At 32.5% G+C, this 60,117-nt stretch overlaps 11 protein-coding genes, 1 long non-coding RNA gene and 1 pseudogene across 16 annotated transcripts; 9 read left to right on the top strand and 4 right to left on the bottom strand.

The window, feature by feature from the left end:
* Positions 1 to 447: 447 nt before the first annotated feature.
* Positions 448 to 1,830, top strand: LOC147941113 (uncharacterized). The gene is made up of 3 exons (XM_087460259.1): positions 448 to 498; positions 593 to 889; positions 1,201 to 1,830. Exons 2-3 carry the CDS (start codon positions 857 to 859, stop codon positions 1,828 to 1,830), a joined length of 663 nt encoding a protein of 220 aa, XP_087316385.1. The 5' UTR covers positions 448 to 498; positions 593 to 856.
* A 3,863-nt stretch (positions 1,831 to 5,693) lies between these two features.
* Positions 5,694 to 9,003, bottom strand: XF1 (FAD/NAD(P)-binding oxidoreductase family protein). The gene is made up of 8 exons (XM_087459241.1): positions 8,676 to 9,003; positions 7,905 to 8,016; positions 7,651 to 7,825; positions 7,200 to 7,368; positions 6,848 to 7,066; positions 6,462 to 6,737; positions 6,074 to 6,352; positions 5,694 to 5,988 (listed from the first exon to the last, which is right to left on the bottom strand). Exons 1-8 carry the CDS (start codon positions 8,925 to 8,927, stop codon positions 5,866 to 5,868), a joined length of 1,605 nt encoding a protein of 534 aa, XP_087315367.1. The 5' UTR covers positions 8,928 to 9,003; the 3' UTR covers positions 5,694 to 5,865.
* A 1,065-nt stretch (positions 9,004 to 10,068) lies between these two features.
* On the top strand, positions 10,069 to 11,862 carry LOC104704484 (protein neprosin-like). The gene is made up of 7 exons (XM_087456604.1): positions 10,069 to 10,161; positions 10,263 to 10,343; positions 10,442 to 10,624; positions 10,734 to 10,901; positions 10,994 to 11,044; positions 11,136 to 11,288; positions 11,394 to 11,862. Exons 1-7 carry the CDS (start codon positions 10,093 to 10,095, stop codon positions 11,766 to 11,768), a joined length of 1,080 nt encoding a protein of 359 aa, XP_087312730.1. The 5' UTR covers positions 10,069 to 10,092; the 3' UTR covers positions 11,769 to 11,862.
* Positions 11,863 to 17,344: 5,482 nt separating this feature from the next.
* Positions 17,345 to 18,160, top strand: LOC147941112 (peptidyl-prolyl cis-trans isomerase FKBP62-like). Its single transcript, XM_087458384.1, has 4 exons — positions 17,345 to 17,387; positions 17,540 to 17,617; positions 17,775 to 17,864; positions 17,961 to 18,160. The coding sequence occupies exons 1-4, from the start codon at positions 17,345 to 17,347 to the stop codon at positions 18,158 to 18,160; spliced, it is 411 nt and encodes a 136-aa protein (XP_087314510.1).
* A 323-nt stretch (positions 18,161 to 18,483) lies between these two features.
* Positions 18,484 to 19,394, top strand: TPR6 (Tetratricopeptide repeat (TPR)-like superfamily protein). Its single transcript, XM_087460237.1, is given in 5 exon segments — positions 18,484 to 18,547; positions 18,550 to 18,587; positions 18,729 to 18,870; positions 19,062 to 19,191; positions 19,277 to 19,394. Coding segments are annotated over 5 exon segments (492 nt in total).
* Positions 19,395 to 21,445: 2,051 nt separating this feature from the next.
* LOC104700832 (protein SOB FIVE-LIKE 6-like) lies at positions 21,446 to 22,882 on the top strand. The gene is made up of 4 exons (XM_010416426.3): positions 21,446 to 21,905; positions 22,059 to 22,157; positions 22,283 to 22,349; positions 22,608 to 22,882. The coding sequence occupies exons 1-4, from the start codon at positions 21,588 to 21,590 to the stop codon at positions 22,649 to 22,651; spliced, it is 528 nt and encodes a 175-aa protein (XP_010414728.2). The 5' UTR covers positions 21,446 to 21,587; the 3' UTR covers positions 22,652 to 22,882.
* A 5,997-nt stretch (positions 22,883 to 28,879) lies between these two features.
* RBP1 (RNA-binding protein 1) lies at positions 28,880 to 30,827 on the top strand. Of its 2 annotated transcripts, XM_010416425.3 has the most exons (3): positions 28,880 to 28,995; positions 29,350 to 29,580; positions 29,709 to 30,827. In XM_010416425.3, the coding sequence occupies exons 2-3, from the start codon at positions 29,353 to 29,355 to the stop codon at positions 30,597 to 30,599; spliced, it is 1,119 nt and encodes a 372-aa protein (XP_010414727.3). In that variant the 5' UTR covers positions 28,880 to 28,995; positions 29,350 to 29,352; the 3' UTR covers positions 30,600 to 30,827. The 2 variants fall into 2 exon arrangements, with proteins under 2 accessions (XP_010414727.3, XP_087312476.1); XM_087456350.1 differs by lacking the exon at positions 28,880 to 28,995 and having other exon boundaries at positions 29,024 to 29,580.
* Positions 30,828 to 32,775: 1,948 nt separating this feature from the next.
* LOC109124913 (GDSL esterase/lipase At1g59030-like) lies at positions 32,776 to 34,410 on the top strand. Its single transcript, XM_010416422.3, has 5 exons — positions 32,776 to 33,071; positions 33,156 to 33,286; positions 33,376 to 33,600; positions 33,691 to 33,946; positions 34,049 to 34,410. The coding sequence occupies exons 1-5, from the start codon at positions 32,828 to 32,830 to the stop codon at positions 34,240 to 34,242; spliced, it is 1,050 nt and encodes a 349-aa protein (XP_010414724.2). The 5' UTR covers positions 32,776 to 32,827; the 3' UTR covers positions 34,243 to 34,410.
* Positions 34,411 to 35,843: 1,433 nt separating this feature from the next.
* LOC147941111 (uncharacterized) lies at positions 35,844 to 36,453 on the top strand. The gene is made up of 2 exons (XR_015560851.1): positions 35,844 to 36,018; positions 36,089 to 36,453. It is a non-coding gene; the product is annotated as an uncharacterized LOC147941111 (long non-coding RNA).
* Positions 36,454 to 36,968: 515 nt separating this feature from the next.
* On the bottom strand, positions 36,969 to 37,633 carry LOC104704100 (putative F-box/kelch-repeat protein At5g28180). The gene is made up of 2 exons (XM_087458383.1): positions 37,575 to 37,633; positions 36,969 to 37,479 (listed from the first exon to the last, which is right to left on the bottom strand). Exons 1-2 carry the CDS (start codon positions 37,631 to 37,633, stop codon positions 36,969 to 36,971), a joined length of 570 nt encoding a protein of 189 aa, XP_087314509.1.
* A 171-nt stretch (positions 37,634 to 37,804) lies between these two features.
* On the bottom strand, positions 37,805 to 38,971 carry LOC147941110 (putative F-box/kelch-repeat protein At5g28160 pseudogene; annotated as a pseudogene).
* Positions 38,972 to 44,421: 5,450 nt separating this feature from the next.
* On the top strand, positions 44,422 to 50,412 carry RXW8 (GDSL-like lipase/acylhydrolase superfamily protein). 4 transcript variants are annotated; one of them, XM_087458051.1, is made up of 12 exons: positions 44,422 to 44,685; positions 45,453 to 45,867; positions 45,989 to 46,135; positions 46,255 to 46,318; positions 46,439 to 46,648; positions 47,281 to 47,475; positions 47,697 to 47,995; positions 48,197 to 48,473; positions 48,799 to 49,074; positions 49,368 to 49,601; positions 49,689 to 49,872; positions 49,954 to 50,412. In XM_087458051.1, exons 2-12 carry the CDS (start codon positions 45,587 to 45,589, stop codon positions 50,091 to 50,093), a joined length of 2,307 nt encoding a protein of 768 aa, XP_087314177.1. In that variant the 5' UTR covers positions 44,422 to 44,685; positions 45,453 to 45,586; the 3' UTR covers positions 50,094 to 50,412. The 4 variants fall into 4 exon arrangements, 2 of the variants coding, with proteins under 2 accessions (XP_087314177.1, XP_087314178.1); XR_015561764.1 differs by having other exon boundaries at positions 44,441 to 44,685; positions 49,200 to 49,601; XM_087458052.1 differs by having other exon boundaries at positions 44,441 to 44,909.
* A 5,168-nt stretch (positions 50,413 to 55,580) lies between these two features.
* LOC104704481 (uncharacterized) lies at positions 55,581 to 57,461 on the bottom strand. Its single transcript, XM_010420563.2, has 3 exons — positions 56,756 to 57,461; positions 55,953 to 56,678; positions 55,581 to 55,866 (listed from the first exon to the last, which is right to left on the bottom strand). The coding sequence occupies exons 1-3, from the start codon at positions 57,389 to 57,391 to the stop codon at positions 55,726 to 55,728; spliced, it is 1,503 nt and encodes a 500-aa protein (XP_010418865.1). The 5' UTR covers positions 57,392 to 57,461; the 3' UTR covers positions 55,581 to 55,725.
* Between the last annotated feature and the right edge of the window lie 2,656 nt (positions 57,462 to 60,117).

Raw genomic sequence — 60,117 nt, 5'->3', positions numbered from 1 at the left:
TAGAGCTTGTAGTTTTTGATGCAACCCAATTGTTTGATGAAATGTCTCAATGAACTTGGCTTGATCTTGTGATTGTTTTGAATTTGGCTTGATCTTGTGAATGTTTTTAGACATGGGTTTGTGTTTATTTATATCCCTATGTGACAATTTTGTTCTTTGCTATATTTTATTTTTGATTCTGCATCGCTTGCTTTGATTTCAGTTGTGGTGGATTTGAATAATTAGAAGTTTTGTATCTCTCTCTCGCTAGTTCTTCTTTGTTAAGAATGAGGGTTTAGTTCTTCTTTGTATGTTCTCTATGGGTTTTTCATCTGCAATTTAGTTGTCACATATGATGAAATTTGGGTTAAATGGTTATGTTTACAAACACTAAACAAAGAGGGTGTTGGTTGCTTATTTGTTTGTTTCTTCAATGACTGATGCTTATTTGTTTTTTTGTGTGTGTGTAGGACATAGATCTTCTTCAGAAAAACAATGACAACTATCCATGGCACTGATGTGAGTATCTTCCCCTCTAAACTCATATTTTAATTAATGCAGTTTTGTAGTGTAGATTGATTTTTTACAAAAATGTATGTTTATATCACTTAAGAATCTTGCATGGAGTGATGAGCAAACCCGTTTCTATCTCCAACTAAGACTTGATGAGAAGCTTAAAGGAAATATAAGAAAACAAAATGTGAATGATGCTGCTAGACAATCGATCATATATAAGTTTTATGAGGTATATGGGGAAAGCCATCCTTGGAAAAAATTTGGGATCAAATATACTACTTGCAAGAAGTAGTACGAAGCTTTCAAGAAACTTACTCACAACAGAACTGGACTTGGTTATCATTCAAATGGGAGCATAAACATGACTGATGACTGGTGGAACGACCGATGTAAGGTATGTAGATTTCTTATTTGGTTTGTAAAACTTATTCTTAAGCTTCTCCTTATTTGTTTTGTGAGTGATGATGTTGTCTAAGCTTCTTGTTCTGCGCTTGCATTGCTTTATTCTTAAACTTATTCTTAAGCTTCTTGTTTTGATCTATGCATTGATTATGCGATTTATGAATCCAGTGATCATTGTTTGGTCTACTCTGCGGATATCTAAATAGCATGCATCTTTTGGTGTCTTCTCATTAGGATTTGTCCAAGCAACCTTTAATGCGCTTACCACTGAGTTTAATTTTTTTTTCTCATTGTTTTGTTCAGGAATGGTCAGGAGCTAGGAAAATAAAAGATAAACCAGTTGCAAATGTGGATTTGATGGAAAAAGTCTTTGGTACAGTTCATATCAGTGGAGCTGAGGGTTGGTCTGCACAACAAGGAGAAGAGCAGTTAGACGCAATGCATCTGAATCAAGATGATGATCCTTATGATGATACTGAAAGACAATTCCTTCCTACTCAAGATGTTGATCCTGATGATGATGGTGGATCAAGGCAAATCCTTCCTGATGGTAATGGTTCCTCAATTTCCACTGCTAACATTGGTCCTTCATCTTCAAGTAAGTCAAGGGCTAGTAGAAAAAGATCAAGGTCTGCACAAGCTGGAGAATGTGTAGCAGAAGTGATTAAGAACAATGTTCAATCATGGGACAATATTCTTTCCCACAAGAACCGACTAATAGAGAGCCACCCTGAGTTTAGTTGTTGCCAGCTTCGAGCTTTGAAGGTTCTACACTCTCTGCCTGCTATAAGAATGTGGTCTCCCTTATACAGAGCATCAATTCAGCATCTGAAGCAAGATATTTCTAATCGACAGCCATTTTTATTCTATGAAGATGATGAGAATAAGGTTCTCTACTTGGAGTTTGCAACTGGTGAAAGCAGGGATGCATGAATGAAGCTAGAGAACGAGAGACCTTCAATGACATGAATGAAGCTAGAGAAAGTTCTCAACATTTTTATTGTTTTTGTAAACCTAATATCTACTCTTATGTTTTCTATAAACTCTAGTGTGAGTGTGAGTGTGTTTACAACTATTGTTTTATGTTTTTTGTAAACTCTAATGTTTAACTTTCAATACCTATGAGGTTTTATGATGTTTATTTGAGATTTCATTATGTTTATTTGAGATTTCATTATGTGTATTTAGGATTTTATGATGTTTATTTGAGATTGTCTTTCATTGTCCTACTAATTTTGGTCATAGGTCTATCACTTGGAATTGAGGAGCAGTCCTTGAAGGTCTTTTCATTATGCAGGTATGGTTTTGTATAAGTTCATGCTTTCGAATGATACAAATTATAGGAAACATGATGCTAACCTCTGATACCATTTGATACAAATTGTGGGAAACGTTCAGGTGTTTGATTGAGGATGATGACATGGATTTGGTATTAGAGGAGGAAACTACATGTATGCTCTTATAGAAGAAATGTATGGAGTGAAGAAAGTTAATATTGACAGACAACTAGTGAGGACAAACAGAGGTGAAGGATGGTGCCGTGTGCATCGGTTTATGTTCGAGTCTAAGGTACAATGATTTGATATTCTACGCATGAACCAGTCAACATTTAGGAGTTTATGTAAGAGGCTATCGGAACAGTATAAGTTAGAGGGATCTTGCCATATTTTTCTAGAAGAGAGTGTTGCGTTGTTCTTAGAGATGGTTGCACAAGATCTAACTGTACACGTTATAGCTGAGCGATATCAACATTCACTCGATACAGTGAAGAGGAAGTTGGATGAGGTTTTAATTGCTCTATTAAAACTTGCAGCAGATATAGTGAAACCTACAAGGGATGATTTGATAAGTGTTAGTCCTTTTCTAGTGAATGATAGCCGGTATATGCCTTATTTTAGAGACTGCATTGGTGCCCTTGATGGTACTCATGAGTCAGTTCGTCCTCCATCAGGGAATGTAGAGCCATTTAGAGGTCGAAAAGCAGAAGCAACAATGAATTTGCTTGCAATATGCAATTTCAGTATGAGATTTACTTATGCTTATGTTGGAGTTCCCGGGAGAGCACATGACACAAAAGTGCTAACATATTGTGCTACACAAGAAGCTTCTTTCCCTCATCCTCCGCCTGGAAAATACTATTTAGTGGACTCAGGGTATCCAACTAGAAGTGGTTACCTAGGTCCTCATTGCAGAGTTAGATATCACCTAGACCAGTTCAGCAGAGGAGGACCACCGACCAACAGTAGGGAGCTGTTTAACCGTAAACATTCTGGTCTGAGATCGATAATTGAGAGAACCTTTGGTGTTTGGAAGGCCAAATGGAGAATTCTTGACAGGAAGCACCCTAAGTATGAGCTGAATAAATGGATTAAGATTGTGACAACAACAATGGCTCTCCATAATTTTATGAAAGATTCACAAGAGGATGATATTGATTTTTTACATTGGGAAGTGGTGGAATCATATGAACATCATGGTGATGAAAATGATGGACATGTTCCATACATACCTGCTGGTGATAGAATGATGGAAGATGTGCGTGATTCTATCACTATGGAGATGGCAGAAGGAACTACACTTCCATATTAGAAGGTATGTGCTCGGTTTTATGCTCTGTATCTGAGGTTGTTTGAGTCTCTGCTTCTTATTCGATTGTGAATGTTACAACTTTTTCTGAGTTGTGTGTTTTCTGATCCTAAGCAGAGACTTCTGTTAGTATAGCTTTGTGGTTACGTTTGTTTGGTTGATGCTTGAAGTTGTGGTTAGTAAAGCAGAGACTTCGTTGTTGTGGTTTGTTTGATGGTAAAGCTGTGTGTTTGTTTGATGTTACCATAGTAGGATTTGGGATTGTCACTTAGCTTAAGGATTTACAAACTTGATTGATGTTCATTGGTTTTGCAGGAAACATTTGGGAGCTGGATGATTACATAGATTCTTTCCCATTCCAAGCCAAAAGTGATTCCTCTGCTTCAATCCTAAGTCTATTGCTCGTGTTCTTGAGCAGTTCAGTCTTTATTGTAAAAACTTAAAAAAAATTGTTATAAATAATTTACAAATAATTTACATTGGCATAACATGTTTTATATCTTATAAAAAAATTGTTATAAATAATTTATATTGGGATTTCTAGAGTTTTTGTTTGGTTTTGAATGAAAATTTATGTATATATATTTTAGATCAATATTTAAAATTAATATGGTTAAGATTAAAAGTAAAAATTGTTAGATCAAAACATGGGTAGTTTAGTCATTATTCTAATCAAACACATTTCCATTCAAATGCATCATCCAAATGAACCATTTTTTTGTGTGTTTGTTGAGTCATTTGACATTCAAGTGAATCATTTGGATAAAACTTTTGAATGGATCATTTGAATGAACATGCTAACTGGTGAAACGAACAGGGCCTTAGACGCACGAAACAAACAAGACTCTAGTTTCAAAACTGGTTTTCAGGGAAAACAATTTTATAACGCAGAGACTTGGATAAATAAAAGACATATGGTATACCTTTAGCAATAAGATACAATACAACTAGTGATGTTAATATGGGACTACCCTGCCCATTTAGATCCTGCCCATTTAAGCCCTGCCCGTTTTGGACCCGCTTAAGCCATACTCGTTTAAGTCCTGCCCGTTTAGACCATGTACCGTTTAGACTCTGCCCATTTATCTGGCCCGTTTAGACCCGTTTAGATGGAATTTTTTTTGCTTTTTTACTTAATTGCTTTTTTATTAGAGATTGTATAACTTGTATATTTAACATTAATGATATATGAATAAAACTAAAATAGAGATTAGAAATAATCAAAATATTTTAGAATAACATAAGTTCACTAAACAAACTTAACATGGAACATGAGTGACTAATTAATTGGTTCACAAATCGAGACATGAGTGAAACTTTGTGTAAGTAAGTAAGTAACAAACGTACCTTGTGACTAATTAATTGGTTCTACTGCAATGGTTTTCAACAGCGCTCCTTCTAAACACAGCTCGTTTCCAAGAGGTCTAAACTCTTTGTGCTACTCTTTTCAACATTGTTTGCTCCTGTACAAATCAAACAGTAAAATTAACACAAAATAAAAATCACTAAACAACTAAAACTAAGCACTAGTACTACTGGATTGTAGAACATTACTCGATTGTAGACTAAGCAACTAAAACTAAGCACTAGTACTACTCGATTTGTAACACTAACTAAGTATCAGAAGAGGTTCATCTAAAACTAAGAAGAGGTTCATCTAAAACTAAGCCAATTTTGATAGCCCTTTTCTTCAGACCAAGCTTAACCCTTGAAGGGTTTGGATTGTTACTCCTTAATCTCTCAAACCCATGAAACTGAGGGACGAAAAATTCGAGTTCAAAAACTCTCGTCCAAGAAAAACCATCGAATTCCCCCAAAATCGAAATTAAGAAAAACCAAACTTACCAAGAAGCAGTGAGGAACGAAAGAGACAATTATCTTCGTGATTCGAGAGCTTTAGCTTTAGCTTCGTGGTGATTCGAGCTTACCCTTGTTTGTTGATTCGAGCTTTAGCTTAGTGGAGAACTGGAGATGGAGACATCGGCGAGAGATGGAATCGAAAGAGAGAGACGAAGTGAGACGTCGGCGTTTTAGTTTTTAGGTTTAAAGTTGAGAAATAAACGGGCTACCCGTTACACCCGCGGGTCTAAAAGGTGAACCTGTTTAAGTTTTTTATTTTTTGTAGTGTTATTAAACGGGTCACGGGCTTAAATTTTTAATACTGACCCGTTTAGGCCTGCGGGCATCCGGCCCATTTTAACATCACTAAATACAACCCATCAAAACCTATGTATAAAAATTAAAAAAAAAAAAAAGAGATAATCATTGCATTTTTGACATTTTTATACGTTTAAAGAACACTAACACAACAAAAACTCACGAGATGCAATTGCAATAAACAACTTTCATTTTCTTTTGGATGTGTGACAGAATCAATCAGAACTATGAACATTTGGTTTCTCCTTTAACCGGAGGAGCTCTGTAGTATGCAGGTACAGTTGCTGGGAAAAACATCTGCCTAACTCCTTCGGCTTTTATTATCGGAAATATAATCCCCGAAGCTCCCTGCGATTTTTCGCTTTATGCGTTAATATCATACCGATACAACTAAAATAATAGACTGATGAAAACTGAATAATGTTATTCGTACCAATATCAATTTGGCTCCAAGCCAGATTCGTTTTGGGGAAGGGAATGGGATTAACAACCGTATGACTCCATAAACCGCAACCGCGAAGAAATGGCACACAAGTGTTAACGGTCGAGGGTTCAAACCCGAAAGCAGAGCTACTGGTCCACTTGTGCACATGCCTCCGAGGCCCAAATAATCGAAGCAGGCTTCCCTCATTTCATTTTTTGCTTCATTTTCTGATGAACAGAACACTTGGTAAAGAGCATTGGCTAAGGTGTTAATTGTGGCTGCAACTGGCTGCAAGTGAGCAATTTCAAACACTGGTTCACACTTTGACAACAACAGAAAACTTAAACTATCTTGATTCTTATATAGACTACAAATTAGTCTACAATTGATGTTTTACCTTTCGCAGAGTGTAAAATGATTCGAGATATTTGCAGAGACTAGCACCGTCACTAAGGTCACGCAGCGGTCTAAGAAGATTACGCAGGACAACAATGTCAGATAATGCAACCGTCATTCCTCCACCTGTTAAAGGATGACGCATGTTAAATGCATCTCCCATTAACAAAGCCCCTGGAGTAGGATATGGAGAAGCTGGCATGCTTCTGTTTGGCATGGACTTAATGTTTCCTTTATCAACCGCAGCAATGAACGATTCATAAACCTCATGAGGCATCTAGACAAGATGAGAAACACACAAATTTATTAACAAAGTTTAAGAAAAACGCCTTGAATAGAAGTCCACAGTGTGAAAAAAAAAAAAAAAAAAAAAAAAAGCTTCCATACCTGTGGAGCCACAACAGTCTTCAAATATTTTTTCATTTCACCATTTGCAATGGACGGCAATTTTTGGCCGGGAACATCGACTAGACACCGGACCTCTGTGCTACTAATTGGATACATCAAAATAGGTGATGGATCTGCTAAGACAACATGTCCATGGTTTGCATATGGAAGATTGCAATTCTCTAAGACCAAACCGACAAAACAAGAAGGCACCTCGACCTGTGAGAAGATAGCAGAGATATATAGTAATTACTTTTGAAGCTGATACAGTTATTTTTTTTGCTTTTGTAAAATCAGCTGAGAGTAAACTCTGATACGAGAAAACAGAGATCAATATTAAACAGCATGTTACCTGAGGATTGCACAAAGAGCGACGCAGGTTTGAGAAACAACCGTCACAAACTATAGTCAAAGCTGCAAATGCTGTTTGTTCCTCCCCTGCTTTATTCTTATATCTCACACCTTTGATAGTCCCATTCTCTTCTAGAAGAGAAAGAACTGTTCCTTGCTCTAGCTGAACACTGTTGAGTATAGATATAAGTTGAAACAGTCATTAGCAGTACATAAAATTGCCTCATATAAAAAAAATCCGTGATTCAACCAAACAAGAACAATTTTAAGATAAGTGATTCAAAAACGATGTTTTATGCATTCATTATGTTTTAACACAAACTAATACTATTTCATAAAACTGGGATTAACACCTTGGAAATTCTAGTAAGTGTCTAGGTAGAGCAGGTGAAAAGGATAAAAGGTCTATAGGCTATAACAACTGAAGGCATTTATAAAAAGAAGAAACATACTTGGGAAGTGAAGCAGCTTTCTCCCGCATTCTTTGTATAAATCGTCCATTGTGAAAGCTCCTTCCAGATACATCTTCATGAAACTTCTCCAACGGATAAGCTAAGCGAATGCGTTTCCCATCCTTAAAAAGTCCATAACCATACACACGCTGAGCATCTATTCCCTCCACACAATCTGTATATACCACCCTTGACGTCATTTAACTAGTAAACAACTACAAAGCAAACTAGATGTCAACAAAAAATTTACTTACCTTCAATTCCCAACTCTAATAACTTAAGGTAACCCCCAGGTTGTAAAAGCTCCCCAACAATACGATCAGGCTCAGATAAATCTCTTTCAATCACGTGAACTCGTCGCTTATCCTATAACATCACAAAACAGTATACAATTCAGCACTTCTAGCACACTGAGACACATAAAAGTAGACTGCATATAAACCAATAGTAAATTAATTCTCCACAGGAACAACCATAACACATTTAACAACCTGCTCTGTAAACTAGTTTGGCCCTTAAAGTCAAAGAACAACAGCAAATTTTAACGTATCCTGAAATCAAATAGTATTCGTTGACCCTGCTAAATAATCTCAAGAGCTCGTGCATTCCGCAAAACAAGTTGTTTTCGTAAAAACAAATGATTCCAAGTAAAAGGACAAAAAAGGTTTCGTGCAAAGACAAAATAGGTTTCGTGCAATGTGTCCAAAACGTTTTAATATAAATCACAAAATAGTGTTGAGTTGACCAATGCAAATCTCAAGACTCCTGCATTGGGTGTAAACCATCAAAATTGTTTTCACAATCACTACTAACGTAACATTTCAAATCCAAATCCACGAAAACAGAACGAACACTGCTTCAATTCAACACAAACGAATGCAATCTCAAATTCGCTTTCACTAAGAAATAATTAGCACTGCTTCATTCCGCATAACACCGAAATCAAAATCCTCTAAAACCATCCCTTCTTCCTAATTACGAATCCTTTAAAATTACGCTTTATCAAAATTATTAATAAAACAGACCTTTCCAAGAGTATAAGCAAGAGCAGAACCAGCAACACCAGCACCAACAACAATAACATCAGCAACGGTATCTCCGGTGATATTAACAGATCCGACGTCTGAGGTGACGGTGGAGACGGTTCGATCGTGACGACGGATACTATTCCGCTTCGGCTTCAGTAAAAATCCGTACATAACGAAGACGGAGGAGATGAAAAGAGCAGAGATCGATAAAGGCGACGAGATCCAATTCCATAATTGTGACTCCGTCATCGTTTTGGTTTTATCAGAGATTTTTTTGCTTTCTGCGGAAACAACGAGAAAAGAGAAGAGGTGTGTGTATGTAATGCAAGTAAGTAAGTGTATGTATATATATTTTTTTAATTTATTTTTTCTATTTTTATTTTGTTTTTTTTGGAAAAATCCAAGTTAGTTTACGCTGGCAAAGGTGGGCACTTTTGTCATGTACATCCTAATATTATTCGTGTTGCTAATCTCAAAACTAGTAACGACAAAAGATAATCGTTAGGTAATTAAAATATTTAACAACAAATACTGACGTTACTTTTTTGTTTTTTTTTTTTTCACGAATTGCCACCACCACTGGAACAGTAGTTAATTGGGCCGCCTCGCAAATATAGTGGAAAGCAGTAGTTATTGGGCCACCTCGCAAAAATAGTGGAAAGCCCAATAAAGCCTAATTGAGAATCCGTTACAAAACTGATCCGAAAATCCGACAATCCGAGTTACTTAAAACTCGAGAATCCGACACAAAACTGATCTGAAAATTCTGAGCCGAATTAAACTCACAAATTTCAAATATTCAAACGGATTCTAAAATTTCAAAATTCAAAAAACGCCAAATCCGAACCTGATCTGAACAGATACCCAAATAAACTCACAATATTAATATATATATATATATATATATATAAATATTTATATTTGTGATGATTTAAATACTTAAAATATTTAGATTTTGTATATTCTTGAGTATCCGACAATCAAAATTATCTAAGTGCGAATTTACCGTATATGTAACTGAGCAGAGCTAGCTCATGTAATATCCAAGCTTATGCTGAGTTGAGGGAGCTAGCTCATTTTTACACCCTTAATCATAATCCTTGGAATTATATTAAATAATAATGGTAAATTAGGGAATATTATGTAAGAATAGATCCTGCAAAAACGCAATCTATTAGAGAGTCTATTGTGGTTACTGAGAGTTACCTTATTCGGATGTGGAAATATTTAGAAATTAATTACCATGCTTTGACTTTCTATTGGCAATCATATCTCTTTTTATTATTACTTTTAAATGAGTTATAATGACGTTGACTCAATAGTCAATACCAAAAGACTCTTAATTAGAACTTTTTCAAGGTTATATATATTAGTATGTTGTTTGGAAAGCAGATTAGGATCAAAACAATAATCTATGGCTTTTTACTGGTTATTATGTCTTTTCATGTATCTCTTTTCTCATCATATTTCTCCAACAGTTCAGGTAGCCAAAAGAAAAGGAAAAAAAATGATACTTAATTTATACATTATTTGTTTCCATGTACATATGTTGTTGACTCATGTATATCTACTGTTTTATGGCAGGGAGAAATAGAATATGAATGTGTTGATATCTATAAGCAACCTGCATTTCAACATCCATCGATGAAGGATCACCAAATCCAGGTATGGAGGTTCATGATCATTAGAATTTGAATTTATCGAGATGCTTTGATCAACCATCAAAAATATTCCTCTCAATTGTTTGTTTGTCTCTATCCTAGATGAGACCAAGCGTCGAGTTTCAAGCCATGCTATCGATGGAGCCAGAAACATCAGATATGATTACTAGTAGTAAATCTGAAGAACGTTGTCCTAAAGGACAAGTACCAATTCACAAACCGCAAAGTAACTACACTAATAACTTTATCCATCCGGAGACAACAATTACAGCAGCTAATCTACATGTAAGTATTTTTAACCACGACATTAAACTACAGTATTATTTTAACAAAGGTTAAAAAGATTTATTTTCATAAGTTTTAATGACATGATAAAATATTTTTTTTTGGTTAGTATGCAATTATCAAAACATTCGACAATTCCACAGAGAGATTCGGTGGAGCACAAGCGGTTTTCAATATCTACAAACCAAGGGTATTAAAAAATCAGTTTAGCAAAGCTTGGGTTTGGCTAAATCACAGAGAAAAAGATATGATAAGCAGCATCCAATTCGGTTGGGCTGTAAGTATACTATACGTACAAAATCCATATGTTCATAAAAATCATCATATGTCGAGTTATAATCTTATGGCACAATTGATCTGTCTTTTTAGGTGCATACAGGGTTGTACCGAGATGATCGTCCAAGGCTAACAACATTCTCGGTAGGTAGTAAGTAATATTTACTTTTATCTTTTAATTCAAAATATCTTTGGTTTTGTTGTGTTCTTAATCAAATAAGTACACATATAACAGTCAGACTCAGGCGAACACCAAAAGGGATGCTACAACGCGTTGTGTCGAGGAGGATATGTCCAAGTCCATAAAACAATCTACCCTGGTATGGTTTACGACAAAGTTAGTGTTTTAGGCAAAAAGCAGTACGATGTTCATCTTCTCGTCGGTCAGGTAAAACTAAAACAAAAGTAAAGTAATTGAAATATATTTAACTTTTAGCAAGTTATACGTAAATTTAGCAAACTGTATATAAAAACTATGCACCAAATCATACAGGACTCCAAAACAAAGAGCTGGTTATTGATGACGAGAAAGACCTTGATAGGCTACTGGCCCTCTCATATGTATTCGATGGAAGGAGCATCACAAATTTATTTCGGCGGGTATACAGGAGGGCCAACTGGAGCTATCAGTCCTCCAATGGGGGCAGGTACTTTTCCGAGAGAAGTAAACCGTATAGACAACTTAGCAAGTTTCATGAAACAGCTTAAATCTTTCCAAGACAAAAGTCTGGTCGATATTAATTGCCATAGTTTTGAGGAATACGTAGATAGTCCAAAGTGTTATGATGTATGGTATCGTGAGTTTGAATTAGGCAGTGGAGAGATGCTCACGTTCGGTGGACCTGGTGGGGTTTGTGGTATGGTCTAATCAATGGTTTCTTTCTTGTTGTTCTTAATTTAGTTATTTTCATAGAAATAACGGTAATAAATAATTTTATATAATAAGAGAAGGTTTTTTCTAACTTTGCCTATCAAGTGACATTTGGTGTCATTCTCACTAATTTTAAATTTAACATTCTATTTATTTTATTTGTATCTTATATGGCGTATAGTTTGTTAAAATATATAATTGTTGTATAGTTTGCTTCTTGAATTTCAACATTGTTACAAAAATATATTTCTTCCATTTTTTAGTTTTAGCATCTAATATATCTCATAATGAAATCATACACCATAGAACCTAAAAAAAAAAAAAAAGAACTACAATCTCATACCCCCCTTTTCAACCCAACTAAAAAATATAAACAAATTGAAACCAAATAAAAATAGAAAATGGTTTCAAACTTTTGAATTAAAAACTGAAACCAAATTAATTTACGATAGCCTAATTTTAAAAAAAATATAATATTTTCACATATATATATATATATCTAACTCATATAATATTCAATAATCATATATAATATATTAAAGACAAAACTCAAATTTGTATTTAATAGTATTCTATAAGTTACAGTTTGACTGTCTTTAAAATATATGTACTAAAAAAATGGTTTTATAACATAATTATTTTATCTCCCCCAAAAAATAGTAGAAAACAATAGTTTCAAAATTAATTTATTGTTAATTATACTATTTATTTTAAAATGATTAGAAATAGAGACAATTTATAGAAGAAAATAATATGTATATTAAATTTGACACACTTTTATTTTCATGAATTATTATAAAAAAATTAGTTAGACTTAGAGTATAAGATATATGTTTTGTGATATTTTTTTAATAAATTATTTTAAAATTAACTTATCATATTATAAAATTATTTGTTGTTAGCTATTACTTTTAGATATGAAAATAAAATTAATATATAGGACAACATAATTTATCTATCAAAGTAAGGTATTACACTTTTTTTCTTAGAATACTTATCAGTTTTTTTTTCCAAAAAAAAAAGAAACTACAAATAAATTAAATTATCATAATTATTTAACAAACATACAAAACTTAATTAACTTTGCTGTAACTAATTGTCCTATTACTATAAAATGGTTTCATACATTTCAAAGTAAGAACTGAAACAAAATTAATTTATGAAGACTAATTTAATATAAAAGATTTTCTAATATATAAAAAACTCACATTATATTCAATAATCATATATATTGTATTCAAGACACAACTCAAATTTGTATTTAATATTAATTTATAAGTTACATTTTGATTGTGTTTAAAAAACATAATTGCTTTATCACCCTATGATAAAAACAGAAAACAATAATTTCAAAATTTAATTTATTGTTAATCATACTATTTATATTAAAATGATTAGAAATAGAGACAAAATATATAAAATAAAAAATATATTCAATTTCATACACTTTTATTTTTATGAATTTTTATAAAACTGGTTAAACTGTTTCGTGATATCATATTAATAAATTATTTTAAATTGACTTATCATATATAAAACTATTTTTTGTTAACTATTACTTTTAGATGATGACAATAAAATTAATATATAGGAAAACATAAAATTATTCATCAAATAAATAAGTAAGATCTTACACTTTTCTTTCTAGACTATTTATCAGTTTTTTATTTTCCAAAAAAAAAGAAAAATATAAAAATATAATATATCTTAACTATTTAACGAAAATATATAGTTAACTTTGCTATAAGTAATGGTTTTATTACTATAGTAACATATTGTTTAAATCATTTCAACAATACATTGTAATCAAAAATATTTAGTAATATTTACTTTAACTTTCCTCTTTTTCATGATCAGATTATATAACATATATATACTATAAATTGTAGTTGAACCGAAGTATCATGAATACTATTTTTTAAAACATATATTAACAATTACATCTCTATATTTCAGATATAATTGAATAAAAACTTTATTTTATATTTCAAGTTAATAATCATATATATACAAATAAGGTTTCACTCTCTCCTTATTGTCAATTTGATCTTTAATGTTTTAAAATATAATATTTATTTTTAACTAAATTTAAAATTCAACACATTTAATCATATATATAAATTTATACTTTAAATTTACTATTTACTACTAAATTGTAACTGAAGTTATATAAATTGTGAATTGACTATTGTTTTCCTACATTCATTTTCAATTAAACACACTATCAATTATATTTGTAACTCCTCTAATCAAATTATTTTAGAAATATAACTTCTACCACTTCAAATCCTATTAATAATCATTCCTACATCCTCCTCCACCATATCTCAAATTCTAAATATTTTATTTGTTTTGTTTATGTTTTTGCATGGGTTGAAAACTCATTGTAAGTGTTTAGTTATATATTTTGTTGGATATATCTTATATTGTGTTTTCAATTTTATTTCTTTGTTTTATGTATTGCTTCATTCCTTCTTTGTTTTCTTATTATTTTAAATTTTAAATTACATATGTATAATAAAAAATTTGATGGCTATACAAAAAACCTTATCATGCAGATTCAAAACAATATTAATTTTGATCATTGCACAATAAGATAATCAAGCTAAAGAAATTATATTTATTCTTTATCTAGATGTTTGATTATTTCTTACATATTTATTTTATTTGTAAAAGTATGCAATGTTTTAATGAAATAAACTATTCTAATAAAATTATTAAATTAATTTTCCTTAATTCTCTCTTACCTCCAAAATTTTAAATACATTTTTAGTATACTCATCATTATATTTAGTTCTTATGATCCAACATATATATAATTATGCTTGGATTCGAGGATATACTTCGATAATATTTGAAGGTGACTGTGAGACACTTACTTAGCTGGTTAATGGACAACAGGAAAATGCTGCTCTCTCAAACTTACTAAGAGACATTCAGCTTTGGAGATCAAAATTTCATTTCTGTGATTGTACATTTATAAGGAGATCATGTAATTCAGCTGCACATTCCTTAGCAAAATTTGGCTGTCAAGATGTTGATTATTATGTTGAATCTGTAACAAAGCCTACTTGGCTTTTACAACAACTTTGTAATGCTCCAGATTAAATCAATATATTTTCTTTTGAGAAAATATATATATATATATATATAATTATATTATTATGTTTATTTAATTCAAGTTTTGTAATCTAATGAATTTTCTATATAAAAGAAGATTTGATATTCCATTTCCAATCCACTTGTACTACAAAGAGAAAATAATTAGAACTAAACCTAGAAATATAATTTAAATTAAGTAGAATATAAAAAAAATAAAGATAAAACTAATCTATGGAATTGTTTTTAAAGATTTTGACTGCACTTCATAATTTCATATGATTTTATTGGGAATGTATTTAATTCATATAAACAACTTAAACTGAATTTGGATTTTAATTAATTTAACTCTTTAGTTTATGTATTAGTTTATATGAACAACTTAAACTGAATTTTTGAATATCATAGTAAATATTTATTTTTATTATGTACAATACACAGTATTTGTTTTAGCTTGAATGGTCAAAATACATAAAACTAGGGGCATTTGCACAAATACCCTTTTCACTATACTTTTTTTGCAAAAATACCCTTTTTCGTTGTCCATTTTCAATAGTACTCTTTTTAATATACAACATAACTAAATTTTAACCTTAACCTTCAAATAATAAACTCTACCCCTCAAAACTATATCCTAAATATAAAATAGAGAATCCAAATCTAAAAAATAAAATTCATAAGTTAATTTAATACATTATAATTGTGTGAAAGAGGGCAAAAATGAAAATGACAAAAAGTTGTATTTTTGAGAAGGAGTGTCAACAAAATGGTATTTCTAACATTTTTTCATAAATGGGCCTATTATGCAAGCTGAACAATAAAAAAATAATATATTCGAGAAATATGCATGTATAATTATATTGAAATACGTTATATAATTTGATATTGTAATGAAAATTATTTGATATTTCAAACCTCTTTTCTAATACCACTTTTGAAAAATACACCTTTTAAAAACTTTATATTAAAAATGCCACTAAAAACTGAAATATGTGTAATCTTAGAAAAATATACATAAACTACCTATATATATAATGTGTATTTTATATATACTTTATAAATACCTTTTAATAACCTTTCAAAACCTTATAAATATTTGAATCGAGTCTCTAAGTAGTAGGTAATATCTAAAAATATGTTATAAATCTTATAAAACTTTATAATTTTGCATATTTAAAAATTGATATTTTTAAAAATAGATAGGTGAAAAGGATATATTTTTTAAAATATTCGCATACTTTATTATTATTAAATTAATTAAAATTAAGTAACATAATTAATACAGCAATCCGCAGACTGTTACCTAGTGCATACATAAAGCATGCATGGCGTGGGCTACTTTGTAATTAATTATAAATTTGAGCTAAATTAATCTCTTAAAGACAAATTTAATCCATTTCTTCTTTATTTTTTCCTTGGCGAACTCGACGCACTTTGTAACTTCAATCCTTCAAAATTCGCCATGGATTCATCGGCCGTAGTTGTAGCAGCAGCCAAAGTTACCGACAAAGACGAAGAACTGGAGGAGGAAGAAGGAGAAGTCATCGAATCAACTCATCCTCCCCAAATCGGAGAAGAAAGAGTTATCGGTGCCTCCGGCATCAAAAAGAAGCTTCTCAAACTCGGTACTGGCTACGAAACTCCTGAAATAAGTGACGAAACCACAGGTTTATCTTTGATTTCCTTTTGATTAGAAATCAAAATCGCATTCACGATTTCAGATGATTGGAAACGGTAACGAATTTTGTTTATAGTTCATTACGTTGGTACTTTGCTTGATGGTAGAATCTTCTATTCAACTAGAGATAAGAGTGAACCTGTCACTCTAACTCTAAAGGATGATGAAGGTTAGATTTGTTTCCTTTCTTGTCTTCTTATTTTTTCGTAGATTGACTGATCCAATTTCAGTGATTTTGTATTTAGGGATCTTTGAAGCTTAGGAGATTTTATTATGACAATGAAAAGAGGATAAATTGCATTGTTCACTTTGCCTACTGATCAAGGTTTTGGAGCTGAAGGATCTGATGATAATGTGCCTCCAAATTCTGTTATTCAGTTTGAAATCGAACTTTTCTCGTGGATTTATGTTGTTGATGTTCGTAGTGATGGAGGTGTTATCAAGAGAATTGTAGAGAAAGGCAATAAGAATGGGAAGCCTAGTGATTTGGATGAAGTTCTTGGTTAGTATGTATCTCATGTCTAGTTGTCTTGTATGACTTATCTTGAACTGCTGATAATAATGACCAGTATGTTGTTTTCATTTTTTGTAGTGAAGTACCAAGTTGAGCTTCTTGATGGTACCGATGTGTCCAAATCATCGTATGAAGGCATTGAGTTTTGTGTGAATGATGGCATTTGACTTTAAGTTACAGTGTATAGAGTTATGAAGTAGTCTTTTTTCATTTCATTTCTAAATAGGTATGTGTTGGTTTTCAGGTCATCTATGTCCAGCATTGCCACTGGCAATTGTAACCATGCGTCCTGGAGAAAAGTCCAAATTGATTGTCCAGCCTCAATGTATGTGGTGATGTCACTTTTAAAGTCTTAGGTTATTGTATATCCGCTGCTTAAATCTGATAAATGTACACATGGGTTTGGAGAAGAAGGAAAAAGTTCAAGTGGGAATATCAATGCTGTTCCACCAAATTCTGTGCTAAATATTGATGTAGTGCTGGTTTCCTACAAACTTGTTATTGATGTCGTGGGTGATTCGAAGGTTTTTAAGATGATTCTGAGAGATGGTGAAGGTACAAGTGTGCATGGAAGATTTAGTCACAACTTTTGTTTTGACTAGAATCTGAAACCTGGTTGTACATTAGACAGTACATTAGACAAAATGGGTTAGAGAACTCTCTTAGTGATTACTTTCAATCAAGCATGACGTAATTTGAAATTTCAATGCAGTCACTTATGTTGCAAAGCTAGAGGACGAAACTATGTTCGAAATGAAAGGACTTGGGGACGGGGAGCCATTGGTTTTTGTAACAGATGAAGGTCAGTCCATGTATTCTAATAAATCTTTTGGCCTTATTAACTGTATATTAATTTCAGCATTGACACAAACTTGAATTTCTTACTTCGTATTTATAGAGCAAGTGATCTCTGGCTTAGATAAATCTGCTGCAACAATGAAGCGAGGGGAAAAGGCGGTATTGACAATAAGTCTTGAGTATGGTTTTGGAAATTTGGAAGTCCAGTGTGACCTTGCTAAAGTCCCACAATGTTCAACTCTTATATATGAAGTTGAAATGTTAGACTTTGTCAAGGTAATAGCTAATACTGGGACTTGAAAGTACTTGATATTGATCTTTGAGTTTCTTGTTCTGATAACTCTTTATTATGTCCATAGTTCCGAACAACAGCAAAATTGTTTGGTTTATTGCTTAACAAAATCTGAAGTGTCCTCCCTCATCAAAACAGACATTTAAGCTGAATCGTAGTAATCTTTCTGGATATGGAGGTCTTCATTTTGTTGGGATAATATTTTGCATAACTTTTATTTTATATCCGCAACATAGCTATGAAATTACTCATGGAAAGTGACTATTTCAAATCTTCTAAACACGAAGTTTTTCTGTTGTTTCGTTGAGAACAGGAGAAAACACCAAGGGAGATGAATAATGAAGAGAAAATAGAAACTGCTGACAGAAGGAAAGAAGAAGGCAATCTGCTATACAAAAATCAAAGTACCAGCGAGCAGCGAAGAAATATAATAAGGTGATTCATCAGAAAATCTATTATTGAAAGTAGCCATATATTTACATCCGAAAGTAGCCATATTTAATACTAAGGAGACATTGAGCAAACACTTGACATATACCATTGGAATCCCTGACATGATAATTCATATGCTTACAGGCTGCAGAATATATTGAGAATGGTAAATTTGAAGATGATGAAGAAAAGAAAGTGAAGGCTTTGAGAGTATCTTGCTTCTTAAATGGTGCAGCCTGTAGTCTAAAACTAAACAATTTTCTGGAAACTATCAGTCTATGTTCGGAGGTAAACAAGTTTAGGAAAAAAGAAGTAGACTCATGTCTAATGAGACTTGGCGGCTTTCCTATTTTGATTTAGTTATGCAATTTATAATCTTTTAGTAGTTTTAACATCCAGTAGATGTTCTGTGTGCTTGTGTAGACTGAGTAGTAAATTACTGCTATAAGATGACAAGATCTCATGTTTTTTTGGCACAAGTTTTAGATATTGAGTCCCCAAATGTAAAAGCCTTATATAGGCGAGCACAATCCTATATTGAGTTGGGAGATTTGATTTCAGCAGAAATGGATATAAAAAAGGCTCTAGAGGCTGATCCTGAAAACCGGTAAAAGAAGAAACTGCGTATGTTGTTTGTTGCATCCTCATATTTCTCCTGCACCTGTTATGCAATGACACTTTAAAATTTCCAGGGAAGTGAACTCTCTTCACAAGACGCTGAAACAGACTAAAGCTGATAGCAACAAGAGAGACGCTAAGCTCTATGCAAACATGTTTGCACCATCTAAAGTAATTTTCCTTTTTCCTTAGTTTTCAAGATCATTCTCCAGAGAAGTACATCCGATTTTGGTTATAGAAGCTGTGATGATATCTTAATATATATTCTTGTGTCAGAAATTGAAACTTATGGAGAGAGAAGAAGAAAAAATGGCAACAAACATAGACACTACAAAGCATTCTAGTGAACAGCTCAGTTGAATGATACTGCCACAGACAGATAGGTAATTTCTGTGGCTATGCAAGAAAGAACCCTGCAAAAGTAGTTCAATGCAATGAAACATACTCAAAACAGTAAAAAGAAGTTTTGAAGTAGTGAAATCAGCTGATTTGATTCAGGCATATCTTTTGTGTAACTCATGTTGTTGCTCTAGAATATAGATTAGGAACACGGAAACCATGATATACTTATGTCCTTAAAGCATAGGGTTCGAATCTTCTTCAATGCAAGTACAGTTAATTGTCTCCGTATAAGGATTGGTTATCAAAGTTTGGTGAAGAAAATGCTGGTTAGAAAGGACTATGTGCAAGAAAATAAATCAAAGTTGACATTGTAATATCAACTTTTATAGCATTCAAATTCATCAATTACAAAAAGTAAATCACCATTTTTTTTTTTCATTTGCTATGGCCGTACTCGTTATAGGTCCCTGCTTAAGCCAAAATGATGATTTGAGGGTGAATATATGACATCGTGGTGGCACTACAAATCTCTAGATCACATATGTTCGGCAATACAAATTAGTAGGTCACATGACTTTCAGATACTTATTATAGTCAAAAAAGAAAACAAAAATAGTTTAATCAACTGGTCAAATATGTATTTATTCTTAATACAATGATTCAAAATGGTTTGATACATATATAAACTGCTCAAGAAAAATGATGTACGTGGTAACATGTATTGCCAAAAGTTAGTTTCAAGCAAGAGTGAAGCCCTCGAACTTTCTAGCTATGATAAAAATAAATTTTATAATATTCCAATGTAATAACACAATGGATATAAGAATCTTTCGGATAACAAATTGGATTAAACTAAGAAGACTGTAATTAATCTAGTATCCAATGGAATTAACCGAGTTATGTACTGAAAAACCAAATATTGTAATATGTAGATAGGCACCGCACCTATAATGGATGGTGCAGGGTGTAGGTGTAAAGTGAAAAGAGTATAAGATGGAATATAAATGAATAGTACGTAAACATCTATTGCCACTACCACTAACCTATTGGCCCAATGTTCATAATCAGTAAGCCAACTGTCGATTATCTACTGCATGCAAGCTAAGAGTGTCCGAAAGGAGTATTACGCTACATGACAAAAACATTTCTTAAGTTATGTTATTTCTCTGTCTTTTTGAGTTTTGGATTTGATCTGCATGTTTGGACTTGAAACGACAAAAGCAAAATAATTTTGTTTGTTCTCTCACACAACATGTCAAAAAAATATCACATCATCTTCAACCTCTAATGATATGTTTTAGTTTCTTATTGGTTGGAAAACAAAAAAAGATCACATCATCTCAACCTCTAATGATATGTATTAGTTTCTTATTGGTTGGAGAACAAATAAAAGAAAGAAAGTAATGTCAAAAATAAAAATATCACATCATTTCAAACTCTTATGATATTGGTTAGTTTTCTATTGGTGGAAAAACAAACAAAAAGAAAGAATGATCTCGGCTACAAACAAACTCTAACAAAATAAAAGCTTTTCAAATTAAACGTTCAAATTTGATTTGAACAAATGGTTTCTGTAATTATTGTTGATTGGTTTTGAATTGAACGTTCAAATTTTTTTTTTTTCAAATGGTAATAAGTCTAGTTGAGGGTATTTTTTTTTTTTGATATTGAGCTATTCCTGCCTTTTTATCTCGAAAAACATCTGGTAAAATGTCATATATCGGAAGTAGAATTGTTTATATGAAACTCTCCATCATCACGTATTAGTTTTGAGTTAAAAGTTCATATTGCCTTTAATTATTTTGAACTAGATAGTGACTAAAAAAAACCACTACTTATTTTAAAAATACATTTATTTTTTAATTTTAAAAATATAAATAAAATACTCAAGATATATGGTTATAAATATTTTTTTTTCCAAAGCAATACCCTTGTTGGCTGCACTGAAAGAGTATATCCTCTTCTTAAAGGCCTTGACACCTAGAGAGATAGAAAACAAATAACAAAAAAAAAAGAGTGTTTTTTGGGAGAAATCAAAAGAAAATGGATATATCGGATTTAGATTTCAGCGACGCGGGAGACTCAAGTTGGACAATGTACTTAGACCATTCTCCTTCTATTTCACTGCATCGTCTAGATGATAACAATGGAGAAACAAGACAGGAACATGATGAAGATTCTTCAATGGTGTCGGATGCATCTTCTGGGCCTCCATATTACCGCGAAGAGACCATTCCTGAAGATCCCACCCAACAGAACACGCTATATTGGTGCAAAAACAAGAACAAGAAGAAGGTTCATAAAGAACAAAGATGTAGTGAGAGATTCAACTCTTCACTTGATGACACAGCTAGTTCATTGGTATTATGAATTCTGAAGCCACATTTTATACATACATATGTGTATATATATACGCCAATTTTTATTTTAATTTGTTAATCTGTTATATGGTAACTTATTATTGGATAAATGAGTTTTTACATATTTCTCTATATTCCCCAAAATATTAAACAGCCGGTTGGAGAAGAAGTTTCAGCGTATAAGCAACATCTAGATGGGTATCAACGGCTTGATGATTTCTCTCGAAGCTACTCCACAAGAAGAATATTCAAGGTCTCTACATATTACTTTTTTTTGCTTCATGGTCACAAATTATAACTTTATCAGTGACCACAAGCTATACGTCTTCTTACCACTTTGGCTTCTCTAGAAGTTTAAAATTTCTATTTCTGTTGCAGGGAAACTTTAACTCGGGTTTCCTACAACAAGATTTCCCAGTTGAGAAAGTATTATTGGATAATCAAGGTATGATGTCCTCTTTATTTTTATTTTCTGTCTCGAACCATAATACATATATAAGCCAAAAAAGACATAATGCATAAAATATCATACATGGGTCGCTTTACTTAATTCTTGCATAAACATAGATATATATGTATATGTTTATATAATTCTATATAATATGTATAATGTATCAGTTATCATGCATGCATGTATATGAATGAGTAAAAAATATGCATGTAAAAGTATAAATTAAATTAAGCTTGACAATATGTGTATCAGGTGCCAGTAATCAGAAGAAGAGAGGGATAAAGAATGAACTTTGAATATGTATTATTTGTTTCCATTTTATTATTTTACATCTTGTGCTTTCATTTCTCGAAAGTTGAAAATTAAGAAGAAAAAAAAAACAGAAGGAACACCTTCTCATCCTTTAATGTGTTTTGCTATCATGTACATTGTCTTTAAGAGAACCATGTGGTTTTTCTTTTTTCAATTAATATATGATAAATCTTATGTAATAAATATTATTGAATTGTAGTTGATTTCGACGTGTACATATACTCCGTTGAATTGAAGCATTGGCATTTACATAACACTGGCACATATTATGTAAAAGTTTCTAATTATTGACTCTAATGCATTAAAACTAAAACCAAAATAGAAATATGCTTTTACAGAAATAGTTAGAAGATGTGTAGAATATTATTCCATTCATTTGAATCATTTCTTCTTATGGGTTTTGACGGTCCACTTTATTTACTCTCCATACTATCTTCTATTGCCTATACTCTCAAGGATTATCAGTTGCACACACAAATAAAAAACAAAAAAACAAAAAAACAAAAAAACAAAAAAACTATTAAGACTTACCAATGTTCGAAATACAGTTTTATATTTATTTATAACTCTATCAATTAATCCTGTCAGTTTTGGTAAAAAAGAATTAACTAATTCAATTATATCATCCAATGCAACAATTCTTTTCTAAGATCTAAATTTTCCATCATAGAGTTTAAAAAGCAAAGTGAATTTAGGTCAATTGAAGTTATTTTATTTTATAACAAGAGAAATATGTGTGCACCTAACAAACTTGTAATATAATAGAGGTTATACGTCCACATGTGCACCATGTCAGAACTATAAATTGCTCTAATTATATTCTATCTGTTTATTTTTCTTTCAAAATACATGTTATATGATTATTGATTTTTAGATTAGTTGTAATGTTGATACAGAAGGAATATAAGTTACTGTTGTTTTAGTTTCACACACTTATCTTTGTTATCTAAGAAGAAGATTTGAGTCTGGAAAATTTTATGAGTAAGAAGTAAAAGGGATAGATATAGTTACCCACGGAAGAAGCATAAGTACATTGATTGAACATGTAAATATATAGAGAACATTTCTACTTATTTGCTACTTTAAGTTTTCGTACTCCAATTTCTTGTACATTCCTACACAGCTGGTCATGGGCCCTTCTCATTATTGTACACTTTATGTATTACCAATTGGTCGCATTTATTTGTTTATACATATATCATGTTATGTTATCATATCCATAAAGTTTTTTACTATACTTAAAAACACTCAAAATTAGCAACCAAATTAGCAAAGACATTCGAAACAAATTCGGAATTCTCGAACTCAAGATGCATTTCAAACTCATAATTCTTTTGGTTGTTCTGAGCAAAATTAATCCCTTATAAAAGTCTTACTACGAAGCATTTAATGTAAAATAGAAAAAATGTGAATATATATATATATATATATATATATATATATATATATTACAGTATTCAAAAGAAAGAAAAAGCACTTATATCATCAGGTTTTTCTTTTTCACCCGTTGTGGAGCACTAAGTGGTGGACACTTCTAAGCCTTAAGTTATATACAAAATAAATATATATGACATAATATTTTTATGTTTGTTTTTAGTGATTTTTTAAGAACTAGAAAATAAATGTACGAAACAAAATAATCTTGTTATGATATACTCTTATGTGTAGATTGAGATGATTGAAGAGTGACATACCGATAACACTAATACAATTACTATACTAATATGGTCTAGTATTTTTTTTTTCTTTAGAATTTGTTCTAAAAGATTTGTATTGACTATTCTAAGCACCTTTAAAGAAAATACATGATTATATACTAAAAAAAAAAAAGAATTGTTTACCTATAACAAGACTTGGTTTAGTATATTATATTTTTTCTTGGGCAAAAGTTTATCATCTTTAATTTCAAAATCCCAAGAGAAATCAGGTGTATTGATACAATTGGAATGTACATAGGAAATTAACTGATACGAAGTACGTTATCCAAAAAGAATGTATTAGAAAATAAAACGTCAATGAGAAAAGGTCATAAATATCGTATGTTTCGGGTTTTTATTACATACAATCTTATATACAGTAAAATCTCTATAAAGTAATAATGTTGGGACCAAGATATTTTATTAATTTATAGTGATATTAATTTATCTATAAATTAATAATTATTATTTTATAGTGTAAATTAATAATTATTAATTTATAGGTATATTATTAATTTTTTGATTTTTTAAAAATTAGACAATTTTTGCAAAATAATATTAGAATTTTGGATGTTGTAAATTTTATGGTATTGGAATTGAATTTGAAATAATTAAAAAAATATTATTGACAATGAATTACAAATATTATAGACAAATTCACTTATACACATGAGATAAATTTTCAAATTTATGAATAAGAATATCAATTATCGTATTTTAATAATCTATCAAACTATCAAAATGTAAATGATGCATATTTAGAAATTAAAAACTTTAAAAAGTTTTAACTGTTTTATGAAATGTTATAGAATATTTTATATCATTATAGTTTGAAGATACAAAATAACAATTGTTTTATAGATATGGGGTTTAAGAGAAACATACTTTACTATATCAGCATATATATATATATATATAAATTTACATGATTATTAATTTATGATATTATTGGGACCATATTTTACATGGTGATTTCAAAAAAAATATTATTTTATTATTTTATCGAATTTTGTTATTTTTTCACTGTCCCGATTTGGGACTAGCAAAATTTATTAATTTATAGTGTTTATTAATTTATAGAGTATTAATTTATAAAGGTTTTACTGTACTATTGTTTATTATATAATCATGCAATCTCTATATCTCTTATTCAATTTCTATCTTAGAGGAACGAGAAGATATCTAACCAGCCTTTCTTTGGAGCATTAGTATATAGCTAGTTAAGTAAGTGCATCGAACCACACATTCTTAATCAAAGAACATGCACTTTACATTCAGGTTTGCTGCTATCTTGTATCTACTACGACTCAATGTGATAACCGAAACTCACACATCTTAATTCCAATTCCAAACACGTTATTCTAATAATTTTTTCTTATAGTACGTAGTCAAACTAATTTTAGATTAGGATGAATGATATTTACTCCAATTTGCTAGATTATTATTATTATTATTATTATTATTTTATTTTTTTTAAATTTAGGAGTGATCCTAAAAGTTTTCTAGGCTCAAACAATAATCTTCGGTGACTGGGGGAAACCATGTTAAATTTCGAACTCGTGGCCAATTTATTAGATTCTTGCATTAACTATATTTGTTAGAGTGAAACCACTTACTTTTAACCAAAAAAAAGAAAAAAAGAAAAAAAAAAAAAAAAAAAAAAAAAAGAAGAAGAGAGTGAAACCACTTACTATCTATCACTATTTAGTTATCCAGTCTTGAACTAAATATAATGCCATTGATCCGTTAAGACTTTTGATATTAAATAGTCCGCCAAAAACTATAAAGTTCGGTGAAAGATATTTTTTTCCTTCGACGAATGTACGTATGCATGTGACACTCTATTAAAATGTATTTATGTATATGTTTGTTGATGACTGAATTTACAAAATTGTAATAATGGAAATGGACCAAATGGTCCCTTTCGAAGTGAAATTTCATGTTCACATGGCAAATTGGTTTAGTGGCTAGTGGCCCTTTTGCCAGTCTATCGTCCGTTATCTGCGTCTATAGGTACACACACATTCATTGCTTCTGTCATTTTATCTCATGTATAAAAATTTCCGAAGATTTTTCAAAAATACTAGAAAAAGTTGAAATAGTTAGATATTCGGATATTATTTCTAAATGGGTCAAAAATATATAAAAACATATTATCATATTATCAAATAGTACGTAAATATATATTAATATCATTTATACATCTGAAATTCAGAAATTATGTAAGAGCTAAGATTTGATCAAAACTAAAACTAAGTATTAAAGTACTCTAGTATTTTAACTAAAGCTAAATTATGAATAATTAACAATTGAGGTAAATTTTGTCACTAATATTATATCTATATATTATGTTAATTAATCAAATGATAAATATATTCGGATTTAACTAAAGTTTCCAACAAAGTTGTTTTATTGGATGCAATAATATGTCTACTTAACAATTCTAACATATATTTGGAATTAAACATTGAAGTAACCCATCAATGTAGAGTTTGTTATATATTATAGTGGTTTTATCTACGACTTCAATTGAGATCTTTCGGGTTTGTTGGATCCTTCGGTTTAGAATTACAAATTGAATTGGAAATAAGAAAATTTTGGTTAGATGATGGTCCTAAAATTAATGTGTTAATTTTCTATGTTACCTTAACAAACTTGATATTATTATTTAGACCATGTTATTTATTTAATTGAAGTAACTTTTTTTCAACCACACGTTAATTAAAATACATAATTTACTTTTATAAAAGAAATATGTCTATTTAAATTGATAAAGTATTTAAGACAATAAAAAATTTCTTCCATTTCTAGTTCTTTTTTCTTGAAATCTTTAAACATATTGTATAACTTCTTTAATTTTAATTAATTCAGAAGCATAATACACAAGAATAGATAATTCATTGATTACATCGAAGGTTCTATCTCGTACTATGCAAGCACATGGTATTTTTTTTGTTAAATGACTATTAATTTTGATTATAAAAATACTCTGTTGTAAAAATAATTAATGATAAAAACAAATTTTAATACAATATTACTAATTTTTAAACAATTTTAATGTTACTTTTGATATATATATTTAACATCCTATATAGTTTTGGGTTTTTTTTTTTGATAAAAATAAAAGATCTTAGGTGAGTATTTTTTTTCCTAGAAAAAATAAATTATACATATATGGAGAGATAAATGTTTGAATTTTTTTCTAATTATATTTTAAAATATACGATAAATGAAAAAAAAAAACTTAAAAGAAATTATCATCTATCTATCTATTTTAAGAATTAAAAAACATGTTATTATTTAGAAGAAAAAAATTATATATACCATCTATGTTAGGGTCTACAAACTTTGCATAAAGGCTTCTAAAAAAACAAAATGTTCCGTCACAATACTAGGAATTCAAATATGTTATTAGCAAAATAAAACCAACGGCTAATACAGCTTCATCCCTGAATGAGAATCAAATGAAGAAAGTGTGAATGCAAGATGTGAATGTAATGAATCCAACCTTAAGTTTAGGTTCTCGAGTTTAACTCTTTAAATAGTACTACTTTTTAGAATTGTTTTTCGTTTTTTTGTTTTTAATTTGCAATAACAATTTTCTTATCCAATCAAAGATTATAGAAATGTAGTTTCCATAATAGAGAATCTATAGTTTTTAGAGTTTATACAAACTTTTCACAAAATCCAAAAATCAACTTTGATGAGTTTTTAAAAATGTTTTAAGATTTGATTTTTGTTTTCTTCTTTTTCATTTATTTTCAAAATTAAAACTATATAAATCTAAAATGGGGGATTTTCAAAGATATCATTTTTATGTCATTTTTCAAAAATACTCTTTCATGGTATGAGTTTTCAAAAATACAAATTTTTAATATATAAAATGACTAAAGTTCAAACCCTAAACCCCAAATACTAAATCTTACCCCCTAAAAACTATATCCTAAATGTAAAATAGAGAACCCAAACCTTAAAAAAAAAAATCTAAAAATTAATTTAACATCTTGTAATTCTGTAAAAGAGGGCAAAAATGAAAATATTCAAAAAGAAAATGTGTTTTTGAAAAGAGGCATCTCAAAAATGGTATTTCTAACAAATTCTCATCTAAAATCTATAATTCAAAAAAACACTTAAAAACTCTTAAACATAAATATTCTAAATGTTTAACTTCCTCATGCTAACTTTTAAACATAAATACTCTATACAAAATCTACTCATCCAGATTTTGTCATACCACTTAAGCTAACCTTTACAAAATTTAAATATTAAAACCAAAATTTTAAATATTATCTTGTACAAAGAGCTAAATTTAGTTTAAATATCCTCTCCTCTTATTTTTTTTTATTTTATTTTTAACCAAATATCCTCTCAGCTCTCTTCCCAACAAATAAACAATCATACTAGAACAAACAAGGGATCCCAACAAACAATAATAAAATATTTGGGCCTTAAATTGACAAAGCCTTCTTAAGGCCCATTCTACGTTGTCCATATAAATGTTAAAAAAAAAAAGGTTAAACTAACTGAGGGAAGCTAAAAAGAGTTTTTTTTTTTTAACTTTTAACTCTCTTCGTTTCGTCTTCTCTCTCTCGCGCCGTGTCAAATCAATCACTGTTTCTCTCTCCTATCTGGTAAACTTTTCCTCTTCTCTTCTTCCATGGCTTTTCTAGGGTTTCTGCCTTCTACAGTCCTCTCCCCCCCCCCCCCCCCTAAAATTTAGGGCTTTCTTTTTAATTTCTCAATTTCTTGTCTCCTTCCTCTTGTTTCTCCATAATCACTTCTTAATTTAGAATCCCCAAATTTTTCGAAATTAGGGTTTCCGTACATGATTTGATTTGGGGGTTTCTTGATTTGATTAATTCTAATGTTTTGATTGTGCAATTGCGAAATTAGGGCAATAGTTTCGTCTAATTCCGAAATTCAAGGGAATTTAAGACAAAGCCTGCAAATTTTAGGGTTTTTTTTTGTTCTTTTGGTTTTTTCAGGGTATGGATTTGGATTATGATCGGTTTAAGTTGTTCGTTGGTGGTATTGGGAAAGAGACTAGTGAAGAAGCTTTGAAGCAGCATTTTAGCAGATATGGTGTTGTGTTGGAAACTGTTGTAGCTAAAGACAAAGTCACTGGAGTATCCAGAGGGTTTGGGTTTGTTCGTTTTGCTAAGGATTATGATGTTGTTAAAGCTCTTAAAGACACTCACTTCATTCTCGGTAAATCCGTAAGTTTTTTTTTTCTCTTAACACTTGTTGTTTCATCAATTTGGGTTTTTTTGATGAGATATGTAAAGTTTGGTTTTTTTTTGAGGGATTGATAAAGTGTGTCTTTTGTATCTTTTAACAACATCAGGTTGATGTGAGAAAGGCTATTCGGAGACATGAGTTTATATATCAGAATCGGTTTAGCATTCCTCTATTAGAGGGCAAAGTTCAACATCAACAGAACAATGGTGGTTTGCATGAGATGCCGACTAATGGTATGATGCCGAGTAATGGTACTGCTACGCATAGGACGAAGAAGATATTTGTTGGAGGTTTGTCGTCTAGCACGACTGAAGAAGAGTTCAGGAGCTACTTTGAGAAGTTTGGTCGGACGACTGATGTTGTTGTGATGCATGATGGTGTGACAAACAGGCCAAGGGGTTTTGGGTTTGTTACATATGATTCGGAGAAATCTGTTGAGGTTGTTATGAAGAGTAGTTTCCATGAGTTGAGTGATAAGCGTGTGGAAGTGAAACGTGCAATACCTAAAGAAGGAATCCAGAGCAATAATGGTAATCTTAACGTTCCTCCTACCTACAGCAGCTTTCAACCAACACCTTATGTCCCAGAACAGAGCGGATATGGGATGGTTTTACAGTATGCTCCCGTCTTTGGTTATCATCAGAGTGTCCAAGCCCCTCAGTATCCTTATGGTTACCAATTCACAGCTCAAGTGCCTAATGTTCCTTGGAACAATCTGGTTGTGCAACCCACTGGTTTTTACTGCCCTCCTCCTCCTCCTCCTCCTCCTCCTCCTCCCACCAACACTCTTGGTTATCTCCCTTACATGAACGGGTTTGATTTTTTGGGTACGAGAATTCCAGGGTACAATCCTGTACCATGGCCTGTAACAGGGGATGCAGCTGGTGGGCTAATACATCAGTTTGGAGATTTGAAGCTCGGGGTCGCTAGCCAAGCCCATCAGAGAATGAGTGGAGGTAACATGGGAAACCCATTGCAGAATGGTAGATATAGATGACAGTTGCAGATGATAAATGCAGTTAGGCTCACAAGGTTAGTGAAATTCTTTGGACTCTTCAAAATGGTTTCCTTTTTTCTAGGTTACTCTTCTTTCTTCATTAACTCTTTGGTAAATGCGTTGCTTGGTATGGTTGCCTTGTATATTTGTTTAGGTATTTGATTTTAATCCCAAAGACATCTGTAATATATTACTGCGTTGTAATATATCACACACTCATTTCGTTTATGTTGGTTCTTTATGGTTTTGTTGTTTCTTTAATTAGACACCTTTGGCATTGATGTTTTAAATTCTAGAGGGAATACAGAGAAAGAGATATGAGTTAAAATTATATAGTCCTCTTTATGGGTTGAAAAGGAGAAAATGTAAAAATGAAAACAAACGAATTTTAGAAATAGAACAGAATATGGAAATCTCTTGTAGAAATAAACAAGTCAAGATTGGAGAAACCGTCGAGCATCCTTGAGCTTTATTTAAAGTTGGAGAAACCGTAGAAGTGTTTGAGGGTCTTTGTTGCAAGGTTAAACACAGATATCTAGGGATGAACTTTTCTGGTGACAGATACGATCGTGGTGGGTGAAACAGATGGAGTCTGATTCGATACCGAGGGTCGGTTAGTAGGCGCAGTGATACCCAAATCAAGAATCAAAAGCCTCATCGCCAAGAGAAATATGCCTTGACCTTTGGGTTTGGGTTGTAGATAATATTATCGTCTAGATTAGGATCACTCGTGTCAAGGCAGAACACAAACGTCATCCTCTGGAAACAGAAATAAGCCATGTAGATTCGAGTTTTAGATGTATCGTTTGTTTCCAACATAAATACCAAAATCGTGAGGAGGAAACCGACAAAACTCAAACGTTCGTACACAGATTTCAAAATGTCTATACGAAGTTCCGACCGGCACCTAGAATTGACAGTCTCCATATTTCCAAAATTTAACCAATCTGTGATTTTTGCCAAGAGGGTTTAGCACTCAAATGTTTAGTTATTTGCTGTAGTGTGGGCTTCTCGTAAGATTTTGGTTTTGGAAAGTCTTTCGTTTCTCTGTTTTAGTGAACAGAAGTCATGGTTTTAACTTTTAACCATTGTTTCAATGTTTGTTTTGACTATTATATTAAATCCATGTTTATCTTGAGCATGACCATTAGTCGTTTTTTCTAGAGATACTCTCAACTAAAAATTAAAAATATTAATAAAGGAAAGTGAGAAACGTTTCTCCATTGAACATTATAATACCAAGTCTGGTGGGAATATTTATTGGGTTGCTCATATTTTTTGTGGGCCAAATTTTTAATTACAAAGGTCAAAAATTGGTGTCACTAAAAAGAGGATCGCTTCTGAAATTATTTGTTGTAGAAATGTTTTTCTTACTATTTGTATATCATAAACAAGTTTTATTGGTTCAGCTTTACTAAAAAATTAAAAATATAACTGTATAATTAAAATATTATTATTATTGAGAATTTCCTGCCATTTTTGTGTTTGAGATGCTTTAAGAATCGTTTCTCTGAGGTATGGCAGTGTATATCAATTTTTTTTTACACATTTATTATTTAAATATATAATAAAATTTAAAGAAAATAATTCAAATACATTATTTTGAGCAACGGTCTAAGAGTCTTTTAAATTCTTTTATCGAATCTTTACATCTTGAAAATTTTTGGTATGTAACGCACATTTTGGAGATACATAGAGAATTATGCAAAAGCCGAAGTTTTCTGACTAATAAAATGATATCTCTAAAATGCATGTGTCTCATTGTCTCACCATCAGAATTTTATTTTATCTTCTTAACAAAAGAAATTTGAAATAATTTTTCTAATCTCAAATATATATGCTGAGATATCATGTTCAGCTTTTTTTTTTTTTTTTTTTTGGGTTCTTAATCAATGTATGGTTATATTTATGAAATTGGTGTAAATTCCAAACATAGTATATTCAAGTTTTTTGTTCAAAAAAAAAAAGTATATTCAAGTTATAACCAATTTAGTTACCATTTTATTGTAAGAAATAACAATTGAATTTCGTTGTCGTTCCAACTAATGTCAAAACGTAATAACTAATTAGAAATATCATAGAACCTAACAACTACAGTTCAATAGGACATAATTTAGAAATCCAACAAACAGAACACAAGATATATAAGCATGCACACATGTCTTTGAATTTGTAAAACACAAACAAAAATCTCTAAGCAGAAAAGTAAACTAATCAAACAAGAGAGAATGAAGTTTCAAGTGTTATTGATCGCTTTGGTATTGATCGCCATCGAAGCCAATGCAGCCAAGCAAGGGAAAAACGCAACAATCCCAGCACTAATAGTGTTCGGAGATTCAATAATGGACACAGGAAATAACAATAATCTTCCAACTCTTCTAAAGTGTAACTTCCCTCCATATGGCAAAGACTTCCCTGGAGGCTCCGCCACCGGAAGGTTTTCTGATGGAAGAGTTCCTTCTGATCTTATTGGTAACCCATTTGAACTATTCTTTCATTTTTTTTCTAATTTGTAAATTATAGCTATTTATATGTATGTTATAAATTATTTGTCAGCTGAAAAGTTGGGATTGGCTAAGACATTACCAGCATATATGAATCCTGATTTGAAGCCTGAAGATCTTCTTAAAGGTGTAACATTTGCATCTGGAGGAACTGGTTATGATCCATTAACAGCTCAAATGATGGTACACTAATGTTCTCTCATCATGATCGTTAGTTTTTCTTGTGGGTGACGATTCCTTTTTTAAATAAATTTTATGTTTCATTTTTGTAGTCAGTGATATCGGTGTGGGATCAACTCATATATTTCAAAGAATATATATCGAAGATCAAGAAACATTTTGGAGAAGAAAAAGCCAAAGATATTTTGGAAAACAGTTTCTTCGTCGTGGTGTCTAGTAGCAATGACCTTGCTCACACCTATTTAGCTCGAGCTCTTACATATGATCGTACCTCGTATCCCAATTTTTTGGCTGACACTGCTGTCCAATTCGTGAGGGTAAGTACTTTAACTATAGTTATATATAAAATAATCAACGATATACTTGCATCCAAAAAAGTAACGTATCTCTATATAATTAATGTTTAGGAATTACATAAGCTTGGAGCTCGAAGAATCGGAGTGTTTAGTGCGGTGCCTGTTGGTTGTGTTCCACTTCAAAGAACTGTATTTGGGGGTTTATTAACAAGAGGATGTAATCATCTTTTAAACAACATGGCAAAACAATTCAATTCAAGACTTTCGCCAGCACTTGATTCTTTAGATAAAGAGTTGGATGGTGTTATCCTTTACATTGATGTGTATGAAACTCTCTATGACATGATCCAGTACCCTAAAAAATACGGTAAGTTCCATCTAACAGATTTATCTATGTATTTGTTTCTTTTTTCAAATTTATTATCTACTTCTAAGTATATTATATTCAAATGATCTCATTTCGTTTCAGGTTTTGAGGTAGCTGATAGAGGATGCTGCGGTAAAGGAACTCTTGCAATATCCTATTTGTGTAACGCATTTAACCCATTCACATGTACAAATTCTTCAGCCTATATATTCTGGGATACCTATCACCCGACTGAAAGAGCTTATCAAGTGATCGTTGACAGTCTACTCGACAAATATTTAAAGAAATTATATTGATGTTAATCATTTAAGTCAAACATATTTGTATATCTTTGTGTCTCATTGTCTTTTATCTTTTCATGTCATTCATGTCTCTCTATGTATTCATTCATTATTTATTCACTATATTTCATGGTCAAAAAGAAAACATGCATAGATTTAATTAATCAAACCTTATTTAGTATACTATGCAATGTTTCCCCAAATTTCATCTATACCATTGCGTCTTTCAAGTGCAACCACGGCACACCAAATATCACTACAAGAAAACATGTTTTTCCGACTACATTTGGCAACTATACATGTAGTCACCAAATTGTGCGACTAATTAGCGACTATTATGTGACTCTTTCACGACAACAAAAAAAATAGTCGTAAATAATCGCTCTTTTGCGACCAGATATAATAATCGCATATTAGTCGCCAAATTAACGACTAATTTATGACTATTTTACATACACAAAACTTTAGTCGCAACATAATCGTAAAATAGTCGCTAATTTAGAGACTAATATAGCTAACTATGCGAGTCGCATGTTAGTCGATATTTAGTACCATAAAGCTAAGATTTAATGCGGAAAAAATTAGTCGCAAAATAGTCGAATATCAGTCGCTATTTAGTACACAAAATTAAGATTTGATACTTTTTCAAAAAAAATTAACCCCATAAACTCTAAATCTTGAACTTTAAACTATTTTAATCTTAGAAATTAATTCATAAACCATAAACCAAAACATAAATATAATATAATATATATATATAGATACATATCTACATAAAACCAATATTTAAAATCATGTATATATTACTTTACAATTTTTTTAAACATATTTACTTATAATTCTAAATCTCTAAGCCAACAATCTCTAAACCTTTTTTTTTCTTTTTTTTTTAAACTGTTATCACTTATCACACACTTATAAGAAATCTATAATTTTCAGATCTATCAATCTAAAGTATTTCAAATCTGATCTTTAATGCGAAAACATTAGAAGAAACTAATGGAATCTTGGAAGGAGCATGTGTTATTTAAAAATTACAAGAGACTTAGTGAAGCAATTCGAGTAAGTCTTCACCTTTTACACATGGGACATATATACAAGAGGCCACCAAATTTGTTGAATTTGGAAATACATACATGTTTTTTTTTCAATTATGTTTTTGTTGTTGTTAAAAGTCTTCTTCTTCACTAAAAATTGGCAACAAGTAATTATGTCATATATATTTAATCCAGTTCTCCATTTATTTTAGGCTTAATAAACTTTCAAATATGAAGTTTGATTTTCTAGTCTATTAATTTAAAAATATTTATATAATCATAATTAAATAAACTTTTGATCATCTCAAACTTTTGTGAATAAACAATAATTTATGGTTCTTAAAAGAATTTTACAGTCCAATGCATAAATTTACCACCAGGTGTAATCCGGACTAGGTGTAATATTAATACTTTATAAAGCTTAAACTCCCCTACGTGAAAATTATAACGTAAAAAATCATCAAAATTTACCCCAAAAAAAATAAAAATAAAATAAGAGAAAGCTTCTCATTGGCTGATCTTAAATGACAAGGATTTGCCTTTTGGTTTACTATCTACCGTTGATAGTGTCAATCCAACAGACAGAAATCCTCTCATCCTTTTCCTTCTCATTTTTTCCCCATCTCCTTATTGTCACTTTCCTTTCATACCTTCTTTTCTTTCCTAGCCTTCTTCTCTTCGTCAAGTTGAAGTGAAATCGAAAAACCCAGAAGATTAACCAAGAGTTATTCAAGTTCTGGAAGAGTTCTAGAAGGTTAGTTACATGAATTTAAATATGGAGATATATCTAGGGAAATCTGATAATTATATGGGTTTTGTTGCAGATCTGAAATATTAGTTTTAACGACGAGGACTAATATCGACAAGACCACCACCACTACTCCGTGGAGAGACGCCGTCCTGAAAGTCACCACTTCTTCGATTTCTTCTTCGCCAAAAGACCAAGCCCAACCTAAATGAAGATAGTAACAACAGAGAAGAACCATAGACGGACCTCTCACGACTCCGACCATTAAGTCTGGCTGTCGGCATGGCCAGATCAAAGAATGCGGTGGGGGTGTTTTAACAGAGACGGCTAAACCTAATTTTGTTTCGAGAGTGAAAAGAGATTTTTATTATTTTTAAAGAGATTTTTGTTATTTTGCTTTTGTAATAAATTTCAGAAATAAAAATAAAATAATTTTATTTATTTTCTTGATTTATATAATAAAATTAATTTGTTTTTTTTTTAATTTTCTTTCCTAGGTTAGTCGCGAAAAAGTCCCTAATATACACATACTTCTATTCATGATTATTAATCGTTAATTAATCATTAAATTTAAGCGAGTAAGCTACGACTATTTTTACGACTCTGCGTATAAGTTGTAATGTAGTCGCTATTTGGCAACTAATTTTACGACTATTTATTTTAGTGACTCTCGATTTACGACTACTAGTTTTAGTCGCTATTTAATCGTAACACACCGTTTAACAACTAAATAGTGACTAATAGTGGAGTCGCTATTTGACTGTTTTTTTTGTAGTGTATTCTTGTATTAATCACAAGTACCATGTCGCACAAACTCATCCCATAAGATTAAGAGTTTCTCATTGTAATCAGCTATTTCAATCGTACCACTACGATGATACCAATTTAACGTAGCTAAACCTCTAACCCCTCTACATTTGTCGTAATTTACATCATACCACCAGCACCTGTTTTGATCACAACAATACCATACATTGCGCTAAAAAGTCTTCTTCAACATCCCATATACCTTCTTTTGGATCATAAACAGAAGCCCTCTCCTCATTGCTTCTAACGTAAAGCTTTCCTTCGTTCACCTGTATTTGACTAATTGAAGAAAAGCTGTCCTTGACGCCAAGGTTAGGTAAATGTTCCCAAGTTTGAATCTTTGGGTCTAAAACCTCACCGTAGTTCGCGTAATCTTCCATTACGTATAGTTTCCCATTTAGGACGTCTGCCATAACGTTCTCTCGAGCTACACTCATGTTTGGGGGCTTTACCCCATAACCCAGTCTCTTTATTACGTACCCACATGTTGGAGGACGGAGCACTAGAAGTCTAGATCGGCTGAATCCGTACATTTCTGAAGCAACCGAAACGATGTGCAATGGTACAAAGTACAAAGGACATGTTAAAGTTGGGTTACTAAAAATATGCTTCTTTCTTTTGCTCTTGCTCTCAGGCTTATGATCATATGCAAACTTGTATCTGTAAAGCAACACTACTTTTTTGATAAAATATACATTGACAACATAACCAAAAGTAAAATAATTAAAAAAGAATGTAGGCTAATTATAACGAACATGCCCTGTGATAATGTGAATGCGATTAAATCTGGCAAAAACTGGCAAAACAATGTCATTAACTCAATAAAAGCAAACACAAAGTTTTATGAAAGTATGAAATGAAATCATCCACAGCTAAACAAATGAATAATCAATCATCTAATAATAATATAATGCACTAAAATAATTATTTTAAAGAAAGTTATTAGTAATATTAGTAAAAAAAAAACATGATTATATATATTTGATCAAACCACACTTAGTAGACTACGCACGAAAACGTATGAGCTGGGAACGGTATGCACTATATCAGCCCACTCAATGTTTCCCCAAACCTCGTCAATTATAGTTCCTACACGACGTCGTCGTCGTCGTCTTTCCAGCGCAACCATCGCACACCAAATATGCTTGTATCCAGGCTGACCAAACAAAATCTCGTCCCATAAAATTAAGAGTTTTCCACCGTAGTCGGCTATTTCAGTCAGACCAGTAAATATACCATAATTAATCAACATTGCTAACCCTTTGACCTCTCTCCATTCTTTTCGATTTGTGTCATACCACGAGCAGCACAGGTTTCGAGCACAACGATACCGTACATTATCTATCGCACACTCCTCAAAGAGTGATTTTGGGGTACCCTTCCATTCACCTGTTTTTGGATCATAAACCGAGTCTTTCTTCTCATTGCTTCTAACGTAAAGCTTTCCTTGGATCGCTTTTATTTTTCTAATTGAAGAAAAGCGTAGCTCGGGGCTAGGGTCATGTAAAGGTTCCCAACTTTGAGTCTTTGGGTCGAAAACCTCACCCCACTTTTTAGATTCATCAGCGGCGCACCCTCCCATTACATATAATTTTCCATTGAGGGCACATGCAAGGGGATTCTTTCGAGCTACAGTCATGCTGGAGGCTTTTTGCCATACGTAAAGCTTCTTATTAAGGATCCATAAGGTGGAGGATGGAGTATTAGATTGGCTAAGTCCGTACATTTCTGAACCAACTGAAACGAAGCACATAGGTACAAAATAAAAGTAGGAAGAAGGTGTTTGTACCAATTGGATATTTCGGGTAGAAGTCTTGTTCTTCCCGAGTTGGTTGGTTAGGATTTCACCATGTTTCATCCAGAGGGTGAACCAAGAAGGACAAGGATCATTGGGAAACTTCTGTAAGCAAACATGGAAAAACCTTTCTCCGGTTTTAAGGTGACGTCGCGTCACACTGAGATCATGGGACACAATGAGAGAGCGAAAGGTCTTACAGACTAGGGCGAGTTTTGGGTTGTATGATCTTGATATGCGGGCTAAACAGTTCAAGATGATTTCATCAGGAAGTGACAAAAACGATGGGCTATTCCGCTTCTTTTTTTTTTTCCTGTGATGGTTCTTCATAGGTTTTTCATCTGGTTTCGTTACCATACCCTGTTAAAGGTTTAAAAAAAAAAATTTAAAAGTCATGTGACATTATCACGTATACTTGATTAACAAAGAGATATATGAAAAAACAGAAAAATATGTCAATTTCGTGGAGAAGAAGAACAAACTTGTAAGTCGGAAACGTCAATGTCTGCCGCTTGTGTTTGAGAAGAGGATTTTTGTAAAGATTATAAAAGTAAAAACCTATATAATTTTTTTTAGGTTTTATAAAACCCTATATTTGAATCTTGGCCCAAAACCTAACTCTCTAATTGCATTGAAGGGGTTCTAAAACAGAGCATACATACTCTTGAATTTTCTATTTAACCGACCGATCAAATCATCTGGTATAATTAAGCATCATTAGCACGGGTTTAGGGGTTAATAGTGGAAAGTCCTATGTTCAAAAGCAGTAGATTTTTTCGCACTACGCCCGTACCAAATTATCATAGAGTCCATTTGTCAACTAGACACTTTTTGAAAAAATACTTGAGAAATATACGCTTTTAAAACAAAATTTAGAGAATAGACATTTTTTATGACTTGTGAGATAAAGAGGTTGTGAGATAGAGTATAAGACAAAAATTAAATAAAAAGACCAATATATCCACATATTTTAAAAGAGGGTTTTATGGGTGAGTCCACAATTTTTTTCTAGTTAGACATGAATTAATTAATAGCAGTCCACTAAAATTATGATTTGTGTATATTTGGCCCATCTGAATTTGTTGTATCATCTAGGTAGTGTACCATATGCGTATGGTGTAACGTTTAGGTGGTGTACCATTTATGTCTAGTGTACCATTTGGGTTTAGTGCACTATCTGCATTTGGTGTACAATTTGGGTCTGGTGTACCGTTTGGATGGTGTACCATCCGCGTCTGGTGTACCATCTGAGTTTGGTGTACCATCTGGGTCTAGTGTACCAATTGCGTTTGATGTACCATCTGGGTCTAGTGTACCATCTGGGTCTGATGTACGGTTTGAGTGGTGTACCATCAACGTCTGGTGTACCATCTGAGCTTGGTGTACCATCTGGGTCTAGTGTACCATTTGCGTCAGTGTACCATCTGAATTTAGTATATTATTTGTTTCTGGTGTACCATATGGGTTGGGTGTACCATTTATGTCAGGTGTACCATCGAGATTTGGTGTATCATATGGGGTGTTGTATTATGATTTTGATTGGTGGTGTACAGGCTAGTAACTCTACAATCTCATAATCTATCTAAAAAAAATTGGTTTTAAAATGGAACATATCATCTCTAAAGTTTCAAATATAACATCATGATTTAAAATTAAACCTTAAACTATAAATTTTAAACCTACTCTTCTCAACACTACACCTTAAATGTAAAGTAAAGAACCCAAACCTAAAAAAAATATTGTTTCCAAATTTAACATAATCTTTAAATTTTCAAAAATAGCATCATGATTTAAAATTAAACTTTAAATTATAAATTTCAAATCATACCTCTCTCTCAAAATAATACTTTAAATGTAAAATAGAAAACTCAAACTTTAAAGATATATATATATATATATATATATATATATCTAAAGTTTCAAAATATCATTATGATTTAAAATTAAACTTTCAAAATTAAACTCTAAACTATAAAATCTAAACTCTACCTCTTTCTCAAAACTATAGCTTAAATATAAAATAAATAACTCATAAACAATTATAAATATACATTTGTTATTGGATATATATATATATATATATATATATACATATCTAAAGTTTCAAAATATCATTATGATTTAAAATTAAACTTTCAAAATTAAACTCTAAACTATAAAATCTAAACTCTACCCCTTTCTTAAAACTATAGCTTAAATATAAAATAAATAACTCATAAAAAATTATAAATATACATTTGTTATTGAATATATTTTAGGCCCAATTACTATTTTTTTTTTTTTGCATACACAAACCAACAAAAAAGGATAAAATAGTCTATAACTGAATGTCACTCTAATAGAGATATATATTAGAGAAGAGAGTGAAAAGTGTCTATTTTACCAGTATCTTTTTTAAAGTACCTATTTGTCAAATTATTTTGTGAAAAAGTGCCTAGTCTCCTAATTAAGTCATTAAAACCATCCGTTACGTATATTTTCCGATTTAGGAGGCTTGGACTACCGCATTTTGCTCGAGCTACAGTTATGTTGGGGCCATAACGACATCTCCATTATTATGGACCACTTACATGAATACATGACAGCAGACAGAGCAATGCACTGGTTGAGACCGTACCATATGTTTATGAACCAACAAAAACCATGCACAATGGTACAGAGTCGGCCCAATGTTTCCAAATTTGGTTTAAGACTATACCGGTATTGGAAATTAAATGGAGGAAGAGGGTTGGTTATCTCACTGAAACCGGTTGGGTTTTAGTCACAAAGGTTTTTTAGGTTGTTTGGTTGATTAGGAGGGGTATTCAAATGAGAATTCTGGAGGATTTTGGTTTTTTATTAAAATTATCTATTATTCAACTTATGATTTTAAAATCACTTCCCAAATCCAATGTTATTCAATTTGGAATTTCTTAAAATCACTCACAATATCTTGTTATTCAATTAATCATTTGTCAAAATCATATAAAAGCAATTTTTATTCAAATTATAACCTTTTTAATAGAAAATCAAAACACAGATTTTAGGAGACTTTGGATACATTTTTACATGAGAAATCCAATAGAAAAAATCACACCTTAGGAGGTGTTATTTTGAAAGATTTGTTAAATGTCGTCAGAATTTTCTGAGTTCATCCCTCTTGAAATAAAAACAAGGGTTTCAATGAGAAAAGTGACTTGATATCCAAAGAAAAACATATTTTGTAGTGGATGTTGATGAAGTTTTCACAAATGATATCCAAAGAAAAACATATTATGTAGTGAATGTGATGCTACGTACGTTTCTTCAGATCCTCTGCAAATACATCTCTGCAAGTGAGCTCAATGATTTTTCTACAGAGACAACATTTTTTAAAAAACAAGCCCCATTCCTTTTTTTTTTATAAAAATTCAATCGTGTCACCCACAGTTTTTCTTCTCACCACTCCGAACCAGAGATAGAGAGAGAGATGCAATCGCTGCAGGAGAAGGCATCGATATTGAGCGGTGTCGATCAGGCTGAGGCCTTCGCTATCGATAAATCCAATCTGTTCGAAAAGCTCGGTCTTTAGACCTTCATCAATCTCTCCACCAATTTCTACACCAGGTTCTTTCAATTCCCTTTTCTAACTATCTGTTTCCTCTGGATTATTTATTATAAACCTCATAACCCTCACTTGTTAAAGCTCAGTCCTTTCCATTTAATCTGGGTTTAGCCTAGGAGATTGTGGTTGAAAGTGTGACTTTTTTTATTTTTTTCAAGTGATTCAAGTCCAGTCTCTGCTTGTTTAAATGAGAGAAATTGGGATTTTTGGCAATTGCAGATTTGGGAGGTTTATTGGCTGCTTTTGACTAGTCTTTTACCTTTCTTCACTAGTGAACTTTTTATGGTGTGATCCAATTCAACCGGTTAGCTTGATGTTGACTTGGTTAGCTGGTTTATGATGGTTCATTATTCTTTGGCATCGGTTTTGGAAGTCCAAGAAGGAAAAGGATTTGGTTTCGAAGAAATCAAAATTGCAGAAGGATTAGGATTTATTCTTTTGTGTTGATATATATACACCTGCTTATTCTTTCCTATTGTATCTCTATTCATCTCTATCTTGTAATCTCTCTGAAGTTCTGTTCTTGAGCTTGAGAGAAACACTTGAATCATTATAGTGAATTGCTGGGTTGAATCCAGCTCCAGACGTAGATTCATCACATCGGTGAATCGAACTGGGTAAACAATTCCTTGTGTTCTTGCTTTCTTATTTCGGTTTGACTCTTCTTTGATTCTGAGATTGTGTGTTTTGGTTGAGCTAATTTGTGTTGAGTTCTTGAAAGGTTATCGTTATTAAAACTTAACAGAACTCTCAAGATTTTTGACAGTAGAAGTTCTATTTATGGACCTTTGTTGTTCTTAAGGGTTAAGGGATATCTTGTTGATTCTTGGTTTTTGAAATGGAGGGTTTTTGAAACATAGACTACAAAGACAATACTTTGAAAATACTCTCATTCAGAGACAACTCCTTTGCAAATCTGATGGGAGTTTTGTATATTTTAATTCACAAGCTTGCATTCTGTAGTGACAATCCTCTCACCAAAATAAAAGATGGACTTGATTCTCTCTGCAACATCATTTGTGGTAATGTCATCACCATCTCAATTTCTTACGAATCCGCAATTATAATCGAAAAAAGAGGAAGAAGGCAGAAGCGATATTTTCTATTTTGGTTTTAAAATCTCTTAAAATCACCTAATATATTCTTTTAAAATCTCATCAAATCACAAAATATTTTTACTAACAAATCCACCAAATTATCCTAAAAACTATCAAAATCTAAATTTTTTTAAATCCCATAAAACTCTCCAAAATCCCATTTGAATACCCCCTTCTAAAAGTTGTGTGTGTCATACATGTTATTTGCCTTAAAGTTTGATCCATTTGTTAAAACGTTTACCATTATAGTGATTTGAACTTTATAGCCCTTGAATTGTATTTTTTTTTCTATTGTGTTTACATTTTTTAATTCAAAATTAATCACCGATAAATTATTATTATTTATAAAAACTAATTCATAATAAAATAATTTAATTAAAGAAAATAGACCTAATTTTATTTTCTTCCTAAACATTAAAGTGCATAGGCAAAAAGCACAACGCTTATCACAAAATGGGGATATTTTTGGAGAAATAATTTATTTGATTTACTTATCCCAAATAGGAAAAATTTAGATCCATCTAATTATAATCATGTCCAAACGTATTAAAAGGCCGAAAAATTTGTCCTCTAATTATACATTTTCAACAAAAATTAAATTAAATAAATCAAAAAGTATAATTTATGGACTAATAATGGGTAGATGTATAGATCTATTTTCCTTCTTTTAAATACTGGGTAGACCTATTTTATTCCTTTTGTAACATACTTTTTGATACCCCTAATCTACTTGTATGTATTAGTATTACTTTCATAATATAAAAAAAAGCTATTCTATTTTAGCATTAAATTATAAAAACATAACTTTTTATGCCATACAGTCATACTCATGCATACCTCACACTCACACCAAGAAACACATGAATCCAAAATCCATTTATTCTTTTCCTTCTTCACCTTTCATTTTTCTTTTATTTCCACAGTCATAACAGTTTTAACTACCACACTTGAGCGAATGTTGACAAAAACGCGTCACCCACACGTGTCACTATCTTACCCATAACCCTTAAATCCAACGGTCATAATAAACTCGCCCATAGAGTACGTCGCTCTCACATAGTAGCAGATCTTTGAGTATTAGCCATTAAATTCCAGACACGTGGCGTTTCGTACCTAATAATATTTTTAATTTTGGGGGCTTGTATTAAATTTTATAATTATTAAGCATGGTTTCATTGAATGAACTGTAAATGTGCGAACTGCGAACTCTTCGGAATTGGAATTGCAAAGCAATTGGGGTGTCTCTCATTTTTTTTTTTTTTTAATTTATTTTTGTTTTTTTCTCTTCTTCTTCTCTGCGATTTCTTAGGGTTTCTGAATCTTCTCTGGTTCTGTTCCCCAATTCGAATTCTCTCTTTTAAGTCAAACCAAAGTTTTTCGTCTTTCTCTCTGTAAGTTATGTCGATTTTTTTATTTTTCTTTCGTAATCTCTTCGATTTCTGTTGTTTTAACTTCGTATTGTTCCTGTAATTTGACGAAATTGGTTGTGATTTCGTTTGTTTTGTTATGTTATGGGATTGATGCATTGTTGTTCTTCCTGGGAATCGAAATCGTGGTTTTGTTTCACTGGATTTGAGTGGAATGTTGAATTTTTCGAATTCACGGTTTGTTCTAGGTATCCGTGTTTTCGTATACTACTTTTGTTGTTCTTAGGCCATTGTGTTTTGCGAATCGTAATTTTGATCCGACTGTGTTGTTTTGGGAATAGAGAAATTGATAACTTGAGATTGAATCTAAGTGCGTTATTATTATGTTGTGTGTTACCAACTTATCTTCCTCTGCAAGTTTAAGATACTGTTTATGATTTTGTTCTTGTTTCTGTTTCTTTAATGCAATGAAGAAATTAGAGGTTGTTGTATAAATCATGTTCTTACTAGTTAATTATATCTGACATGGTATGTATATTAACGATACGATTATGGGATTAGTCGTTTAGAGTACGCACTTAGATTGAATGTTAGGTTGTTTGAAATTTGGTAATGAGATGTTTGGCCAATTTGTTTTACTGCAAGATTTTGTTTATTGTCATTGTCATTGCCATCTGCTTAATATGCTTCAGTTTGGATTCTTTGGGCATCGGGATTGCAGAATTTTGTTTATATTCCTCGATCTTATGATCTCTAAGCTTCTTATTTTCTTATTTTGTGTGTTCTTACAGTTCTTCTGCGGATCTAAGAGCCTACTATATTGTTTGATTGGCTATCTCTCTGTTTTGGATCAAAAGTTAATATGCTTATGAAGTTCTTCCCTGCCTGGAATTTTTAGTAAGGACGGGGTTGAACTGAGAGTGAGATGGAGATATCAGCTCTTCTTACATCTGCTGGGATTAATATTTCGATATGCATAGTGCTTCTGTCACTTTATTCCATACTTAGGAAACAGCCATCCAATTACTGTGTCTATTTTGGCCGAAGGCTTGTTTGTGGAGGTGCTAGACGTTATGATCCTTTTTGGTATGAGAGGTTTGTGCCTTCTCCTAGTTGGTTGGTTAAAGCATGGGAAACTAGTGAAGATGAGTTATTAGCTGCTGCTGGTCTCGATGCTGTTGTCTTCCTCAGGATGGTCCTTTTCAGGTTACTTATTGCTTTTTTTTTTCTTTTTCTGTTTCTTGATTTATTCTACATTTACTTATGTTACGTTTCATAACCCTCACAATTGGCTTTCCTCTGTGTTTTTTATTTTATTTTTTTGCAGCATTCGTACTTTCTTTATAGTTGCTGTTGTTTGCATTGCCTTTGTGTTGCCTGTTAATTATTATGGGCAACCGATGGTGCATAAGGAAATCCATTTGGAGTCATCTGAAGTGTTCACTATTGAAAATCTTAAAGAAGGCTCAAAATGGTAAATGTGATATTGCTTTTATTTCTACCTGTATGTCTCTTTTAAAGATAGTTCAACATTATGTTATACAGAGAGCTTAAAAGTGCTGATTTTTTTCTTGTAACATCTATTGATCTCAGGCTGTGGGTTCATTGTCTTGCACTGTACATTATAACCTCAGCAGCCTGTCTTCTTCTTTACTTTGTGAGGACCTCGTACCTTAGTTTATCTCATGCATACAGAATACTTACTCTTGGTTCTTCAATTTATCTTCTTTTTAGTTTTTTTTCCCCAATCTTTTGACATTTTTTTTTTATACTGTAGGAGTATAGGACCATAGCAAAAATGAGGCTTGGACATATTACTGGAAGTGCCTCAAAGCCAAGTCAATTTACTGTTCTTATCCGTGCTATTCCATGGTCTCCTGAGCAATCTTACAGCGACACACTAAGCAAATTCTTCACAAACTACTATTCATCCAGCTATGTATCCCACCAAATGGTCTACCATAATGGCATCATTCAGAGACTGCTGGTACGTATTCTTCTTGGACCAGTCAGTTTTTAGCAAACTATTCTTCAGCCCACCTTCCTCTTGGTTTACTAGTCAGATTAAAACTGTCACCTAGAAACTTAAGTAAAAAACTGTTATTGCTCTGTGAGATGTGAATATTTTTTCCAGCTTTAAGTGTTTCTTTTTCTTCCACTCTCTATTTCTGTTGATAGCTTTCGTAGTTGGTGTAATACTTCATGGTTCTGAAGTATATGTGCTTGTTGGATGTTATAAAGGGTTATTATTTGATAACCACATGCAGAGAGATTGATGATATTTCAGAGAACACTAGATATAATTAATTCTAGTTCAGCCAAAAGGAATTTTATATTAGACACATATTTCATGGAGTATAAAAGGATTTTTAGAGGAACTCTGTTTGTATCATATCTGTAGTGCTTTCATTCATAGTTCATGATTTCTGATGCTGTGGTTGTTTCAATTTTACTACATCTGTTTCTCATTGGTTCTCTGTCATGTTGAATCAAAACAGAAGTTGTTAGAAATAGGGTAAATTATATGTGGACGGTTTGTGTGTTATATCATATTTGAGATTCATTGTTCTGTGTCATAGAAAAAGTGTGACCTATAGATTATCACAATTTCTGTCTCAGCGTGATGCGGAGAGGATGTGCCTGAGTCTAAAACACGTAGCTCCTGAAATCAATTGTAAACCGACTTTAAGGCCATGCACCTTTTGTGGAGGACCCACAGCCACAAATTCTTTTCATATCCTATCTAATGAGGGGGACAGTGTGAAAGGAATGGAGCTTGGTGAGTTAAGTATGACTACGACTACGACAGAGCAAGTAAGGAATTCTTCTGACTATCCCTGATCTAAGCATAGAATGTAGTTATCTGGTTTGTCTGTTCAGTTCAGTTTTAAACCACCATTAATGAGTTGTAGTACCATAAACACTACGACATTTTTCACTTTTCTGCTAGAGCTTAGAAGTAGTAGTGCTTAATATCATATACCCACAATATAGAATAGTTAACGGAAGCCACAAATTTTTCTACGTTTTTTTAGGAACGTCCAGCTGCTTTTGTGTTTTTCAAGACACGCTATGACGCTCTTGTTGCTTCAGAGGTTCTACTATCATCAAATCCTATGTTATGGGTGACAGACTTAGCTCCGGAACCTCACGATGTGTATTGGAAGAATCTCAACATTCCTTATCGACAACTTTGGATACGGAAAATAGCAACCCTTGTTGGTGCAGTTGCCTTCATGTTTGTTTTTCTTATTCCTGTGACCTTCATTCAAGGGTTGACTCAACTACAGCAGTTGTCTCATGCCTTTCCCTTTCTAAGAGGCGTCTTGCAGAAGTGAGTTACTTGCAGGTTCCTTACGCGTGTATACATATATGCTTTTGGTTCATATAGACATGACATAGCATTCTTTATAGATTTGAAACTTGAAGAGAAATCAAATATCTATGTTCTTGTTTTGTTTTATCATCAAATATCTATGTTCTTGTTTTGTTTTATCATCTTCAAAGTTAATCAACACTTCAAACCATTTTGCAGGAAGTTTATAAATCAGGTCATCACAGGGTACTTACCCAGTGTGATCTTGATTCTATTTTTCTATGCCGTTCCACCATTAATGATGTATTTTTCGGCCTTGGAAGGATGCATTTCACGGAGTATAAGGAAGAAGAGTGCGTGCATCAAAGTCTTATATTTTACTATTTGGAATGTGTTCTTCGTGAATATATTATCAGGGTCTGTCATCAGACAGTTGAATGTCTTTTCTAGTGTCAGAGACATACCTGCACAACTTGCAAGAGCAGTGCCAACACAGGTGATTTACCCATAGCCTTTTTACATTTCAGAGCAAAAGTTTGAAAAATTGCTAATGTTCATTTTCTACAGTCTCTTGGACATTAGTTGGGTTACATTGTGCCAAGATCTCGCAACTTTAATAATGTTATTTTTCTTCGTTCCATGATAAACTTTATACCAGACAGTATTAAGCCCATCGGAGGATATTTGTTTATTGTATAGAATCATTTGGGATTAACCTTTTTCTGGTTGCTTGTGACCTCCGTTGCTTGAGCACCTTCTCGTTTCATATTAGTAAAAGTGAAAATGTATTATTGTTTCTGATACTTCATCCATGTTTGCAGGCTGGTTTCTTCATGACCTATTGTTTCACATCTGGTTGGGCCAGTTTGGCTTGTGAACTAATGCAGCCTATGGCTCTTATCTGGAATATGGTAGCAAAAGTTGTTTCCAAGAACGACGATGATTCATATGAAACACTTAGGTTCCCATACCACACCGAAATTCCCCGGGTGCTTTTGTTTGGGCTCCTGGGTTTCACCAATTCAGTCATAGCACCACTAATACTGCCGTTTTTGCTGATATACTTTTTCCTTGCATATCTCATATACAAAAATCAGGTAAGTGTGCAATCAAAACGTACTCTGATCTTTTTTTACATAATATCAAACACTAAAAAAAGCATCATAATGGACTTGGATCTAATTTATGATAGCTAAGATACTTTATGAACTTCATGTTATAGATGTAACCTGGATTTTAGAGTGATTGCTTCTGCAATGTTTATAGTCATGTATACCGTCATAAGAAGAGGCAGTAGTGCCAGGCTAAGGCTCATGCATCAGAAAACTCTTGATATAATTTTTAAAAGACAAATCCTCCCTAGTACTAACAGAGTTGTTTCTATTTGCAGATACTCAACGTGTATATCACTAAGTACGAAAGCGGTGGACAATACTGGCCTATTTTTCACAACACAACAATCTTTTCGCTGATCTTGACACAGATTATAGCTTTGGGGTTTTTCGGATTAAAGCTATCAACGGTTGCTTCGGGTTTCACCATACCACTAATTCTTCTCACTTTGCTTTTTAGTGAGTATTGTCGGCAGAGGTTTGCGCCCATTTTCCACAAACATCCTGCCCAGGTAGATTAAATGTAACCAAAACCTTTGATGTTCCTACTGCAGTTTTATGCGTTTTCTCGATGCTTAATAGATGGGTTTCTTTTTCAGGTTCTCATAGATATGGACAGAGCTGATGAAATATCAGGAAAGATGGAAGAGTTACATAAAAAACTGCACAATGTATACTCACAGATACCATTACACTCTCAGAAATCATCTACTAGTAAAGCTGAATGTAGTACTACTCCTTTGGTAAACCAGGAGTTACCAGATCCTAAAAAATTGAAGCCAGGTTCCGAGTTCAAACCATTGTTTGTTTATGATTTTAGATTTTTTACTTGAATACAGACTAATGAGACTTACATTTATTCAGAGGAAGGGGATGCTATAGCTAAAGAGTTATGGGGCTTCCAAGGCAGTGACGCTGGTCATGAACATGATGCTAAGTCTTGTCCCAGTGCTTCACCAGACCATCTTTCTCCAAAGATGATTGAACTTCACAAACGGAATTAACTAGACAGACATTTTTACTAGTGAAGTAATCACGGAGGCTCCAGCAAATCAGCGCTTTAAGGACAAGAGTTTTGTCGTGGGCATGCTCAGCTCCAAAACCAATGTTACTGGGAATAGTCTCACTCACTTGAAGAAAAGTGGATGTAAATTGTTTTTGGGATATTTTATCACTTTTCTTCGATGGAAATTCGTATTGAATCTGTATAAAACAGATGGAGGAAAGCATTAAAGCATGCACAGTCTTCTTACTGAGATAAAGATGTACATTTCATAGTTACTGCAAGAAGAAATGGAAGTGTGTATAGATTTGCTAAGAAAAGATTTTTCTTAATATTGTGGAATATGTAGGAGCAAAAGAGCTCTTTATTATTCTTCTAACATCTTTCTTGGATGAACAATTTTTGGTTCACAATAGCCAATGAAAATCGTACTACATTTATTTTAGAATATCGTATTATATATATGTCATTCTAATACTATATATCAAAATAATAATAACTTAGGGAAACAAAATATGTATATCTGTAAAATCGAAATTATCATTTACTAACCCAAACAAACATAAAATTTGAGAAATACATTAAAATAACACCAAAACAAGTTTTATTGAAAAAATTAGCACACATTCTACAATTTTTTTTAAAATAACATTAACTAATACATATACAAAATTTTTATTTAATAGAATTTAATAGGCTTGGATTCTCTATTTTACATTAGGATATTGTTTTTTTAGGGATATGGTTTACTACTAAAACATGCTCAAAAGTTATTACGTTGTGCTTTTATGTTATATATTTTTTCGATTGCTCTTAGGAAGCATTATATTATGAGTACTACTAAGTCATTTCTAATATTTGCAATTTTTTTTATTAACTTTAAACATATCATTCATGATTCATGTAACAAATCTATTTGACTATTTTGTTACCGATAATTACAAATTTTTTTACTAAAAATAAAAATAATCTAAATACTTTTTAACTTGATAAAGAACTTTAAAAGCTCAGGTTAACATTAGTATGATTATAATTTTAGCGTAAAATTTCTTATTTTATATAAAACTAGTTTAATGAGAAGTGTACGCCAACCCTAATCCACCCATCAAACTTATATGTAAAACTAACAACTTTATATATTACAGTGTTCAAGAAAGCATTAGGTGGTATATGGGCGGTGACCTAGTGCACATAGAATGATTAATCAGAGCCTAAACAATTTTTAGACGGTGTAGACGTTTACAACATAAAACATTATATATGTAATATAATATATAAAATTATGTAAAAGTATATGTTAGAAAAATAAGAAAATCATAAATTATAAACAAAAGTTCGAAAAATATATTTATTTAAGTTACATTAACAACATATGAGCATTTATAATTACGTATACAGATATAAAACTTAATAGTTTAAATATATGTAGTTAAAAATAAAAAAAAATATTAAGAACTTTTTTTTGCAATTTTAGGCGGTTTAAACGGTTATCTAAGCGTCTATTGAGCGCCTAGCGGCTAGCGTCTAGACCACTTTTTTTGAACACTCATATATTATAATATGGACTTAAAAATCTAATATTAAAACTTACAGTTTGCATAACAATTAAACTATACTAATTTATAATAAATAGAAAAAATTACTCAAATGTTATCCAAAAGTTGGTTTATTACTCATATCTATAAATCTTTTGAAAGTTACTCAAATGTTTAGTACTCTGTGTGTAATTACAATTTACCCCATAGTATTTGTTTTATGATTTTAAGTAAAAAAATAAGAAAATATACACGTCAGCAAATTAAAATACACATCATTTTCGATTTTGGATGTCAGTAAACAGTTTTTCTTCGACAGTGTGCTTTTTCTTGTTTATGTCAAAGAAAACAAGAAAGACTTGCATCTCTCCTCGAGTGTGTTCGCCCTAGCCACCATTAGCAAGCCGCCACGGGAGTCTCTTCTCTCCGGCGCCAGCGTTGCCATGGCTTGCCGGCGTCGGATCCTGTCCTCCCTCTGCTATTTCGTTCATCTCCCGGCAAATCCAATCTCGTTTCAGTTTCTTTACTTGTTCGAACCGTATTTCCGGTTCTTTTGCCGGCGCTACTTCCGCCGTGACTGGTCGCGTCTTTCCGTCGCTGCAGTTTAGTAGATGGAGGAAAAAGCTTTTTGTAAGAACTCCGAGTCACTCCCTCTGGTTGCCTCGGCCGATGCGGCGCCGGTCCAAACCTCCGAGTCACTCCCTCCGGTTACAATCACTATAAGCAATAAAAAGTAATAATTATAGACAAAAATTGATTTTTACACAGTCTGATGAAAATGTGTAAAACATTCAAAACATGACATTTAGGGGTTAGGGTTAGGGTTTAGGGTTAGGGTTTGAGGTTTAGGGTTTATATTTCCAACATTATGAGTTTAAATATAACAGTTTGGTTTAAGGTGGTAATTTGGATATACTAATATGATAACCATTTGAAAATTAAATTTTTTTTGAAATTACTTTTTGGTTATTTTCGGTTATAGGTCGGTTAGATGAATATATAACCATAAATAATCCAAATGTTATCCAAATTAGGTCGATTAACTTAATATAACCGATAGCAAGCCGAATATAACCGTAATTAACCAAAAATAATGGAAAAAATAGTTTCCGGTTTGGTTCGGTTTGGTTGGTTATTTAGTCATTCTAATTTGAGGGTTGGCTGAGTTATGGTAAAGTTATGGCTGAGTTATCGTTTAGGGTCTTCTCAATAATATGAAAACGTATTCGTCTTTCTTTCATGGGTCTTTTGTTCTGTCAGATTCCTAATAAGTATTAAAACGTCTCTCGATGTCACAAAAAGTGTTGTTAGGGAAGCGCGAAAAATCACTAATTATGTGCTTGCTCAAATCCACACGCATAATAAATTCATAAAGTGAGATTTTTAGCACAAGATATTATTGCAAATAATATATGGGTCTTTTGTTCTGTCATATTCCTAATAAGTATTAAAACGTCTCTCGATGTCACAAAAAGTGTTGTTAGGGAAACGCGAAAAATCACTAATTATGTGCCTGCTCAAATCCAAACGTATAATAAATTCATAAAGTGAGTTTTTTTATCACAAGATATTATTGCAAATAATTAAATAATTATTATTCAAATTTAAAATTTTATTTTTCTAAAAGTATTTCTCCAACAATTGACTATTAAAATTATTATAACTCAAAATTTAAATTTAGAATGGAAATATGTCTATTATTAGGTTAACTGGTGGTTTCACGCCAAAATATCGCTTTACGGCTGAGTTATAATCATTACGGGAAAACGAAAGGTCATGTGACGGCTGAGTTATAATCATTATGGGAAAACGAAAGGTCATGTGACGGCTGAGTTATAGTGAGTTATGGCTGAGTTATCACAAGAAACAATCTGAAAGTAAATGGATGATATATATGACTTTACGGCTGAGTTATAATATTTACGGGAAAACAAAAGATCATGTGACGGCTGAGTTATAGTGAGTTATGGCTGAGTTATCACAAGAAAAATCTGAAAGTAAATAGATGATATATATGACTTTACGACTGAGTTATAATATTTACGGGAAAACGAAAGGTCATGTGACGGCTGAGTTATAGTGAGTTATGGCTGAGTTATCACAAGAAAAAAGTAGATGATATATATGACTTTACGACTGAGTTATAATATTTACGGGATAACGAAAGGTCATGTGACGCCAAAAACACTACACAGAGACGTAGCTGATCGATTTTCCATAGCCCAAAAAAACATTGCAATTGTCAATCATTGGAGACAAAAACTGGTGGAGTATCATACGCCATATGTTTCAATGCCTTGTTCGAGAACATGTAGCTCAGCTTTAGCTCATGGCTAAACGCGTCCAATTCGTAGTGTTCAAGAACAAGCTCCACAAGCTTGTCGTGTATTGTGCCTCCATCTATATGCACAACTATACACCCTCTATCGTCGGTGGTAAATACATATCTCTGTGTCTTTATCCAATTACCGGAAACAACTAGTACTGGAACTGGATCAATGAAAGAAAATGACGAACAAGTTGAAGAAGAAGTAGAAGAACAAGGTGAAGAAGAAGTAGAAGAACAAGGTGAAGAACAAGGTGGAGAAGAAGTAGAAGAACAAGGTGAAGAAAAAAGTGAAGAAGAAGTAGAAGAGCAAGGTGAATAAGAAGGTAAATAGTTCACTTATTAACCAGTTGAAGAACAAGAGTCGAACGACGTTTCGTATTTCCGGAGAAAAAAGATGATGACATGGAATGCTGACATGGATGCTGCGTCCGACGTGGCAAGTCAGCTATCAAACAATACCATAACTCAACCTAACTAAAACTCAGCCACAACATGAAAACATTACAGTAATTAAAAAGCAAAAAAAATTGCTGCCAAATTCAGCCGCTTCATCAACCGAAAATATGTAACTGAGCCGTATTGTTTGATAAATCAGCCGTAACTGAATAATATTCTAGTAATTAATCTTTTGCTAATAAGTCAGCCGTCAAACGGCTGAGTTGTACGATAAGTCAGCCTATGATGGCTGAGTTATAGTTTTTTTACCATAACTCAGCCGTAACAACATCTCATAAGTCAGCCGTTTTCCAAAACTCAGCCAGGCGGAAAATGGTAACTCAGCCGTGTCGTAGTGATAACTCAACCAAAATTTTGACAACTCAACCATCGGGTGAAAACTCAGCCGTAAGGACGGCTGAGTTAGAGCATATATCAGCCAGATTTTAATAAGTCAGTCGTAACGCTTGGCTGACTTATGAGCATAACTCAGCCAGATTTTAATAAGTCAGCCGTCTGCTCTTACTCAAATGTTTTTCCGATAACTCAGCCGCAACATACCTATAACTCATCTGTAACGTGTTACGGCTGAGTTATGGTTACACGTCAGCGATTTCTGACGTGGCGTCTGACGTGACAATGACATTTTTGTAATTACGTTTTTTCCGGTAACATAAAACATGGGCACGATGAATATTTTAAAAATACCCAAAACATTTTAGTAATAAAAAAGTTTTTTGTAGATTCTGGTAATATTATAAATATAACAAACAACAACCATATCTTTAATCATTTCAATCGTTACTTTATTTTTTAAAAAATACTAAAAATATCACGGGTTAATTCCTAGTAAATATATCATTTTAAAGCATTATTGAAGCATCTTAATGGACTTATATTTAACTCGTGAAAGTTTGGCTACTTATCTCTCCTTGATTGTTACAGCGTTTGCATGTTTACATTTTAAATAGAAAATGAATTTGTGCTCAGTGCTCTTGAAGTAGTTTTTTCTGTAATGATAATAGTCGTGTGTAGTTTACCAATTAGCACTACCAGATCCTGAGAAACTGAAGCCAATTTATATTTACTTTAAGAGATGCAACTGTTCTGCAATGGTATCAAATGTAAATATTGATAAGACGAAAATATTTTTAATGGTCTTTCAATACACAATCATACTTCAGTCATTTCTTATTATCTTGGTTTTAACTTCATTGGGAAAATAAGGAAAGACAAAGAGACAACATAAACGAACATTGCAGCCCAAGAAAGGGAAAAAAAAAAAACCACTTGCGGACTAGAGTCTGAGAACCTTACAAAACAGAGAACAAGGTTCACCGAGTTGATTCAATTTTTAGTATCTTAAATGTTGATTGATGAGTTGCGTTTTTGCGTTTTCCATTTGGCAGGAACTTCGAGAGACCATTAGTTAAGGCAGAGGTTGTGACCAAGGAAGCTCTAAGTAAGCTTATTGCCTGCAGAACAAGTGTAATTTCCGAAGAAATTATGTAAGAATTGTCTAGCAAGTAAGAGTAAAAAAGATTATAAAGAGACATCATACCTCAGCTTTGCCAATGCTGATTACTTGCTCTTCAATATCATTGATATTCACCTGCAACTTACTCAACATCGATATTGTTGAGGATGAGTTCATAGCAGTGACATGTAGATCATCGGACACCATGAAGTTTGTTTTTCCCTTAACAAATCCAATACCAAGAGAATCTGAAGTGCCTTTGGATTTTGGATTCATTGGACTTAACTTCACGATTTTTTGATCTGATAGAAGATTGTTCTTCTCAATTCTTTTGCAGAGCTTGCTAGCATTATATTGAGAACAAAAAAGCCTAGTTACCAAACATTCATATTCTGGCACTTCCTGGATAACAACATCGAGCAGTTGCGCACGACAATTGTAGAAATGAGGAAGCACACAGTTGGTAACTGTAGTATCTCCCTCCTCCTCCAAGCTCAACCCTTTCACGCTTCTACACAGGTTACCAATACAACTTATATTGGCATTGTCACTACAAAATTTCCCCACAAACTCAATGGGAATGGCAAGAAACGAGAAAAGAAAATCGACGAATTCTTCTCTGCACTCAGCATAAAGAATGACTCTATCCACCTTTCTAACAAAGACTTTCAAGGTCTGTGGGCCTGCAACTATGCTTTCTTGCACGAGTGGAGCCCAAAATTTCTGCTTCCTTGACACACAATTTCCCCTCAGAAACGTGTCTGTCAAGGGAGTATCCGAATTGAATAAACATTCAATCAAAGTCATCACCTACACAAAAACATTCAGTTTAATAAAAACATTCTCCTTAATCGTGTATAGCCAAAACATTAATAATTGCCAAGTACCTCATCAGAACCAACTTCAAGAAGCCTTTCCTGGAGCTTGTCAAATCCATCATAGCCAAGATCATTGAGAACACTCATGACATTACCAATAGAGTTGAAAACCAATTTCAGATCATCAGTGATGATGAAAGAACTTCTGCAACTCAGAAACACTCCATCACCTTCGTCTTGATCTTCTTCCTCAATCTGAACCTCACGGTTCATTAGTTTCCCACAACTACACAATGAGTTGCAAATATTGCTGTATACCTTACTGCATGACTTGCCAAGAACAAACCGAGGGTAGACAAAAAATTTGGTAGACTCAGTATCATCTAGATTCAGCTTTAGCCGTCTGCAATGACTCTCCTTCAAACTCCTTGGATACAGTAATAAATCTTTACAAGCTTGAGTCTCAAAATTATCGACACTCATGTCTGAGACACTTTTGTAGAGATTTGTAAAACAACCTACAGTAAAAGACTGAGGATTTTGATGCTTCTCCAATAACCTGACAATGGTTCCCATTGGGAGAGTCAAAAGACCACAAAGCACATCAACAAAATCCATATCAGCTTCAGCCATAACAACTTTGTTTTTCTTCTCATCGATGAGAAGTCTCAAATTAAACTTTGGTTTTTCTGAACTTTGATCCATCAAAACAGAAGGGCAAAAAAAAAAAAGGTAGCCGAGAAGGAGAGAAGTGTGTTTATCAGAGACAAGTTTTAGCCGTATTATAATCACAATGATAAGATCCAAGGGGTGTTATATAATCTGACATTTAATGACCACAATGACTCCTATTACCAAACCAAGAAAACTTTTACGCTTCCCCAAGAGGCAAGACCGTATGAGTTTGAATACATGTCCCAAGAGTCTATATATTTTGTCTTTAAGACAAATAATGCAATGAAAGTGCATCGATTAAGGAGAAACCGCCCAAATCCTCCATTAATTACAGACTTAGTAACTACAACTCTTTGCATGGTATCCCTTTGTTGACTTTTGAGATTAAGCATGTCCTGTTACACTACGAATCTCCCGTTCCTTGAGCCGGAAGTTAGGAAGGTCAAAAGCTACATAACCCTTTAATTTTGGTAACTGTGTTGCCTGTCGTTAAGAGCGTCGGATTTGATATAACGTGGGATAGTCTTGATGAGATATTGAGATGCGCTGGCCTATCTGGAACACTTCCCAGTTGGAAGGCCAACTGAAACACTCACCGTCAGCAACGCACCGACCCATCTAAGGAGCTTGGATACTAGGGAGAAGGTGGTAGCATGGATCAAACAGTGGTGCATCCTAAACGCCGGCAAAGTAGTTTTTTTTTTAATTTCGGGTTCTACATTGCCATGGTGAACAAGGGTGATGACCAGTTTAAAGGTTCATACAACCTGAAGAAGGTCTACGGTTTGAGGGAACTCGAGAATACCAACTTTGGCCACTACTATTTAGGGTTGGAGCATTTCCTGGATTACTCCGCCTACAAGGCAAATTAAGCAGAATCAAGTCGTGAGAGCCAAGAAATAGTCTAATGCACTGGCTCATCTCCTCTCTTTCTTTTTTTTGCTCTTCAATGTTGTCTTTCGTTTCAAGTTTGATGCTTCAAGACTTCAAAATATTGCTTTCAGTTTGAGATCTTTTGTCCCTATGTTTTGTTTCGGATTCACTATTTGATATGATCCAAAAGTTGTTTTCATTTGATGATAAATTCAATTTGCTTCTTTCGTCACTATAAACACTTTAATGTAATTTATCTTCTTGATCAGTTATATCATTCATAAGTTAATTAACCATTTTATAAAACAGTCATCATCACACAGTATTTACCAAGTATGATCTTCTTTCTGTTAGTTTATGCCGTTCCACCATTATGTATATTTTTTTCAAACCTTTGAGGATGTATCATGTATTGCAAAGAGTATAAGGTAGAAGAGTGTGTGCATAAAAGGCTTATATATTAAGGAAGTAATCTTTTATAATGTCAGAGACATACCTCCACCACTTACAAGAACAGTGCCAACACTTGTTGATTTTAGATTTGAGCTTGGTGCGTTTTCTTCTATGTCCACTTCAGCTTGGGTTAACAAAAGACAGAATCAAACCCAATGAAAAAAGAACCACGATCATTCAGTCAAAGATAATGAAACATAAAAAAAAAAAACAACTATCAAATTATGAAATGGTTTAGAAAATCATCAAGAGGATCTATGGTCATCTACAAATTGCAATTGGTTACACTTGCAAAGTTTAAATAGGTAAATAAAACTAATATAAAGACAACTTACTATTCACAATCACATGAATAACTAGGGATTGAGGTAAATTAAGAATCACAAAGATACAATGTGCAGTCTCCACATAATCCTCATAGAAACAACTAATCACATTATCTAAATCCATACCTTACATATGATTTCTTCAGTTAAACAACTAATTGAAATTTAGGATGAACATGAATATTTTGTATTTAACTAATCTTATTTATTTAGTAACTACGATTCTAATCCCAGCAATGTCACCGGGGAAAATATTTCATTAATATCTAGATCAAATCCCTGTCATGTTACCGGGAACATAAATTGTATGCAATGCCAAGGATAACTCAGGTAGAACTTGAGAAGTATCAGAAAAATTAGTAGGGGGACCTATTTGATTAGCATTACATGTTCACAATATCTTCAGATGGACATGATATGTGTTCTTCTTGAAGAACACAAGAGTCTTTATCATTAAAGTGTACTCACCAAGAATGATGTGCGTGAGTGCGTCAGTGGCAAGAGGAAAACATATTGTATTTGGTGACGACAAGGACAAGCTCTGTTCTGGTCTATCTATTTAACATTATAATTAAAGAGACTTTGGAAGAATGTTACAGATTCTAGTCCATCTATTTAGCATATGTATTGTTACAGTAAATCAGGAGCTGCACATGCAAGGCTAAGATAAGAAGCAGAGGAGGAGAGCACGTGCGATATAACAGCTAACAGCTGGAGGAGTAACAGATCAGAGTTGGCCAACGTCACAAAAGAGGAATAAAATGGGTTAACGCTGTTTGTCGGTTTGTTAGCCTTCTATAAGAGCACATGTTAGCTCATCCTTTTCCATTAGGCAAAATCTGAATTGTTGTTTTCTATTTTCTGGGTTTGGTGACCTTGTTCCTCATCGTTGTTGCTGGAGATCTCTCTTTGAGACTCTTGCAGATGAGATGATGATTCTGTGTTTCTTGTGAACGTTGTTTCATTATTTACCAGTTACAAGTTCCTTAATCAATTTCGTTTTACTCTCTGTTCCTTTCTATTTCACTCTCTTCTCTGTTGGTTGTTTGTGATTTCTGTTTTACGTTAACATGTATGTTTATAAGGAAAGGCGAAACCGAAAAC

This window comes from Camelina sativa, chromosome 7 (genome assembly GCF_030686135.1).
Source record: "Camelina sativa cultivar CO46 ecotype springtype chromosome 7, ASM3068613v1".
NCBI classification, from domain to species: Eukaryota; Viridiplantae; Streptophyta; class Magnoliopsida; order Brassicales; family Brassicaceae; genus Camelina; species Camelina sativa.
This window is presented reverse-complemented; position numbering and strand designations above follow the sequence as displayed.

What these genes read in the sequence shown, in the direction of transcription:
- LOC147941113 (XM_087460259.1), top strand. Translation starts at nt 857, where the DNA reads ATGACTGATGACTGGTGGAACGACCGATGTAAG. An exon ending in GGTGGAACGACCGATGTAAG is followed by an intron (nt 890 to 1,200) that starts GTATGTAGATTT and finishes TGTTTTGTTCAG; the next exon opens with GAATGGTCAGGAGCTAGGAA.
- XF1 (XM_087459241.1), bottom strand. Translation starts at nt 8,927, where the DNA reads ATGACGGAGTCACAATTATGGAATTGGATCTCGTCGCCTTTATCGATC. An exon ending in TTGCTTATACTCTTGGAAAG is followed by an intron (nt 8,017 to 8,675) that starts GTCTGTTTTATT and finishes GTGATGTTATAG; the next exon opens with GATAAGCGACGAGTTCACGT. An exon ending in AGACTGTTGTGGCTCCACAG is followed by an intron (nt 6,738 to 6,847) that starts GTATGGAAGCTT and finishes CATCTTGTCTAG; the next exon opens with ATGCCTCATGAGGTTTATGA.
- LOC104704484 (XM_087456604.1), top strand. Translation starts at nt 10,093, where the DNA reads ATGGCTTTTTACTGGTTATTATGTCTTTTCATGTATCTCTTTTCTCAT. An exon ending in TTACAGCAGCTAATCTACAT is followed by an intron (nt 10,625 to 10,733) that starts GTAAGTATTTTT and finishes TTTTTTGGTTAG; the next exon opens with TATGCAATTATCAAAACATT. An exon ending in TTCATCTTCTCGTCGGTCAG is followed by an intron (nt 11,289 to 11,393) that starts GTAAAACTAAAA and finishes CAAATCATACAG; the next exon opens with GACTCCAAAACAAAGAGCTG.
- LOC147941112 (XM_087458384.1), top strand. Translation starts at nt 17,345, where the DNA reads ATGCGTCCTGGAGAAAAGTCCAAATTGATTGTCCAGCCTCAAT. An exon ending in ATTGATTGTCCAGCCTCAAT is followed by an intron (nt 17,388 to 17,539) that starts GTATGTGGTGAT and finishes ATATTGATGTAG; the next exon opens with TGCTGGTTTCCTACAAACTT. An exon ending in GGTTTTTGTAACAGATGAAG is followed by an intron (nt 17,865 to 17,960) that starts GTCAGTCCATGT and finishes TCGTATTTATAG; the next exon opens with AGCAAGTGATCTCTGGCTTA.
- LOC104700832 (XM_010416426.3), top strand. Translation starts at nt 21,588, where the DNA reads ATGGATATATCGGATTTAGATTTCAGCGACGCGGGAGACTCAAGTTGG. An exon ending in ATGACACAGCTAGTTCATTG is followed by an intron (nt 21,906 to 22,058) that starts GTATTATGAATT and finishes AATATTAAACAG; the next exon opens with CCGGTTGGAGAAGAAGTTTC. An exon ending in AGTATTATTGGATAATCAAG is followed by an intron (nt 22,350 to 22,607) that starts GTATGATGTCCT and finishes TATGTGTATCAG; the next exon opens with GTGCCAGTAATCAGAAGAAG.
- RBP1 (XM_010416425.3), top strand. Translation starts at nt 29,353, where the DNA reads ATGGATTTGGATTATGATCGGTTTAAGTTGTTCGTTGGTGGTATTGGG. An exon ending in ACTTCATTCTCGGTAAATCC is followed by an intron (nt 29,581 to 29,708) that starts GTAAGTTTTTTT and finishes TAACAACATCAG; the next exon opens with GTTGATGTGAGAAAGGCTAT.
- LOC109124913 (XM_010416422.3), top strand. Translation starts at nt 32,828, where the DNA reads ATGAAGTTTCAAGTGTTATTGATCGCTTTGGTATTGATCGCCATCGAA. An exon ending in CTGCTGTCCAATTCGTGAGG is followed by an intron (nt 33,601 to 33,690) that starts GTAAGTACTTTA and finishes ATTAATGTTTAG; the next exon opens with GAATTACATAAGCTTGGAGC. An exon ending in CCAGTACCCTAAAAAATACG is followed by an intron (nt 33,947 to 34,048) that starts GTAAGTTCCATC and finishes ATTTCGTTTCAG; the next exon opens with GTTTTGAGGTAGCTGATAGA.
- LOC104704100 (XM_087458383.1), bottom strand. Translation starts at nt 37,633, where the DNA reads ATGACATTGTTTTGCCAGTTTTTGCCAGATTTAATCGCATTCACATTA. An exon ending in TTCACATTATCACAGGGCAT is followed by an intron (nt 37,480 to 37,574) that starts GTTCGTTATAAT and finishes GTTGCTTTACAG; the next exon opens with ATACAAGTTTGCATATGATC.
- RXW8 (XM_087458051.1), top strand. Translation starts at nt 45,587, where the DNA reads ATGGAGATATCAGCTCTTCTTACATCTGCTGGGATTAATATTTCGATA. An exon ending in CTACGACTACGACAGAGCAA is followed by an intron (nt 47,476 to 47,696) that starts GTAAGGAATTCT and finishes ACGTTTTTTTAG; the next exon opens with GAACGTCCAGCTGCTTTTGT. An exon ending in ATCTCATATACAAAAATCAG is followed by an intron (nt 49,075 to 49,367) that starts GTAAGTGTGCAA and finishes TTCTATTTGCAG; the next exon opens with ATACTCAACGTGTATATCAC.
- LOC104704481 (XM_010420563.2), bottom strand. Translation starts at nt 57,391, where the DNA reads ATGGATCAAAGTTCAGAAAAACCAAAGTTTAATTTGAGACTTCTCATC. An exon ending in TTGAAGTTGGTTCTGATGAG is followed by an intron (nt 56,679 to 56,755) that starts GTACTTGGCAAT and finishes GTTTTTGTGTAG; the next exon opens with GTGATGACTTTGATTGAATG. An exon ending in TCAGCATTGGCAAAGCTGAG is followed by an intron (nt 55,867 to 55,952) that starts GTATGATGTCTC and finishes CTTGTTCTGCAG; the next exon opens with GCAATAAGCTTACTTAGAGC.